Here is a 68,362-nt window from a genome sequence, read left to right as displayed (position 1 = left end):
CCCGTGCACAGTCGACTGGATGAAGGCATTTTAGCATATTCCCTACAATGGACAGCAATGTAAACGATTGACCTCTGTCACTGAATTCACCATGAGAAGTTTAAAAAGTTAAAAAGTGGAACCACTGCGCCTTGCACAACGTGAGCGAATGTCACAGAACATTTCGAGAAGGACACCAGACACACACACAAAGGTCCGGGTGGCACGTGGGCATTCAGAGAAAGTTCCAGAGCCGTGTATGTGATAGCTGAGGATAGCAACAGCCTTTGGAAGCAGCGATTAAAGGGGTTACGGAGGGCTCTGGGGCCCCGGCAGTGTCTCACTTCTTTATGTGTTCACTTTGTGAAAGGCCCGTAGCTGTACAGTGAGCGCTTTGTGCATTTGTGCATCAGTGTTAGACTTCAGTACAAAGTCGACGTGCATGTAAAGACGGCAAGCAACTTGAGCTCGGTGCCTTCCAGATGGGGAGCCCCGGTGGCGCCGTGGATTACCACTGGGGTGCTCGCAGCACCGCAACGTCAGCAGTTGGAAACTGCTAGCTGCTTCCAGGGAGAAAGGTGAGGTTCTCTGCTCCCAGAAAGATTTACAGCCTCAGAAACCCCAAAGGGTCATTTGTTCTACTTTGCTATGAGTCGCAGTTGATGCTGGGATGACTTAGATCTGAGGTTCTCAACCTGTGGGTCGAGACCCCGTTGGGGATGAAACAACCCATTCATAGGGTCACCCGATTCATGACAGTAGCAAAATGACAGTGATGGAGTCGCAACAAAAATAATGTTATGGTTGGGGAGTCACCCTCACATGAGGGACTGTGTGAAAGGGTCATGCATGGCACAAGGAAGGTGGAGAACTGCTGACCTAAATCCATCTGAAAACAAATACTCTGAGTGAAGAGCATGTTGATAAAATAAACCTATTGTATGACTCACATCATTTTTTAAATGCCTGTCGCTCTGTGTCCTTGAGCGGCCACCTTTATGGAACACACAGAAGAGCATGCAGGGAGGAGAGATGAAGGCCACACCCAAGCAGGAGGAGCAAGGAGCCTGGTGATACACTGGGGTGGGCCCAGGACTCACGTTTTTCTTTTTTTTTAAGCTGGGTGGTGGTGAACATGGGCCTCAACAGCTGCTCTGGGCATGTCTCCTGATGGTCTGATGTTTCATAAACACAAGAATCTCAGTGATGAAAACAAGAAAGGAAAGAAATAGGAAGGGACACTGTCTCATCCATCTTTGTCTTGAAGTACCCTCTCAGGGCGTCCCTTGTCGGGGAGGTCAGATGCTCGCAGGCATCCTCCCTGAGGGCGATCAGTTACCAGACTGCAGTGGCCCCACTCCTTGCTCTTAAGGACAATGGACAGGCCTGCAGTCATCTATTTGGTTCCTGTAGGTGGGGTTCACACCTTACTGATAATGGTTCCTATGGAGATCCAGAGAACAGGTCAAAGTTAAGCTGCCATCCTGACTCTAGGATCCACCCATCTTGTCACATGTATACCCCCAACCCCTCCTCTTCCTATTATAGCACAACCCCTTCCTGTGACGTATGTCTTCACCTGTAGTTAGGAGGCTTGCATGTCCCCAGAGAATATAAAAGCCTTGGTCAGCATTAAAGATTCTCTCCCTCCATGTGGACCACCAAGTGGAGCTGAGGTAAGCACGCTACCATGAATTGTGTCTGACTCCATTTATTTCAATATTTCTCATGCTCTCTATAACTTTACTATGATCTTTACTTATTATCGCTGTACAATTGCGCCTACCGGACCCGTAATGATGTGTTAGGGGCTGGCTTCCCCTGACACTCACTCTCAACAAGTGCTTGCTGGGTGAAGGGCGGCTTACTGGGCCAGAGTTCGAAACCCTGTCTTCTCCCACCACAGCCCACATCCAGGGCATTTCCCACAAGACTACAACTGTGCGCCCCGGCGCCTCTTCCACTCCCAGGGACCCCAGGTGACACAGAAGAATGGACCCATAGTATTCTTTAGGTGGGGGAGGGGGGGGGCACTTCTTAAACATTAACACCCCCTCCCGGCCAGAAACCTCTCGAATGTGCTTGATGATAAATTAATTTGGGATCATTGCGCACATTCAGAAATCTTTTGAACGCGGCCAAGATGTTCCTAGCGCCCACATTCAGTGATGCGACCCTACATGGGGTCTTGAACGCCCAGTCTCAGAAGCTTTGCCTGGGCTGCAGAAGGAAAGGGTCAGGTCTTGCTCCCACATCGCTCAGACTGTGGACTTTTCAGTTTGCAGTGAAGCAGGACCATTCCGGGCCCCTTGGGGCCGGGAAGCTCTCAGTACTCCAGCCCCAGCCCCACGCCCAGCCCCTCCGCATCTGCACCGACGCACACAACACGGGCTCAGACACGGGAAAAGTTTTATATTGTTTTCTTTATGATACACAGAGCCCAAGTCATTCGTCTTTCTTTTTTTTTCTGTCCTCCCAAAGGGATTGATAGAAAAGAAGGCTCTCTAGTCCACACAGAGTCCAAGAGCAAGTTTTCTTAGAGCCAGAGAAGAAGCCCCCCTCCTGGCACATTCTGCCTGTGGAATGTAGCACTTCTCACCCTGCCCTTAGGCTCCCCCCACCCCCACCCCCACCCTCACCCCCGCCCCCAGTCAGCAGCGCCATCCACAGACTGGCCAGACCGGATAGGGGCAGGTGGAGGCCTGGGTTTTGAAGGCTGGTTTTTTGTTCCGTTTTATTTTGTTTTAATAATTAAATCACTTTATTGGGGGCTTTACAACTCTTATCACAATCCACACATACATCCATTGTTGTCAAACACAGTTGTACATCTGTTGTCCTCACCATTCTCAAAACATTTGCTTTCTACTTGAGCCCTTGATATCAGCTTCTCATTTTTCCCTCGCTCCTTCTTTGCTCCCCCCTCCCCCATGAACCCTTGATAATTTATAAATTATTATTATTTTGTCATATCTTATACCATCTGACGTCTCCCTTCACCCAGGTCTCTGCTGTCTGTCCCCCAGGGAGAAGGTTATATGTAGATCCTTGTAATGGGCTCCCCTTTCTACCCCACCTTCCCTCCACCCTCCCCTGAAGGCTGGTTTTAAGAAAGAGCTCAGGTCCTGCTGCTGCAGGAGACTGGTTGGTCCTTGCCACCCAATCAGAGCGCATCTATCTCATCATTTGAAGGATTGGGGATGACACTGGTGGGACAGCAATGGCCAGAAGCCCATCTGGTGGTTCCATCACTGAGCATCTGTCTGGACAGCAGTTTCTCATCCTTCCTGATAGACGTCTTTTTCCTTTTCCTCCCGAGGAGTGGTTGGCGGTTTCGAATCGCTGACTCTGCGGTGAGCAGCCCAGAGCATAATCACTATGACAGCAGAGTTCAAGGTCTCTCCGACATCCCACCATGGAGAAGGTAGTTGTGTCACTGTACTCAGTCGAAGCATGACAATTCTCTTCACAACGGTCATCTCTCAACACCACACAACATTCAGACTGCTACTACCAGCCCCACCCCCTCAACACCCAGTTGCCCAGTCCATCCGAGCTTCCAACTGGTTCATTCAGATTTGACCTCCTGCTCAGAATTTGCATTTCAAGCCCAGAAAGACTGAATCAGAATGCAGTTTAATAAGAACCCTAGTGGCGTAGGAGCTGAGCTGCTAACTGCAAGGTCAGGGGTTCATAACCAACAGCCGCTCCAGGGGACATGACAAGGCTATCTACTCCAGTAGAGAGTTACAATGCTGGAGACCCACAGGGGCAGACCTGTCCTGACGGCTCACTGAGTCAGAGTGAACGCCATGGCAGTGGGTTTGTTTTTGTTTGTGTGGTTGTGTTGTCGCTGTCGGGTGCCATCAAGTTAAGCCAGTCCCACTCAGAACACCCGGAAGCACTGCCCGGTCCAGAGACAGCCTCACACTTGTTCTCAGGGTTGAGCCCATGGCTGCAGCCCCTGTGTCCATCCAGCTTGTCTAGGACCGTCCTCTTTTTCGCTGCCCCTGTACTTTACCAAATATGACATCCTTCTCCAGGGACTGGTCTCTCCTGACAACCTATGCAAAGTAGGTGAGACAGAGTCTGGCCATCCTTGCCTCTAAGGAGCACTCTGACCATACTGCTTCCCGAGGAGATGCGTTCGTTCTTTCAGCGCTCTATGGCACTGCCAATATGCTTCACCAGCACCGTCATTCAAAGGCATCGAGTCTTCTTGGGCCTTCCTTCTTCAGTGTGCCAGTTTCACACGCCGAGGAGGCCACCGAAAATACCACGACTTGGGTCAGGCGCACCTCTATGTCTTTAAAGTGACCTTGCTTTTCAACATGCTAAAGAGGTCTTGTGCAGTATTTGGTTATAGATCTTATTAAACTGTAGAGCCTGACTCCATCTCTCAGGACTAGAAGTTCTTCTAGATCAGTAGGCGTAAAGAGTCGGTATATCTGGGGCAACAAGAAGGAACCCTGGTCATGCTGCTGAGTAAGTGTTAGACTGCTAACTGCACAGTTGCCAGTTCAAACCCAACAGCTGCACTTTGGGAGAAAGGTGAGGCTGTCTACTGTCCTAAAGATGTATCACCTTGGCATGAGTCAAAGTGGATTCAGTGGCAGTGTGTGTGTGGAGGGGAGGCAAAGGGTGGGAAAAAGAGTCTTAGAGATGAGGATCCGGTTAGACTGTCGGTTCTGATTCTGTCAGGTGGAGATGCAGATTCTGAAGCTGAGCTAGAACAAACTGGTCTGAAGGCTCTATTCCAACACCCAGTGACTCCACAGGTGTCGGTCTAGAATTGTGCTACACCGGGCCTTCCTTGGGTGAAGCAACAAATCATAGAACAATATATAAGGCATTTGTCAATCAGTGCCTTTTCAGGTGCATCGTGACCATCCATGACATGAAGCGCGGTGTACCAACATCCTTCATCATCCGCAGGCGGAATTTTTGTAGCAGATCACCAGGCGTGCTTCTGAGACCCCTCTCAGTCACCTGACCCTCCAGCCCTTCAGTTGTAGCCACGTGGACTCACCATCACCCCCTCGCCACCTCCTGAAATCAATGAAATCAACGGGACTGAAATCAACTAAACAGTTACACCACTCCTCAATTCACAGCCCAACTGAGGGATTAGAGGTTGGGGTAACCACTGTGCCCAAAGAAGCCCTGTCTTCAGGTTGAAATTGCCAATTAATTATGATTCATGCAGTAAAGACAATGGAGAGGGAGCATGGGAGTCAGGTCCCAACGGAGGCTGAGGCTGGCAGCTTCGCTTTCTCCCCAGACTTGCCTCTCCCCTCCCCTAAGAACACCCAGCTTGCCAGCCTTGCCCAAGGCCTGCCCTCTGTGACGTCTTCCTCTGAGTCTAGCCCTGCTGTTCTCTGTGTTAGCATCTGCTTTTTCCCACACCCACTGAGCGGCGGTCCTCTGCGCCTCCCCCAAGATTCAGCTCAGAATGATGCTCCAAGTTCAGGAGGGGGTTCAACTGGGGCCATGGGACCAGAGCTGTTTGGTAGGGTTTTTTTTTTTGTTTGTTTGGTTTCTTTTCTTTCAGTTGAGGGGCGGGGTGTCAGGCTCACCTATTTTTTAAAAATCATTTTATTGGGGGCTAGTACAACTCTTATCACAATCCATACATTCATCCATTGTGTTAAGCACATTTGTACATTTGCTGTCATCATCATTCTCAAAACATTTGCTTCCTGCTTGAGCCCTTGGTATCAGCTCCTCATTTTTCCCCTCCCTCTCTGCTCCCCTCCCTCATGAACCCTTGATAATTTATAAATTATTGTTATTTTGTCACATCTTACACTATCCAATGTCTCCCTTCACCCACTTTTCTGTTGTCCGTCCCCCAGGGAGGAGATTATATGTAGATCCTTGTAATCAGTTCCCCCTTTCCACCCCATCCTCCTCCACTCTTGTGTGTTTTCTTAAGCATGGGGTTCATGTTTGTATTCTTTTTTAAAAATAATTTTATTAGGGGCTCATACAACTCTTATCACAATCCACACATACATCATTTGTGTAAAGCACATTAGTACATTCATTACCCTCATCATTCTCAAAACATTTGCTCTCCACTTAAGCCCCTGGCATCAGCTCCTCATTTTTCTCCCTCCCTCTCCACTCCCCCCTCCCTCATGAACCCTTGATAATTTATAAATTATTATTTTGTCATATCTTGCCGTGTCCGATGTCTCCCTTCACCCACTTTTCTGTTGTCCGTCCTCCAGGGAGGAGGTCACATGTAGATCCTTGTAATCGGTTCCCCCTTTCAAACCCATCCTCCATGCTTGTATTCTTTATGCCTTTTTGTGTCTGAGATATTTCATCATAATCTATTTTCAAAGGAGATTCCACTTAAGCTGCAGCTCCACCTCCTGTTATATGCCAAAGTTCCCTGTCAATCAGAGCAACTCAGTGTTGCTGAAAAAAAAAAAAAGTCCCAGCTCATAGCAACCCTCCAGGACAGGACAGGCTAGAGCTGCTCCTGTGGATTTCCACGGCTGTTCCTCTTCACGGGGACAGAAAGCCTCCTCTTTCTCCCGAGGAGCGGCGCATAGTTTCATGTGTCACCCACTAAGCCGCCAGTGCTCACTCTAGTATGTCTAAATTAAAAAAAAACAGAGCAGTATATGCACGGCCATGGAGTCTATGCTGACTCCTAGTGACCCCAGAGGACAGGGAGAACCGCCCTGGGTGTTTCCAAGAGTGTAGCTCTTTACAGGATGAGGCAGCCCCACCTTTCTTCCTCTCCAGCAGCTGGCCCTTTGAGCTGCTGACCTTACAAGGGGCCATCCAACTGGTAACACGACGCCACCAGGAAGCCTCTAAGGTGGGGACAGCCCCGCAGGTTGGGGAGGCACTGGGTCCTCAAGAATTGTGGCCAGGCTTCTCTTTCTTCAGCTGAGTAAGAGGCACGTGGCTGATTATTTCCGGTCTAGAAGTTGGACCATACATTTGTAAAACCCTGAAAGGCAATGCCCAGAGAGAGAGAGGCTGGAGGGGAGATGGAGCTTTGGAGAAGGTGACTCTGGCCTGGCAGGGCGCACCCAAGGCGTGAGTGCCAGCCTTGACTGGCTAGCGGAGAGCAAAGAGCGGAGGGCGGCCAGAAACTGGAGGCTGTGTCCTCCCTGTAGAGAGGAATGTGGTGGTGCCTAAGTGCGTGGATTCTTAGCATCGTCTCTGGATCCTAATGAGTGACATTGCAGAGCATGGGGATTCCTACACACCTCCTTGGGCTCATGCAGAACCTGTGCATGCATGGACCATGAGGCAGTTGTTTGACCAGAACAAGCGGGTACTGGGAAGGTGTGTATCTGTGTGCATCCTTTCCCCACAGGTACCCAATCTGTATGCAAATAATCCCCCAAAGTGGCCTCTATGATAAGGTGACCAGGCGTCCCGCTTTTGGCGAGACAGTCCCAATTTTTAACAATTTTTCCCACGTCCCGCGGGGTTTTTAAAAAGTCCCGATGTCTGGAAAGACTGCACGACAAGCTAGGTTATACGGTTTTCGGCTGCCACGTGGCTATTTCGCCAGGAGATGAGTTTTATCAATGGCGTCCCGCTTTCCCAATGTTACAATCTGGTCACCGTACAGTCTATGAAGAGGAATGCAGCATCCGGATTGGAGGAAGGCTCGTTAACAAACTTCATGTGCAGGTGACACACTCTGGTGTGCTGAAGTCGCTGATGATTGGGGATCAAAGACTGCGTGCTGCGTTGTCAGTGTGAATTTATGAATCACAACTCAATGTCCCCATGACTGTGAGTCAACTCCGACTCATAGTGAGTGGTTCCATATATGGTTTCTGAGGCTGCAAATCTTCACCGGAGCAGACAGCCTCATCTTTCTCCTTCGGTAGGTTTTCCCGCCTGAAGAAAACAACACTGCTCACAATGGGACCAACGGACACCATCATGATAAACAGAAAATACAGGCGTGGTCAAGCATTTCGTGTTGCTTGGATCCCCCATCTACACTCATGGGAGCAGCAGTCAAGAACTCAAAGACGTATTGCATTTGGGTGAAGCCTCTACAAAAGACCCCTTCACAGTGCTTCAGAGCAAAGACGTCTCCCACCTACCCACCCACCACCCACCAAAGGCCTCCCCCATTAATTAGTTGTCAACCTCCTAAGACAGAAACTTAAAACCCAAGGAAGAAATCAGATGTTTTCCAATACAAGTTTGATTGATCAGATGGTGGCAAAGTCTGAAACCCAACCTGGCATGACAGGGTGCTAGTGAGTCTCAGTCAAGGCTGTGGGTGTGCCAACCAGCGGGTGACTCTTGACAGACCCAGTTTGGTTCTTCTCCAATATCTGCTCACGGAGTTGTCTCTATCTTATACCAGTTCTCATTCGAATACACTGGAGAACAGGCCGACTCTGCTTTCGTTTCTTGCCCAGGAATCCCTTGATCTTGAACATCTTTTATGAGAAGACTTTGAGATGGCAGAAAACAACCGCACTCTGGATGGCAGAGAAGTGGCCTAAGGTGTGTCTGACGCCAGCATGGCCTCATGGACATGCAAAGCTGTACAATGACCATGGAGAACATGTCATGCACGTGAATTGTTGGCAAAGAATATTGAAAGTAGCTGATACCAAGGGCTCAAGCAGAAAGAAAATGTTTTGAAAACAATGATGGTGACCTATGTACAAATGTGCTTGACACAATGGATGGATGGATGGAGATAAGAGCTGTGAGAACCCCCAATAAAATGTGACGGCCAGAAGAACAGACAAATCTGTCTGGGAAGAAGCACACCCAGAATGCTCCTTGGAAGAGAGGATGGTGCGACTCTGACTCACGTCCTCTGGACCTGCGATCAGGAGGGAGTCCCTGGACAAAGACAACATAGAGGGTAAGGTACAGGAAGACCCTTAGGGTGGAGTGACACCGTGGCTGCATCAGTGAGCTCATCGTGAGGAGGGTGCGGGGCCAGGCGCCGTTCACTCTATGGCACCAAACAATAGCAACAGCAACAAGAGCATGAAGGCTGGAACCGGCTCCCCTGGGCTCTGGTCCGGGGCAGTCACACTGGGTAGCTTCAAGTTCCTTATCCTGCAGAGTTGCTCAGGGGGCTCAAGTGAGATAGAGTGGGGCAGGTTTGCCCTGAGGGGACCCAGTCCTGGGTGACTCTGTCCTTACAGGCCCACCGGGCTTCATTGCATTTGCCTTTACCGTGCTTTTCTTCCCACTTCTTTGTGTGTTACAAATGGAAGGCCGTGGCATCCAGCAAGTGCAATAGTACCGGTGGGAGTTATATCTATGCCAACTAGGCACTTCTGGCTAGAGATGGAGTCGAACCTATCGATCAGGTCACACATCTGGTGCTGTGTCCTTGGGAGTGTGGCCTTCTCATAAGGAGGACCCTGGACCCTCTCCCCTTCCCCTGGCTGCTACGGGCCCTGAGAGCAGCCGGCGCCCTGCCATATTTCTGTGGCTCCACTGGACTCTGCAGCCACCGGCCTGTGCTTTCCCTGCATCCGGCATCATTGCATGTGGCAGCGTGAGTCTGAGGAGGGACTCATGGACCAGTATCAGACTGATGGACTTGAGTTGGACGGGGCTGGGACACTTTCTTGCTGTAGAATTACTTTTTGATATAAAGCATTCTTAAAAGAGTGTCACTGGGTTTGATTCTCTAGTCAAGGAGCTATCGTTTCTGTAGAATGTCCCGCCTTAGTATCGCCGGGTCACATCTTGGCCCTTCTTTCAGTAGGGGTAACTTTTTCCTAAGGCTGTCATGACGTGTGCAACGGTTGGAACAAGAGCATACACTATCTCCTTTGCTGGCCTGCATTTGTGGCATGATGTATTAGTCATAGGACCCTGAATAAGTCGCTTCCATTCCCCAAAACTCAGTCTGAGTCACAGTGGGATGACACTGTAACATTCGTGTCCATGTGCGTGACAGTGGTCTGGACACTCCGGAGCGATCCACAGGCGGCAGTGTGACATCGGAGGCCGGCAGGTAGAAGGATCACAGGGAGGACAAGTGTCCCCAGGGCAGAGCCTATCGGTCACGTTCTCTGTGGTGTCCCAGTGCCTGGTCCAGGCCGGGTACGGAGTAGGCTCCTCTGTATCTGTTGGAGTGTGTTGTATGTGCTCCTAACGGGAGGTGGGCATCTAAGTCACTGCTAGAGGAGGATGTGAGCATGCGCGGGCATGGCCTTGTCCTTGGCTGGACTGGTGGGGGGTGGGGGGTGGGAAATGCAGGGAGCAGCAGGGGATTCCTGAGATTTGAACCCAGTGCCAGGGTGGTAGTTACATAATCTGTTGTCAATTTGAGACTATTAAGAGTGAAGGGGTGGAATTTAGCCTGTCAATCAAGGCGCAGCTTGACCTCATTTGGAAGCGCTAAGGAGATAAATAGCTCACTGGAGGTAGGACACATCTCACTCCCTTTGAGACATTGCTGTTGACAAGACACATGGAGCGACGCTAGAGCCCTGGAGCTGGAGAAGCCACGTGGAGACCCCTGCCAGGGCTGAGATGCTTCCACCGCCACTGGATCCACAAGACTTTCCACCCACTGGTCTGTGATCTTCCTGCATCCGGCATCATTACATGTGCTGTGTGAGTCTGAAGAGGAATTTGTAGACTGGTATAGGACAGATGAGCTAATAACAGACTTAGGGACTTGATCTGAACTGAGTTGGCATGTTTCTCAATATACAATTGCTCTTTTAAATAAAGTTCTTGCTTATACACATATGAGTGTCTCTGGATTTGTTTCTCTAGCCAACCCGGACTCACACAGCCAACCAGAGCCCATGCTCTTAGCCAGCACACTCTGCCAGGACCTGGAAAAGTCTCTCTGGGGTTAGAAACCTCGGCTTGCCCTAGATGTTCCTGGGTGAATGAGCAGAGAGAGGGGCACAATCCAGAAGGCCTCCCCAGAGACAAGAAGGGACCCTGGCATTCCCAGCAGGCTCCCAAGCGGGACTTGCTTGCTGGGAGTGAACTTCCAGCCCCAAGCCTTGTGGGGGGTGGGGGGGAACGACTCCATCCCCTTGCACAGAGGGAAGCGGGTCACCATCACACCCTGGGGGATGTGTGTGACCATGGAGATGAAGGCACAGCTCCTTGCTGGGCAGAGTTTCTGACTCTGAGAGCTGCCCGGTCCCTCTGCAGGCCTCCTGAGACCAGGGCTGGAGGCAGCCTGGCCCACTGCCCATTGGTGGAAAGGGCTTCTTTCCTGAATCATCTCTGCCACAGAGCAGGGCTGCCCTCCGGGGCTCCGCTGGCTGACAGCCTCCTCCCCCTGGGGTCACCCATCCTGGAGCTCTCCTTGGGAGCTGGGCAGGTGAGAGCAGCAACCACCCAGAGGCACCTGCCCACAGGGGAGCTGGGCAGAGACAAGGCTTGGGTGGTGCTCTGAGAAGTCTGGTCCTCAGCCCTTGCACAGGGAGCCCAGCACTCTAAAAAGCCAGGTCACACCTAATTAAGATATCGTGTGTGTATGTGTGTGTGTCACACATATACAAGGATCTAACCCACACATCATACAACTCAATCGTTGAATCATAGCAAAGAGAGTTGTGCAATCATTACCACAATCACTACCACAAGATGTAGGATGTAACCCGTTCAAGCTTGTGCAGGCGATTCCAACGGGCAGGCCCGCGGAGACGCCACGACGCAGCGGGTACAGGAGCTCATCCTGGGAGGAAGCAGCAGAGAGGCGGTGAAATCTAGAATCTGAAGGCTGGAAGAGGAGGTGCAGAAGCGGGAGAAGGGTGGTGTCCGGGGCTGCTGCGGAAAGCAGGAGTCGGGGCTGGAGAGTGGGATGAACTTAGGGAGGGCCGGGAGCCATGAACACGGCTGAGGTGAATTCCAAGTGAGGCCAGAATTCACCATTGGACCAGGCCAAAGGCCCAGGGGCAAAGACGGGCCTCTCTCAGAGGCCCGAGAGCGGAATACTGAGGTTGGGACTGAGAGCCAAAGGGACAGAGAGTCTAGCCAGAAAGAATGGTAGCGTCTGGGACTTGGGGTTAGCATGGGAGCTAGCCAACCTGGGCTGGTTCCTGAATCCCTGATAACAAGTTACTGCACATGGTCCTGAGGAGGACACCGGGCCAGAGGAAGTCAGAGCCGGACAAGACTCTGGGCCTAAGGACACCTTTCTTCCCTGTGGTGCCGGTGAGGATGTGGCACTCGGGTCACAACGTCTTCCTCCTCACAATGCAGTCTCCTTAGGAGCCTCCTCTTGGAGCCCCTGGGACGAGGACGCAGCAGGGTGTAGCCTGAGGATGTGCCAGCCTAGTTGTCCCTGGGGGATGGTCATTGTGTCCCCTCCGGGACAGATGGCCTCTGGATTGTCCATGTCCACAGTCAGCTGGGACAAAGTAACCAACTGGGGGCCAGCTGCTCAGCCTGTCCCCTGCCAGGCAAGCCGTCCCCGCCCCATCCTTCTTTGAGCCCACAAAGGCCTATCTGTGTGGGAGGCAGCGATGGACATTCAACCAGGAAGTCAGGGTGAACTTAGCCCCAAGTAAAGGAAACAATACTACCTCCTCCTTTTTGGGGAGACTGGGGTAATGGGGAAGGGGAGTGTGCTTCTCACCCCTAACTTCCCAAAGGGTTCAGGGCCCACACAGCCTCTCCCAGATCCCACTAAGGCTGTTAACCTCGAGTGCAAAAAGAAAACCCTCTCCAAATGCCAAGAGGGAGCGAGGACCCCCAAGCACCACCTTGGAACGGGGCTGCTCAGGACTGCCTAGTGCTCTCCACTCGCACGATGCACGGCTGCTTCCATGAGGGCACCTACCACAGAGCCAGCAGGTGGCTCAGCCCCAAACGTCCACGAAGACCAGAGCACCACGGTCAAGAACGTGAATGAAAAAATAATCATCATGCACAAGAAGAACTTGAGTGATGGACACTACCACTGGGTTGTCATTCTGGAAGCCCCAGTGGCGGGTCAGTAGTTTGAAAGCACCAGCGACTCCAAGGGAGGACACGCCTGTCTGCTCCGGGCAAGAGTTACAGTCTCAGAAACTCACAGCGGCAGCTCTGCCTTGTCCTACAGGGTGCAGCTATGTGTCGGAATCAGCCCAACAGCAGGCAGTGAGTTTGGCTGGATGATTGGTTGGTTCCCGGCTTGGGCTCAGCAGGGAGGAGGCAGGAAGATTGAGAACATGGTGTGGTGTGTGTTTTAGACCAAGCAATATAGTTCTAGAACGAGCCCCCAGGCCCAGGATAGGCCCTGGGGAGCCCCGATCCTGATCTAGCCTGAAGCGCCCCCCCACCCCACCCTGACTCCATTTGAACAAATATGCAAGGCAGGCCCTGGCTAGAAGCGGGAGTCACAGTTACATATGGGGGACACTGGATGTTGCAGGAAGGGAGGTGTGAGTCCACCCAGGGGAACCTCGGAAGAATGGCCTGGAGATCTAGTTCTGAAAAATCAGCCACTGAGAATCCCACAGAGCACAGTTCCACTCTGACCCAATGGGGCCACGCTGAGTTGGAATCGCCTCACTGGTACCCGGTGTACAATTTCTTCAGCCATAAAAAGGCTCATGTAGCCACAGATAGATCACATGCTGCAAAGTGAAAGACGTCAGACAACTCCATTTAAATGAACTATCCAGGTGAGGTCATATCAGAGGGACAGAGACTGGGGGCTGCCGGGTAGGGGGGTGGGGGGAGTAAGGGCGGAATGGCCCTGGAGGCCCCTTTTCTTTTTCGGGTGAAAAGGTTCTGGGACACAGTAAAGGTGCACAACATGGTGAATTCCTTCAGACGCTGCGATTCAACCCTTTGGCCCTCCCTCGGTTCTGTGGCTGTCACCTGAATGGCTGGCACCTGTGGTGAAGAGGTCAGGGGAGGTCAGGCTAGGGAGGGGCTGAAGCCTGAGGGTGTCACAGACACAGGAAAGTCTGAAGTAGGGGAAGGTTTGGGGGGGGGGGTCCTCAGCTGCTGGCAGAGAAGAGTGGCCTGGGGAGGTGGCTGGCTGAGGAGGCCTGTTTGATCAGGGGACTCGGGGAACCACCCTGCCGTAGAGGAGGGAGGGGAGAACCCAGAGTAGAGGGAGTTGGTAGTGGCGGAGGTGCATCGGGGAGGGGGTGGTACTTTGAGCCTGGGAGCCTTGGCTGCCCCTCAGACTATACTGGCAGCTCCCAGTGGGTGGGGGCAAGGCCCCCTCTTTTCAATTCTCCATTTTCAGAATTGTCCTCCCAGGGAGATGGGATGGTTCTTTCCAACAACCTGGAACCAATGGCATGAAATCCAACATGTTCCACAGCAGGATGCTTACCCACTGCCCACACATGAGGATGGCCAGGCCTGAGCGTGTGAACGCCACCTCTCGGAGAAGGGGTGGGCTTCCCAAGGTTCCCAAGGCCAAGGGGACTTTCAAAGCCACAGGCCTCCGTGTCCTGCCAATCCACTCTCCCAGGCAGTCCCCCAGAGGGCAGTGCTGGAGCCAGGGATGGGGAGGGTCTGGGTGCGGTGGGCTCCTAGGTCAGACCCAGGAAGGGGAATGGGGACAGCTACTGGAAGTAGCCTAGTGAGGAGCTCCCTCAGAATCTACTCCCCACGTCCCTCTGCTCCCCACCCCCAGCCCAGCTCCTGCACATGCTCAGTGGGGCCCACAGGTTGGGTAGGATGCGGGAGGGTACTGACTGGCACCCCCACTTAAAGGGCCAGTGCCACACTTGCCTACTCCCCGCAGGGGCCATGGACCCTGGCTACCGACCTCTTTCCTCATACTGTATTACTTCACCGCAACATCCTCCCCATTTCCTGCCAACTTCCTCCTGACCCCTCGGTTCCTCTGCCAGGCCCATTACCTCTCATTCCCTGCCTCTCTATGCAGTCACTGGGCACAGGAGTGTTTGCTGGGGTGGGGAGCCCTTGGATGGGGAAGAAAGGGGACCAGACCAGGCGAGGTCAGAGCAGTTCAAGTGGCGGCCATCATGCCTATGCAATACTGCCCCTCTGGCCCTCTTGGCCCTGGCTCCGGGGACCAAGAAGGTCCTCAAAAGTACTTGGGCTGGACAGTAAGGCACTGGGCAGGTCTAGGGAGAAGGGGATGCCCCCTCCCTGTCCCCTGACTCCCAGCTGAGTGCCTGTCTGTAAACTGGGACGCCCAACCATCACGGTGGGACTGGCCCGCAGTCACAGTAAGCCTTGGGACCAAGCAGCCCCTTTCAGAGGATGCCCCATTGGGAGGGTCTTTCAGGGAAAGGCGGGGCCTGCTCTCCCCAGGAGGGACCCTCAACCCCACCCCAGCTCTGATGGTAGTCCCCTATCCCCACCCCTACCCCCACCAGCCTGGGAGTACTGAATTCATGGTGGAAGGTCAGACCTGTGAGGGGAAGCCTTCCTCACTGGCATGCTGGACACTGCCCTGCCCAGCCCATGCCCCTCTCTGTGGGCTTCTTGTGCCACTGTCCCATGGGCCTTGTGGTGTGTCCTGGCCCTGAGCCCTTCGGCCATTTTCTGTGTGCATGTGCTGGGAGCTGGGCGCCAGGAGCGGGAAGAGAGGCCAGCTGCAGGCTTTCGCTTCTCCACAAGCCCTTCCAGCTTCTAGGCCAAGCAGGGCCCAGCCCCTCACCTGCCTCCTCCTCTCCCCTGGCACTGAGACAGCCCTCTGGAATCTTCTCGCTGCTCTCCCCCTTCTAGTTAATACACACACTCACACATGCACACTCACACGCCTCCTGCCTCCGGGTAAACAACCTTCGCCCGGCCCTCCTGCAGGCATGCTGAGGAATGTGGCAGCAGCTGGGCTCTGCCAAGTGGCCTTCATGTCCCAGGCTACTGCAGGCAGGTTTGGGGCAACTTCCCTGGAGTCTGCGCCTTGGTTTTCCCATCTGAAAAGTGGGGTCAGGCCACCCCAGGCCCAGCTTTTCTCCCAGGACATCCTCTGGGAAAGCCCTCCCCCAGCCTCCCCAGGGCACCTCCTCCAAGGATGGGGCTCTGTGTCTCCCTGGAAACCCATCCCTTCCAAGAATCTGCCAGGAGCAGTTTCTGCTGGCTTCAGTGGAGCAGGCGCTGGCTGGGCCTGGGCGTGGCAAGCTCTCCTGGCCTCATACCAGGTGGTTCATCAGTCTTTCCATGCCAGCAGCTCCCAGGCCGAGCCGTCTCTTGCCCAATGTGGCCTGTGAAGATGAGCGGCCCGAATGGCAGCCAGGCTGGGCTGCTGCCCCGGGTCCCTCCTCCCTGTGCAGGGGGCTCACTTCTGAGTTAACTACTACTGTCCCCTCTGCCCCTCTGTTACACAGCCCTGCCCAGCAAGTTCTTCTGGAGGATCTGGAAGAGGCAGGCTATCTCCAGATGGGTGGGTCTGAGTGTGAGAGTCGTTGGGCTCCTCTCAGACCCTGACAGGGGCTGATCTGTATTGTCTAGGCTGACCCTCCCTCTGTCACCCAGAGGGTGAGGGGCTCACGCACTTCAGAGGGAATCTTTGGGAGTGATGGGGCTCCGGGGCAGGTGGCATGGGGGACACAGGGCAGGCATTAGGAAGGGCTACTGTCACCTTCTGTCTCGTGGCCTTGATTTTCCAACAGGCGACACATATCCTTTGTGGGGCAACTTGTCAGTGCCCTTTCAGGGCGAAAGGGGGAAAGCACGTGTTGACTAACCCTCCTAGGTCCTCCCTGGGAGAGGGGGTATGTGGAGCGGGCGGAGCTGTTGTCAAGGAGAAAGACACAAAACCTGTAGAGCTCATCTAGCCCGCTCCCCAATGACAGAAATGTAGGGACCCTGGGCACAACGCAGGGCTTCCTGGGTGCCGTAAGCCATTAAGTGCTTGACTACAGCACTAAGGTCGGTGGTTCGAACCTAACCAGGGCAGGGCTGGCCTCATCAGTAAGCACAGGACTGGCTGGCAGTAGGCAAGGCCCCTGGGGGTCCACCCCATCTCGGGAATTGTGTACACTGGGTAAATGAGCAACAACGAAGCCCAGGCCTACTGTGCTTGCTGGGTAACCTGTCCCTGAACCAAAGGCAAGGCCCCGAGGTCTACATGCGGACGGAAGGTCCCAGCCCTGACAATCCAGTGGAGCACCACTTGGCTCGGCAGCACTCGGGAGTTGCCGTGATTTGGAATCAACCGGATGGCAGCTGGCTTTTTGGTCTGGGGGACAAACTTTGAAAGAACCCCTGGATCGGAGTCCAGGGAGCCCTGTGGTTGGGCTGTCTCCTGAGGCCCTCGCCTCTCCCAGCCTGCTGCCACCTGCTCCCTCCCATCTCTCCAGCCCCGTGGGGGGAAACCCTTATGGCAGTGACCACTCCAAGACCCAGAGAGGGGAATTCAGGCATCCTGGGCCCCTGAGAGCTCCCCAGGCCCCAAGTCTACTGACCTCCCCGGAAGATGGAGCAGGCTGAAGGGCTAGCCTGCCCTTCCAGAGCCCATGAAGTAGCAACACTGGCCACTCCTGTTTGGTTTCACCAAAGTCCTTTTAATGACAACAGGAAAATTAAAGATAAGGCCAAGGAACAGACCATGGAAGCGACAAAGTGGAAGACTGAACCGATCTCAGCAGTTCTGCAAGGGCACAGGTGCTGCCTCCGGCTCCTTGAGACCCAGCTGACCTGAGTAGGTGGGAAAGGGCATCCTCTCCTTGGCTCTGGGGGGCTGGCTTCCTTGGGGGTGGGGGTCCTCCTAGGAGCCCGGCTCCTCACTGAGGCAGCCCCCACCCTTCCGGATCCACATCTCGTTCTCCTGCCGTAGCCTCTGGTTCTCAGTTTGGAGCCTCTGCACCTCAGCAGTCAGCTCGTCCACCTGACTGGAGGACTGCTGGCTGGCGGAGCGCTGCAGTTGCTGCAGCCTCCGCATCTCCTCCTCTGCCTGAGACAGCCGCCTCTCCAGTTCTTGGTAGTCCCGCACCAGTTCCTGCTTGCTGCGGCCCTGCAGGCTCTCAGAGTGGTAGCACTCGTAGGCCGCGGAGAAGTCCCTCTGCAGGAACTCGCCGTGAGCCTGGTCCCGTCCTTCGCTGTCCCAGGCCTCGCTCTCCCCGCTGGAACCTGGGTGGGAGACCCCGTAGGGCACGCCCAGGTCGGGCTCCTCGGGGTCGCGGTCGTTCATCAGGAACTGAGTGGTGTTGTACGGGGCCACAGGCTGGCCCTTGGCGAACATCTCCTCTCGCACCTGGGAGGCCCGCTGGCTCTGCCGCTCATCCCGCTGCTGCTTCTCGGCCCAGCTCAGCTCCAGATAGGGCCGCCAGTGCCGCTTGCGCTTCGAGGGCCGCCGACGGTGCTTCTTGCGGCCCAGCACTGCCTCGGCTGAGCAGGCCCCTGGGCTCTGGGCCCGGGGATCCCGACTGTTCCAGCCCAGGCCGCCTCCTGCAGCAGTCAGATCCTCATCCTCCGAGTAGCTCTCCATCCGAGGTGTTGGGGGCAAGGAACTGCCAGGGTCCTGAGGCTCAGAGGGTGTTTCAGGGCTCCCAGGAGCCCCAGAGCTCTGGAGAGAGGCAAGGGTTGGGGGGAGGGGGGGGGAGAATCACAGCAGCCCGTGCTTTGGGGCAGAAACTTGCCCACTCCTGGAAGCCTGAAACAAACCTTCCCATGGCCAGCTAGCCTGGTCCTACCCTTCTGCTACCATTTTGTTCACGGAACCTCACCTGTCCACCCCACTCCAACCCCAAGTAAACAGCCAGCAAGTTCAGGAACTCTGCCTGTGTCGACCAGCAGTAGTTGGCACAAGGTAAGTGCTCAGCAAAATGTTTCTGACTGAAGAAAGCAAGAGAAGAACAACACTGGACTGGAACGTGGCTCCGGTTCGCCCAGGCAGTACTCGTTCTTCTTCCAACCCAGGGGGCCTTGTGGCAAAGGGCTCTGCCCTGGGCTGCTAACCACAAGGTCTAAGGTCTGAGCCCAAAGTCAGTCGCGCTGTGGGAGGAGAAAGAGGAGACTTTCTACTCGGGTAGAGAGTTCCAGTCTCGCAAACCCACAGGGCACTGAGTCAGACGGACTGGGTGGCCCAGTTTGGTTTTTGAGTTTTCTCTCTACCTAGAGAGACTGGCTTTCAGGCAGGGCTGGTTTCCCGGCCCCACACTTAGCCTAAAGGCCTGCTGTCACCAATTCAAAGTTCTGAGTAATTTGTGGACAAAGAGGCCCTTTCTCACTGGGCCCCATAAATGATGTAGCCGACTTTAATTCCTGATACCACTTGGATAGCTGACTCTCCTGGTGTCCTTTAGGGCTGAGTTCCAAGGTCATCTCTTCAGAGGCCCTCCCAGACAACCTATCAAAAGTGTGCCTGCCCCTCCTCTCTCCACTCCCTAGCGGTCACTCAGTTACCGTGCCACCTCACCGCTGCTCCTCTGTCCCCCTCCCATTAGAACACATCCTGCCCTTCGGGGTCACTGCTCTCAATTCCTAGTGAGATGCAAGGCGAGCAGGCGCTCAATGTTTGTTACATGACCCGCAGACTGCCACAGAGGGCTCCCCAAAGCTATTGGATCGTGAGACTCGCCTTTCCCTGGTCCCAGGGCAGTATTTCCTACTGTAAGTACCACCAGCCATGGTGGAGGTGCTAGCGCAGGGGTTCTCAACCTGTGGGTCATGACCCTTTGGGGAGGGTTGAACGACCTTTTCACAGGGTCGCCCGATTCAGAACAGTCGCAAAATGACAGTGACGAATTAGCAATGAAAATAATGTTATGGTTGGGGGGGGTCACCACATGAGGAACTGGATGAAAGGGTTGATGCATTAGGAAGGTTGAGAACAACTGTGATAGAAGGATCTACGGGCTGCAAAGCAGATCCCTACTCTTTATCTTGAATTATGGGCTATAGTGCAAATGCTCATTGCCAGGGGATTACTGAAAACGTTTTTTTCTTTTTTTCCTTGACAAGGGGCCAGTAGGACAAGTAAGTTTGGGAATCTAGGTTGTTGAGTAGAAGGGGGTGTATTTCTCCCGAGCAGGATCTGGTATATCACTCTCTCCATGCAGGAAAGAGGTTCTAGACGGGAAGAGGAAGAGCCAGCCTCTAGTCTGCAGCTGAGAGAGTTCCAGAATGTATCTAAAAGAGGGGACAAGAGAGATGGGGGGGGGGGAAGAAAGCGAAGGAGGGAGGGAGTGGGAGAGGGAGGGAGGATGGGAAAGAAAGAGGAGTGGAAAGAGAGTGGGGAGTGGAGAGGGAAGGAGAGAGGCACTTCGGGCATCGGTTATCTGTGTGCTGAGGGTGGGGACACTGAGTGTGAGGGGCAGGGAATGAATTGCTTTAAGTTTGTGGTTTGGGGGTTTCTAATAATAACCAGAGACTTTTTTTTAAATGATCTACACCTTGGCTCAGAGACGCGTGAGTACATACAAGGATAGGCTGTATATCGGGGGATGCGGGCTTGTAAGAGCTGGGGATATGCTCAGGGCACTGTAGAGACCCTGCAGAGAACTGCCTCAGGGCAAAGGAGGCCTGTCTGTGGGCGGGTGAGGGTGAGTGTGTCCCGGAGGTGTCTGATGGGTGGTACTGTTACTTCCACTGCAGGATTCATCAGTGAAGAGGAACAGGCCTTGTTTCCCTCGGGGGCATGGGTCACTGGTGACAACCACTGCCAGCCCAGGACCGGTCAGGCCACTGGCAACACCAAGGCTAGTGTGTGTCCCCCACCAAGCCAGCCCTGCCCTTCAGGCCCAAATGTCCCCCTACCACTTTATCGGCACATCGAAACATGGCAAGGTTCCAAAGGCCAAGGTGTGATGCAAATATCATCATACAAAAATGGAAGATAACAACATTGTCTAACTTCCAAAGCACTAAGAAGCTGGACCAAGCAAGCTGGCACACAACCGCTAACGTTGTTACTGCCAGACCTATGTATGCTGTTAATATGTGAAAGACTAGGCGGTATCTTTTTTTTTTGCGGTATCTTTTTTACTGTTGTTGTTAATTGTGCAGTTTGATAATGAGACTGTGGTGAGGATTTGGTGGACTGCAGATAAGGTATGTGATTTGAGTCTTGAGCCTTCTCAGAACCTTCTAGCCCTAACACACCATAAACTCTAAGTGGAATAAGAGATTAGGAAGAAAGGCCTGGTAATCAGCTTCTGGGCACTTGCCAACAGAGACTCTGTGGACCACCATTGTCGATCTGCCACGAGGAGCGTCTGCTGTGAACAGGGCCGCGGCTGAGTCAGGGGTTCGCTTGAAGGCATGGGCAGCAGCAACTGGATGAGAAGGTGACATGCTGGGCCTGAAACTCTTTCCTGAGTGCTATCCCACTGCCATCCCAAATTACAGGTCAACGGCTCAAACTCTACTTCCTGCTTTAGACTTGGTTCTCAGCTTGGACAAAATACAAATGTGCACCTGCACTCTGGGGCCGTGGGGTTCTTTCTATCAGAGGGCTTTCAGTTCTAGCCTCCTAGCAGGCTGCATAATTCAGGACAAGGCGTTTCTATTCTCAACACCTCCGCTTCTGGAAAAGGGTGATCCTATTTCTTCCCAGCAAAGGCTACTAGGATTTCATGAAAGAACATACGTTTAGCAAGTGGCATGTTGCCTACCATGTAGTAGGGATTCATTTAAAAGTTAAAAAAGAAGAAATGTAACTTTTCCAAATTGGCCAACACACCTGAGACCGCTGAGAGGAGCCACGTTCAGTGAACTTGGGTGGGTGGGAAAGTGGGGGGCTTACCTTGGCCTCCTCCATAGCGGCTGGTGAGTCTGTGTTACAGTAGGGTCTGTCTGGGAGTGGCCCCCTCTTCTGTTCCAGTCTCTGAGCAGATGCCCAGGACTACTGACGCCTGCTGTAAAGAGCAACAGAAACCTAGTCCCGAGGAGGCGTCCTCTGAGGGGCCCGGTTCTTGTGGAGCCGGTGGCGGCGGCGGCAGCCATTTTGTAGCAGGCCGGAGCCAAAGGCCGGCCCTGGAGGCGGCCTCCACACCGCCAGCCAGCCAGGGGGGGCCAAGGGTCCCCCTGTCCCAGCTTCGCGCCCGGGGCGGACTTTATGTCCTGTGCTGCCCTCAGGTAGCCGGGGGGCGAAGGGCGAGGCTCCTGCGCCTACGCTCTGCTTGGCCAACAAGCAAAGGGCGCAGGGAGGCTGCCCCACTGCGTGCCCAAGCAATGGCGCCAGGGAGGCTGGGAGTGGCGTGGGTCTTGGCCTGGACCAGCATGAAGAGGGGTCCTTTCCCGACCCAGCGCAAGCCCCAATCCTGGCTGCATCCCCCCAACCTCGCCCCACTGGGGCTCCAGGAGGCATGGCTCTGGAAGCAAGGCTGGCGCCGGGCCGCGCGGGGCGAGGCTGCTTCTTTCCTCTCAGGACTGGAGGCAGAGGGGAAAGGAAGGTGAAGTTACCACAGCCCATGCAGGGCCAGGGGGACCAGACTGGGGTCAGGTGGGCTCCTTGGAGGAGGGCAAGTGGCCACGGAAGGGAATTTTCCCAAGGAGGGACTGACCTATTTGCTGTCAGGGGTAGCGCGCACGACTACATCTGTGTGTCTTTTTGTGCGGCACACTGTCTGGGCAATTCCCAGCGTCCAAGCCCTACCTCTTGCAGTGGTGGCAGCGGCTCAGGGCGAGCCGCTCGACCCCTAAGGTCGGTGGGGGTGGAGTCAGCCTGAGCGGCGCGTGGCCTGCTGGGGATTGTAGTCCGTCTCCCCTCGGCCGGCCGGCAGCGCTCCTCTCACGTCCCCGGCCACACTGCAGAACTCGGAAACCCATCTATCCCTGTGCGGGGGCGTGGCCCGCGCTCACCGCTTCCGTCCGCTGATTGGTCAAAGCAGACGTCAGTATCTCGGCTTTCGTCAACGATTAGCTGTGCGGAAGCACAATCGGTCTCGCCTTCTTCAAACTCTATTAAAGAGTTCACGGATGGCGTTCATCTTGACGGCGCAGCAACTAGATCCGGTCGGTGGGCGGGGCCTGGGCGCGGAGGGATCCTTTGCCCTAGAGGAAGGCGACGAGAAGATCGGTGGCCGCCGCCGCCATTTTGGGCTGGGAGGAGGCAGCGGAGGGACTCGCTGCGCAGTGAGAGCACCCCGTGGGGGGTGGTCCGGGCGTGGGGAGAGGCCGGGCCGAGTGGGCTGCCTGAAGTGGCGGCGCCGGGAGACGGCGGGGTGTGCTTCTGGGGACCAGGGTGGGGACATAGGTTGGAGTCTCCCTGGCAGGGCCCGGTCCTCAAACCGTCCCAGTAGCCCTTCAGCCTCGCCTCTTAGGTCTTGGGTAATTGCCGCGTGCTCCCCGACACCCCAGTAGTGCAGAGACCGGGTGAAACGGCCTGGCTTTTCTTCACACGAGGGCGCGGATCCGGAGGCCGAGCTCTGGCCAGTGGTCTCCCCACCCCCATCCGGCCTGGGAATGGCAGCCCGGCGCAGCGTAGCGGGACCCCCACCTCGATGGCGACTGGGGGCGACGCCAGATTCCAAAGGCTGGCGCCGCGGGGCACTATGGAGGTCGCAGTTCTGGCCGCGCGTCCAGTCCCCCCCCCCCACCCTGCTCCCGGGTCCACCCCTTGGCCTGGCAGTCCAGCTGAAGGCTCAGGGTTCAGGTGCGAGTATCATGTCCCCCCCCAAGTCCACACACCGGGCTGCGAAAGGACCAGCCTCCACATTAACGACCACTGATTGCCCCTGGGGCCGCCCAGATCGGGCCACGAGGACACCTTCGAGCCCAGTGCTTGGGTATCTCTGAGCTCTCTGACCCTCAGGATTTCTCCCATCCAGCCCCCACTCTTGTTCACGAGACACGCTGGAAGCAGGCTGTGTGCTGCTTCTCTTGGAAGTTCACGCCAAAGGGATGGGTCTGTGCCCTTTCCAGAGTTGGGACAGAAAATAACTCTCGGTCGCCACAGCCCAGGAATAGAAATGGAGTGGCCCGTTTCGGATGCTTCAGAGACATCTGTTAGCGTTTTGAAATCCGAGCCATGGCTTTTGGAGAAATGGCTGCCCATCTAGAGGGAAGAAAAACGAATTCATTCCAGTGCAGTCTTCGTAAGGCATCAAAACCTTTGTGACTTAAAATACTTTTCAGCTATATACGTAAAAAAAAAAGTGTGTGTGGTGGTTGGTGGGGTGTTTCATGTGGAGCTATTAGGGCATTCATTGTTCCTGGCAAGTCTCTGAGAATTCCAAGTAATCAAAAAGTCACTTCTGTAGGTCCTTAGATGCTACAGAAACAGAAATCACATGTTAGCGACTTCATCTACTGTGGCGATGTGGCTTGGGGTAAGGGAATCTGCTTTGACCAAATAAAATTCTCAACCTTATAGTTGCAGCAGCTTCTTAAAAGTCTAAAACTTGAGAGGAATGGCATCCCAAACCAGCTTGTTCCCTACGGCTTGCAACCTAGGTCCAGAGGAAGATTCATGACTCGGGAGATTTTCAAATCGGGAGATCTTCAAATTGCCGTGTTGTTACTTTTTGTAATTTGAAAGACTCTAGGTTAGATGCTTAAGCAGGAGAGAGCTTCTGGGTGACTGGGTAGTGAACTTTCTGTTTGTGGGTACCTTCTGATGAATCTCGGTACCAATTACAAATGGCCAGATCATACTTTAATCTTTAGCCTTAATAGTAATCTCCGTGACTCTGCTCCTATTCCAAAACAAAACAAAAAACCACACACCAAACCTGTTACCCCTGAGGCAACTTAGACACAGAGTAGCACCCCTTGGGGGAAGAGAACTGCCCCATGGGGCTGCCAAGGCAGTCAACCTTGTATAAGTGCTTGGCAGTTTTGAACCCCTGACCTTTAGGTTAGTAGCTCAACACTTAACCACTGCACTCCCAGGGCTTCCTGCTCCTATTAATAAAGGGTTTTGGTTTTCAAGAGTGACAATTACCCCCAGTAAAATGATCTTTAAAAAAAGTGACAATCCATAGCCTGGCCTCCAAAATGTTCTTGGAGAACCCAAGACACTGCCATCATCCAGTCATTTTCAACTCAGTAACCTGTGGGACCCCTTCCATTTGGGGACTGTCAGCCTTTGTCAGTAGAGTCTTAGGACTAGTTAACATTAATAACATCTGTGGCTCAGGTTCTTAATCTCAGGTGTGAACCACATCTCAAAACTCAGTGCCATCAAGTCGATGCCAACTCATCATGGCCCTATAAGACAGGGTAGAGCTGCCCCCGTGAGTTTCCGAGACTAACTCTTTTCGGGACTAGAAAGCCCCTAACTAAATGCGACTTCAGTACACCCATTCTTTTGGTTGGCCTTCAGTTGACATTGTGTTCACTTGAACTTTAAAAAAAAATCATTTTATTAGGGGCTCACACAACTCTTATCACAATCCATATACATACATCAATTATGTAAAGCACATTTGTACATTCATTGCCCTCATCGTTCTCAAAACATTTGCTCTCCACTTAAGGCCCTGGCAGCAGCTCCTCATTTTCCCCCTCCCTCCCTGCTCCTCCTCCCTCATGAACCCTTGATAATTTATAAATGATTGTTGTCGTATCTTGCCCGGTCCGACATCTCCCCTCTCTCATCTTTCTGTTGTCCGTCCCCCAGGAAGACAGGTAGATCCCTTTAATCAGTTCCCCCTTTCCACCCCATGTGAACTATTATTGAAGAGAAGATGTAGGTTGGGAGAAACTGACACAAACTTGGTAGGCGTGAAGTTGAAATCACCAGAGCTGACAAGGCCTTTAGAGATGATCTGATTCTTTGGCCAAAAAGTTCACAAAGGAGAATCCCAGACTCTGGCGATTGATCTCCATTGTGAAGCACTCCAGTTAAACCTTTGGATGCTACTAAGGCGAACACTGTACCAGGTGCAGAAATGTGTTACTCATCTGTAATGTGAACTGGAACCAAACACTAAATGGTCCTTGGTTATCTGAAAACACAGGCCCAGGAGTTAGGAACTCCAAAGTTCTGTTTCTGTTTGGGCTCCCACTGACTCGGTTGGCTGGAGACGGTCCACATCCTGACAATAAGGCCAAAGTGGTCATTTTGTTGTTGGTCTGTTGCTCACCTAGACCTTCAGCCCCCTTCTCAGCCTCTTCCCTTTGAGCTGAGTTGCTGTGTGGTCTGTGGCATATTTTCCAAACCCTACGGGCCTCCTCTAACTTGCGAGGGCTGTCAGTGCTTCCCCCTCCTGAGCACGCCTGCCTCAGTCACTATGTGACTCTGCACTCGCTATCACTTTGCTGTCTGGGAACTTTAGGACAGTGTCTTGGGATGGTGAGGAGATCTGCCTTACCAAAGGATAGCTTAGCTCTGACTGCCCGCAGCAGCTTAAAGAGTGACCACCCAAGTAAGTTAAACAAGGGCCAGTCTCACAGGGTGCCAAGTAGTCACTAAACCATGAAGTCGTAGACATTGTGCATTTGCCCGGTGACCGACTCCTAGAGTCCCATAGCCTGGCGGCAGCAGGTTCCATGAACAAACTGGAAGGATTTTCAGTCACAGTCCCGCCCCTTCAGAGCGAAGGTGCTAGTTTCTGAACAATTTCTTGCTTAATCTCTAGTTCCTGCCATCCTCCCTCGATTTTTTTTCTCTGTGTACATGGTTCAAACAATTTTATGGTTCTAATAAATATACTTGAAATCATAACTGAGAAGTAGGCAGGAATAATGTCTTAAGCTTTTTCTGTCTGCCAATGTGGTCCTTCCAGTCCTCGGTTTGGTCTCCCAGGTCTTTCCAGACCCGCACAATCCGTGTATAGAGCAGGCTTCAGGAGGCCACATCATTTGCCTTCCCCAATCCTCTTTTTGAAATGAGGACCAGTTCATCTGAGTTGTCTGCAAGATAAATGTTAATCCTTTTTTAAAAAAAATTTTTGCAGATTCTTGTGTCTGAGCTCTGGAAAGTGCATTCATTTTCCTACTGGAGCATCCTTTTAGCTCACTGTAGACCCAGGGCTTTAAAAATGTTCACACAAAATGAATGGATCTGTCAAGTAGAATATAGCTTTAGATGAATGTTTACAATTCCCTTCTGAATCTCTGCTCTTGAAAAGATCTTGTAAGTAAAATATAACTGCTTTTGGTGATCGATGGCGGGGAAGATCACACGAGCTAGCTCAAGAGCTAGCTATGTCAAATGACCTGCAGATTCCGGTGGCAGCCCGGCCATTTCAATTGTGTTGGTGTGCAAAGGTTATTAGTAAATTCTTAGGATTATTCCTGCCCATCTTGTTATGTCTTTTTGTCGTATTGGACTTTCTAAGTAAAAGCCAAGAAAAGGTTGTTCGGGAGGAGTTGGGAGAGCTAAGTTATCTGTCAAAAGGGCCCTCCCACCCTGCCCCTCAGCCTTTGTTTTTTTCAACAGGAAACAGACTGCAGTGCTAAGCTGGCCAGAGATGGAATCTGTCCCTCCTAGACAGGGTATGCTTTTCAAGTTTAAGGAGTACAGCCATTCTCCCTTTTGGTCCGTGGACTTTTTCTTCAAAGTTACTCTTCATTTCTACAACCATTTATACTCTATATAAGATATTGTAATGTTCTTACATGTGCAGTTGTGAGGTGGGGAAAACCACTTTTCTCGCAAAACAAGCTCAGCTGTACTGGAAGAAAGTTACTCCTTCACCGTAGCCAACTTTCCCCTACACTGTGGTCGTGTCGCTAGACAGGAAGGGGTACAGGCCAGTAGGCCTGCCTATAAACACCTGTGGGGCACCACCTGAGCTGTGCTAGGTACAGCCAGCCCTTGACCTTCTCAAGTGAGACTTGTGAATTGTGGATTTCATTTCTTATTTAAATTCTGTGGGGTTCTCTAACTTTGGAAATTATCAGGGTAAATTTATATTCATTCTATGAGCAGAGAATTTTATCCTGGATAAAGGAAAAATTAAAACAGTGAAAAATGGCCCACTGTGCTGGTCTTAAGCAGAACCCAGAATTAGCACCATTACTTTTGTATAGTTCATTTTTTGTACATTTCACGTGACCATCTTTATGCCGCTTGTAGCAGTTACGTGATGCAGCCCAGCAAATGGGACCCCATGTTGCTGCTGTGGAAACAGGTTGAGGCTGAGAGGTGCAGTGATGTGTCCAGGGGCTGGAACAGTCACGTCATGTCACAAGTGTGACATTACTCCTACTTGGGTCTAATTTTTGTCATGTGATGCTTCTTTGCTTTAGCAATAGCTAGTCTATAGTTCAGAATTCAACCAGTCTGGAACCCACTAACTTTCTCATCCCAAAAATACTTGGAAAAACAACAACTACAAAAATGCTCCGAGTCCTGACTCTTGAGAGCCTTCTCATGTCAGACCGAGGAAAGCTGTCCTCACTCCGAATCAAGTGTCCAAGTGGGCGTCTCAGCAATCTTGGTGCCGGTTTGCCCTGCTGGGTAAGTAGGCTCCTGTGTGAGCAAGGGGACAAGCGGGAAACGCAGCTCCCAAAGCCTGGGCTTTTAGCAGTTCAGCTTACATGTTCCCCAGTGGGGACTCAAATGCAAGGAGTGTGTGTGCGCGCATACACGGGTGTCATTTGTCATCACAATCCTGTTAATATAGGTAACTTCAAGGCCTCTCCCGGGGTGAAGAGTAGTATTCTGGTCAAGTGTTTCAATGTAGAAAGGGTACTTAGAAAGCTGAACTATATCACACACACATCATCATCATCCTGAAACACAAATGTAATTGACATAAACGCCCATGTCTGAATCCAGAAGGGTACATAAAACAAGGTAAATCCAAATAATTTGAAACAGTAGATAATTACTAGTATTTCCTAAAAGTCTGGGTTAGATTTATCTCTTAAGTAAAACTTTTATTTCCCTTCCCAATCATGAATGCAGTTTGAGATTCTAAAATTCTTTCCAGAATTTTCATGTTTCCAATGGCAGGGGCCATAGCATCTATCTATTGAATCCACCTTACCGAGAGGGGACCTAAATCAGAGCTGCTCACTGCTGCAGCCTCCGGTGCAGTCCCTGGGAGGCGTCCCAACAGCTGTACTTTCGCAAGGCTAGAGGGCAGTGTTGCTGCCTTTCCACGGAGCAGCCAGGGCTGGGGCTGCTGCATGATGTCAAAGCAGAAGGAACATTGAAAACTATTTCAAAACAGGCCTTTACGTTTTTTAACCAAAGCTAGGACCAACCATAATTGTCTCCAGTGAGCCGTCTGCCAGCACAGCCAGTTTTGAAGGACCAAGCCAGCCGTTGAATTGACTTGTACATACTTCCTGTGCATCCTAAGGTGCACATTTGAAGTTCCCACCTCCACTATTTCCATTTAACGCAAGCCCAGGCTTCCCAACAGGAATGCATTTCCCACTTCCACTTCGGGGCTTTCTGGGGCTTGGACAACCTCATGATTCCTGTGAACCCTTTCCTCAGCAAAATGTTTGGAAGGCAGGTGTCCCTGTGTTTTGGAGTTCCTGGTGCCATGCTTCTGAGGCCTCAAGTCAAGGAGCCCCTGTGTGAGTGATTCGCTTGTGCAAAGCCTTTGCTGGGGATCGGGAGTGAGGGAGACCACTACTAGCTGGGGCAGGTGAAGATGGCTCAGGTGAGCCAGCGGGAAGGCTTACATTTCTTAATGGTTGGGATTCTGGGGAAGAAATGAATGTGAGGGTCTTCCGGGCAGGATACTCAGTTCAGTAGCTAGAAAACAGCAGCTGTAGAACCTGCAGGCTCCTCATTCGGCCCTCCAGGACCCAAGTTAGTGACCCAACCAGACATTTTAAATTTTATTTGTAAGGGTGTGTGTGGAGGGAGGGGTGCACACGTGTATACATGTGTGTGATTTTCTAATTGTCATTTGTCCTTTAAGGAAAGGTTAGCTCCGATTCCTTTTGGTGACAGGGTGGTTGTGGATACTGAGATTGTTCCAGTGTTAAATAATTATGGTAAGTCCCTAACAGCCATTTGGGGACTCTCTAAATACTCTATAAATCTCCACATCTAAATGTCTTAACCTTGAGAGCTGTCCTGCAAATGTTTATCAAATTTAACCATTGCTTGCAAAAAAGGTTTACCAAGAGCCTCTTCCAGGTATCCAGCCTTATTTGTCCCAAGAGTGTGTGTCCATTTGGGGGGAGGGGTGAGACAGGGGTACCTTGGGGAGGAGGTGATTGCTGAAAAGGAACTTGTAGAAAGAAAAACACCAGGCTGTCTGTTGTCTCACCTAGCCAACAGTCAAGTTCAGTTCACATTTTTGTAACTTTGCCTGTAGTCCCCTTACACCCCCCAGAATGCCCAGCTTCAAGGAAAAAAAAACAAACTAGAGCATACACCTCTTCTTGATATGATTGAAATAATGGATTGTGTGATATGTGATTATGTGCCAATAAAAACTTTTTTTAAAAAGCACTAGGACAGACACCTAGGTTTTTATATTGTGCCTGAATTGTGCATTCTAGCACGCTCAAACCCATTTGGGGGGCGGGGGGAAGGGAAATTCTCCCATTAAAGATTTTTTTTTTTGCAAGCTGACATATTTAATCATTTCTTTACCCCCAGGTGCAATCACATAATTCAGTGCTATTTAAAATCAGCTAGAAATCACACTGAAACTACATTACATTGACAAATATTAAATTTATTATAACTAGAATGAATTTAATGGGTCTCAGATTTGGCCACCTTATAGCTCCATAGGAGGAGGGGATTTTTTTTAACAGAAAAAAAAATGCATTATAAACTTGGTCAGATTACTTACACATTAAAAAAAAAGTAAGAACCAAAAAGACCCAACCAACTTCTAAAAAGGAAAAGAAAAACAAACCCTTAAGATTCACATAATTAAAGAACAGGAGAAAGCACGCAAACCTACAGCACAGCTACATTTACCAAACCAACCAAAGTCGGGGAGGGGATTTTTGTTCTCTTCTGATTATTTGTCGTAAAAAGGTCCACGGTCTTATATACACATGTATATAATGTTACATTCCAGCACGGTAAAAAGTCCCCTTTCCGCCCTCCCCCCTCCCTCCCCCCAAGTGTCCACCTAGTCTCCAAACTTGGAGAGGGGCGCCCGCTCCTGCTGCCGGTGCAGCTCGTTCTGGGCCAGCAGCTGGAGGTTCTCGGCGCGCAGCCGCTCCAGCTCCAGCTCCAGCTCCCGCACCCGCGCGTCGTCGCTGCCCAGCCGCTTGCTTTCCAGCCGCAGCCGGTTGTTCTCGTCCTCCATGCGCGAGAGGCACTTCTCGAGCTCCAGGTACTCCTTGATGAGCTCCTGCTTGCTCATGTTCTGCAGGCTCTCCGCGTGGTACCGCTCGTACGTCTCCGAGAAGTCCCGCTGCAGAAACTCACTGCCGTCCCCTCCCATGCCGTCGCTGCCCCCGTCCTCCTCACCTGCCTCTTCCATGAAGTCCTCATCGCTGGTGTCGTCGGACTTGGTGGCAGCCCGCTTGGGGTAGAGGCCGGTTTTGAGGTCAGGCTCCTCCTGGTCGTGGTCGTCCATGAGGAACTGCGTGGTGTTGTAGGGAGCGACCGGCTGACCCTTGGCGAACATCTCAGCTCGCACCCTCGAAGCTCGCTGGCTCTGTTTCTCGTCGAACTTTTTTTTCTCCTCCCAAGTCAGCTTGTAGTACGGTTTCCAGTGCCGCTTCTTCTTGGAGGGGCGTCGCCTATGCTTTTTCTTGCCCAGCTGTCTCTGCTGCTGTCCCCACGCCTCCTCGCCCCGGGAAGGAGGCGCCCCCAACTTGTTGGCCTCGGAGGAGTCAAGACAAGGGTGGACGGGTGGCTCGGCTTCGGGCTTCGGGTCCCCTGGCGCCGCAGGCAGGGAGGCCCCGCCAGCAGGCAGGTCGTCCCCGTTCTGGCCCTGCTCTCCCATCTCTGGGTAGCTGGGGTCTGGGCCGACGTGGGTCGGCAGAGGTGGTGGCTGGGGCGCCAGGCTCCCTTCCCCCTCTGGCCCCGGACGGCAGCCAGGCTGGGGGGACGCTCTCGATTGCCACCTACTGTCGTCCTCCGGCACCCGCTCCTCCGCGCCCGGGGGGCGCTCGGGGTCCCGCTCTTCCCGAAGAGCAGCAACAGCAGCACCTGTACAGTTGCTAGTCTGCGGCCGGTGCTGACACTCTGACAGGAGAGGCTCGGCCATGGCCAAGGGTCCTCTTCTCGAAGTTTGAAAATTTCTGGCTTAGTCCTTAAGGAACAAAGATTTTTCTTTTCTTTTAAAAGATGTCCAACGGAGTCCTTTTCGACTAGTAATTCTCGCAGTGACGTCTTCAGCAAGTCCGGTCCTTCTGCCAGCAAACTCCCAATTGCAACTTGGGGAGTTCAAGTCACTAAAGGGTTAAGAGCCCTCAGCGTTGCCAGCTAGGGGGTCCAGAGAGGTGTAGCGGCAGGAACAGTAGGTAATGTTCGGAAGCGGATAAACCTGAAGCGAGATCCCTGCAGAGCACTCCCACGATCGAAGAGTTGGTGGGCAAAGAGAGGAGGTCCAGCTCTAAGGGTTAAACCTAGCCCCGAAGGGGTTAAAACTACCCGATGACGCTACCTCGGAGGGGCCGGACGCACAAAGGGTTAAATCCCTTGCCGCAGAGCCCGCAAGGGGTTAAAGTCCCTGAGCCACCTCCTCCCACTTCCACGGGTGTCGCTCCAACCCGAGCTCCCAGTTCCTTAGGCCCGGCCGGAGCCTCCGCTAAGGACAGACAAACTCATCTCCCCTTTGGCTCGATGCTCTGCTCAGTTCTCCTCCGCCTCCTCCTCTTTTCCTCCCTCCCCCTGCCGACAGCTTCGCTTCCGCCTCCTCCCTCAACTTCCCCTCCCAACCTGCCTCTCCACCTGCCAACTTCCAACTGCTGTCTCCCAGTCCTCTGCGCCTCTTTTATATAGAAGCCTAGGCGCTCCGCCCTTGCGCATGCGCGAAGGGATCTCCATTGCGGGAAGCCGGGAGTCGTAGTTCCTATCTTTTGTGCCCGCCGTCCTCGCGCGCCAGGCGACGTAGCCAATCCCAGGACGCGTAAGGGACGTCTCCCAGGCTCACTCCTTCCATCGCTTATCCCTCGCTATGGAAACGTGAGTGATCATTGGCCAAGGTTTGCACGTCTTGTTGAAAAAAGACGACCAATCAGAGCGAGGATGGGGCGGGTTCTGGACCGTACCATTATGCTGCAGGAATGTGAGGAGATTCGGTGGCCTATGAGGAGCCACACAGGATCTTTTTACGGAAAGGTGCGTTTTAAAGGATATTATCTTATTTTATTCTAAGCGGAAGGGTTATGAAAATCACAAGCATCTGTGAACTAAAGAAAGAATGGTTTATTCCTAAAAAGTAGTCCCCAAAGTGTAAAAGAGGATTAAATTCTTTAAAGAGCGAAGTTGGCCCACAGCTATTAACTCTCAGTTCTTAAGATTATAGTAATGGTTTCACTGTGCGTCGGCTGTCCTGGAATCGGCATTTGCGGAAGGATATCGTGAACATTTTGGGTAAATTTTTTTTTAATAAAGCGAAAAGCGCATCAAGAGGTAAACAAATTAATAAAAAGTGCCGCCTTAAAGGGGAAGCGTGGCTGCGTTTAGTTAGCCAGCTCGGACTAGGCCGTGGAAAATGAGGAACCGAGTTCGAGTCCCAAGTGACGCCGAACCTCCATCCGCTGCCCCCACCCCCACCCCCCAATCGAAGGAAGTCTCGTTCCAGCCCTGCCACTGGCCCGTTCCAGGGCCACCTTAATCCTAGAGGCTAATGCGGAATGGTGATCCGCGGCCGCGCCTCCCCTGGGTGACCAGAAAGCTCGGGCCGAAGCCTGGGCCTTGCCGCCGCGGGCCCTGGTTCTGTCGAAGAAAATGGCCTCCTGGGGCCTCCTGGTCTCTTCACTTCCGACCAAGAGCGTTTCCTGAGGCCGGATGGGGGAAGTCCAGCCAGCGGAGGAGCCTCTTTGTTGAGGAGGGGTTCGAAATGAAGAATGAGTTGCAATGATCCGTCCTGGCTCATGAAAGCACATCTACCTAGGCCCTTCCTCATCTTGGCGCTGGGCAAGACCTGGAAGGAACCAGAAGCTTCCCTGAGGAGGAGGCAGCCCTTTCCTGAACGGGGGTGGGGGTGGGAGGTGGGGGGGCGGTGTGAAAGGGGGACATTTCGGCCCAGCACTGTGGGCAAGCTAAGGGGCGGGGGGAGGGGGGCATGTTTTCCCGGAAGAAAGATTTTCCAGACTCCAAGCCCTGGCCTGAAAGCATTCTTGATCTCGATTTTTACACAACCTTCTCATTATTTTTCACTAGTAATCCCCTCTACATACCTACACTTTCTGTCCTATGACACTGGGTTGCATGCGGAATCATTTGACCACATCACAGCCCTGTGAATTCGGCAAGGCAGGAATGAGCATCTCCATTTTAGAGCTAAGAAATGTCTGCGACCCAGGAATTAAAGTGACTTGTCCAAGGTCACATGACAGTCGACTGACCGCTGCTGTCGGCTCAAGTGGTTTCTGTCACCCTATGCCCATTTTCCTGTCACCATCTCCTAAAATCTTTCCTCAAGAACTCAATGTAGGTCCTTTCATCAACAGCTCCAACCTAATTTAGACCAGCAGTCCTTCGCTGGCAAACACTTGTTAGGGTGAAGAGGTGAATAAAATGTCATCCCTGCCCCTAGGTTGTTCATGAACTGTGTAGCATGGCCACCAAATTGCAATTCGACAGGTAGCTCCAAAATGAGAAGTAAAGATCTTGGTAGGCGCTTGTGAGCCAAGCTGTGGAGTTGGGAACCGTGGACAGGGTTTTTAAAGGAAGTGACTCTGGAGCTGGGTGCTCCTGGATGAAAAGTCTTTCCCAGCAGGGGCATGAAGAGTGCATCCTGAGAAGAGCATGCATGCATCCTGTCCAAAGGGGATTTGCCTGGGATCTGGGGAGTGGTTCTGTGAGACAGATAGGTATGTGGGCAGGTGCTGATGGACAAACCTTGTAATTGTCTGCAAAATGAGAGGTAAGCAAATGTCTCTGGGTACATCAGATGCTTTGGAATGGACCATACCAGCCTGGCATTCCTGTTTTCTATGGACTTCCTAGGGCTCAACAAACTCATAGCGACCCTATTGTATACAGAACTTCCCTTGTGGGTTTCCAACACTAGCAGTTTAGGAATTAAAAAACCTCATCTTTCTGATGCCGAGTGGCTGGTGGTTTCAAACTACTGACTTTCTGCTTAGCAGCCCAACGCAGAAACCAGTTGTCTATGAACTCAGATCTACCTGAAAAACGTACCTTGTGTTTCAGCATCCATCAGGCAGGAGGCTGGTTCCCTGAAGACAAGAACTGACCCCAATACTGAGAGTGAGAAAGGGGCTGCAACAATGGCGTCATCGTGACAGTGTCAGGATAGTGCTGGATCGGGCAAATTCATTCTGTTGCGCGCAGGGCCACTGAGAGTCAGAGCCAACTTAAGGACACCTGACAACAAAATATGGCAACACCCTGAGGAATTCAGAGGCTTCCAAATATTTTTTTAAATCATTTTATTGGGGGCTTGTACAATTCTTATCACAATCCATCCATCCATCCATTGTGTCAAGCACATTTGTACATTTGTTGCCATCATCATTCTCAAAACACTTGCTTTCTACTTGAGCCCTTAGTATCAGCTCATTTTCCCTCTCCCTCCCAGCTCCCCCCTCCCTGAGGCTTCCAAATCTTGACTAGAATTTCAGGTTACTAGTGAGCAGATTTGGATAATAAAAGTCTGTCAGCTTCAGCTCTTGCCGGGGTCAGTGTCATTTGTCAAGTGGTGGTGGTGGCAACATTGTTGGCGGAAAGATAGCCAGACTGATAGATTTTGTGGAACTTAACAGAATTCTATGAAAGAATGAGCCAGACGCCTCCTTTTTAGCTGAGTTCTAACTCTTGGCCAGACATTTTGCATGCCCTAATCAACCCCGGTAGAACTGTCAGGTAAGCATTGAACTGCTAACCTCAGGATCAGTGGTTCAGACCTGCCCCAAAAAATATGTATAACCTAGAACACCCTAGGGTCACTATGAGTTGAACAGCTCCAGATGGTGACCTAGTGCCAGGCCCTGGTCAGGGCCAAAGGCTGACAGGAATTCAAGAGATTAGGGTCTCCAGGGAAGGACCTTTTAAGTGGACCTCTTCCTCGCCCAGTGCTGGCAGTCCCCTGGGGCCCCAGGGGTGGGAGTTACAGGATTCTCTAGGATGCTGTGGTCATTTGTTTGGTGGGACCCTACAACCCAGTGCCCCCCCCAGGCACTGGGCACCGGGAGATGCTGAAGAGTGGCAAGTTCTGCCAGCAAACTGGACAGTGACTGGAGCCAGGGTGGGCAAAGGGACACAACAGGGCTGGCAAGGGCTGGAGAAAGTTTTATTTAGAACTCAAACCACCTGCAGGAGTCAGCAGCCGCCAGGGGTGCATGAACTCTGCGGGTGCTCAGTGCCCCTCCCCTCCCCTTCCCAGGGAGGCTAGGCTCCCAGGGAGGCTAGGCCCGGGTGTTCCAGAAAGTTTCCTGGGGAAGTCCGAGCGCGGAGATTAAAGCGAGTCGCTCCGGCAGACAGCTAGGCGAGAGGGGGCTGGAAGGGGCGCAGTCCGTAGCCACCACTGCTGCGGCCCCGCCTTCAGGCTTGGCGCTCCCTATCCGCACCCCAGTCCCGTGGGCCTGGCCCCAGGCTGCACGCTTGGCCCCACCCATCCCAGTGGCTGTAGCTGGCCCCGCCCTAGGGGAGGGGGTGCCCCGCCCAGGCCTTCCTCCAAACGAAAGCTAAGAGCAAAGGAAACTCATCTAAAAGTCCCAACCCCAGCCTCCCTTTGACCTTTCACTCGGGGGTTGGGGTGCGCGGAAGGGGCTTCAGTCTCACGCAAGCCGGGCTTCTCCCCTCACTCGGTGGGGGCACTGACGGCAAAAGATGCAGGCTCTCTTTTATTGAGTGAGACATTCCTTTGAAAAGCAAATCTGTACACGGGAAGACGTCCTGAGTCTGTGTGGAGGGTGGTGGTGAGGGGGTCAAGCAAAATGACTGCTTACTCCTTTCCCTTCAGGGCCCCCCTCCCATGCCCAGCCTCCCAGCCAGTCAGTCAAGGCCCCAGCCCAAGCCCCAACTTGCCCCAGAGTCTCCTGGGAGAGGTGTGGAAGGAGTCAAGTGGGCTGGGCTGAGACCCAGGAGTCCCACCCCCTGCCCCCCATGTCATTGCTGACCCAGCAGCCTGCTGAGCACTGCAGGTGGGAGGGTGGGGCCCCCAGTAGTGGAGGTGGCCTCAAGGCAGACGCTGATGGGGGTGATTTTGAAAGGCCTGGAAACTCTGGGAAGGCCCCGGGCAAAGCAGAACAGGACGGCGGGGACCCTGGCCTCCTCAGTTGGCTGCAAAGATCCCTCCATCGAGAGTCACCTCTTCTGGGTGCGAAACTGTCTGAAGAGCCACTGGACAACGAAGGGCCACAGGAGGATGATGAGCAGCGTGGGGCCCGGGAGCCTGAGGGCCCAGGGCCGGGCATTGGGTGGGGACATCTGCTGTCAGGAGAAGAGAGCCAGGATCTCAGCACAGAGGAGCCCACCTTAGGAACCGCCCTTCCTGAGGTTAGTGGGACATCTGCACCCCGCCCCCAACTGTGGGCGGAGACCCTCCCAGGACAATCCATGGGTCCAGGAGGGGCTGCCATTTGAGGGGTGGCTTCAAAGCAATGATCAGAAGAGCTCATATTGCCACATATTTCCAAGGAGGACCCTGGGCACTGCAATGTTTTGTTTCTCAATAGCATTTCCCACTCAGAATCCAGGGCTCCTCAGAGAAGTGGCTGATGCCAGGCCTGGGGTAGTGAAGGCAGAGGTGGCTGTGAGGCATCTTGTACCAGAAAGCAAGGAGCTTCGGAGGATTCGTGAGATCCTGTTAGAAGGGGACTAGGCAAACACTAGTTAGGGCCCCAAAGTGAATCAACTGTCATATCCCTGCCCCTAGATTGTTTATGAACTAGTGGTTACATGTTGGGCTTGCTAACCACAAGGTCAGCAGTTCAAAACCACCAGCTGCTCCACAAGAAAAAGCAGCCGCTTTCTACTTCCATCAGGAGTCCCAGTCTTTACAACTGAGAGTGAGCTGCAATCTTGGAAACTCGCGGGCAGTTCTGCCTTGCCCGGTAGTCTCGCCCTGAGTCAGAATGGACTCAGTGGCCGAGAGTTTGGAATGTGCTTGTCAGAGGACATAGGCTGAAAGGGGCCTCCTTTGGCCCAAGCTGGGACTATCAGCAAGGATTGCAGTGATTGAAATACAGAGCCTCCAGAGCCCGTAAGTCCCTAATACTCAAGAGAGAGAAAAGGGGAACTTTGTCGCCCCTGAGGTGACTTTTAAATCAATTCCTTATTTCAAAATAGAGAAAAAAATAAGTGCTCATCCCACCTTTCCACAAGGCACTGTCTTTGAGGGAAACCCTTAGATTATCAGAGAAAGTCCTACTTGACAGGAAAATGGCAGCTAAAAAATGTTAAGGGAATAATGAATTTTCGAATCATTTTGTACAAGCCCTAAGTAAATGATTGATTCAGGCAAAGAACATCAGTTACTGTTAAAAACCCTGCGGGGTTACCAGGGCACAGGACATTTGTGAAGTGCCAAGATAACACAGGCCAAAATACTCCCTGGCGACCAGAGGGCACTAGGCCTTGCCAAGGATGGGAGCAGCCTGTGGCCCGAGTCCATGCAAGTGATTCCTTTTAGAACACTACTGGTGGGCCATGGAGGACATCGTCAGCTCCATCACAATCAGGTCAAAGCCACTTAACGGGGCACTGCCTAGCCCTGATAGCTAACCTCTCTCTCACAGGTTAGCAGTAAACTGTATCGAGGAACGAGCTAAATGCCACCAGGAGGATAAACCAAACCCCAAAGGATGGAACTGACTAGAGGGCCACCGGCCTTTTCTCATCAACATATCAGTGGCAGGGAAAAGGGATGAGAAGAAACTTAAGGAACACAAGATGCAGTGTGTGGTACTGGACTGGACAAAGAAGCTGGGAAGGGCAGTCTCGGAACAATGGGGGAAATTGGATTTGGATCTGGTATTTACTGAGAAGAAGCTATGGCTAGCTAATTGTGTGACACAGGTTGGTGTGGCTAGGAAGTGGGAAATTCCTGTTGAGGTAGACCCAAGTGTTTAGAAGAAGTCCACCAGAAGGTGTCTATCCTGGACCACCAATAGTCAGTTCCGACTCATGGGGACCCCTGGTGGGTCAGAGTAGAAGTGCAGAGAGCAGGCCTCCAGGCCTTTCTTCCACGGGACCTCTGGGTGAACTCAACCCTCTGGCTGTTCAGCCAGCCTCCAAGCATGTTAACCACTGCACCAGCCAGAGATTCCCTTGCAGTCTGTGACCCACTTAGCATCTAGGCATGTGAAACTGCCAAAAGTAAGAGTAAAGTCCTGGGCAGGAGCTGCTGGAAAGGGGCTGGTTTCCTGGGTCTGACAAGCACTGTGCTGAGTAGGTTCTGGGTAATCTGTGGGACACCCCCGCCCCGACTCTACCCAGCAACTCAGTCCCCCTCCTGCCTGCAGCCTTTCAAGAATGGGCCCACCAGAGTGCAGGGTGGGTCCCAATTCGATCACTCCCTATTAATAAGAGCAACACTCTGAGGATGCCCTATGTGGTGGGATCTGCGGAGGCAGCACCTGTGAGCACTGTCCCTCCAAACCCCCACTTCCAAGCTGTGCATTCCCAGGAAACTTACTCAACCTCAAGCCTTATTTCATAGGGCTGAAGTGTGATTAAATGAGATGCAAGCAGCAGGCCTGGCGCACCGTTGGGACTCAAGGAGTGGCACCTGCTCCTTATTTTGCTGAAGCCCAGGCCCCAAGGCCTGTGCAGGGCAGCCGACCTAGGTGTCAGGACATGGGTGAGGGAGGCAAGGGCTGATCTGTTTGGGGGAACAAGAGTCTGAGAACATATGCCTGACTGGGGGGCAACAAGGACGCCAGCCTCAAGCACACAGCAGACAGTATCCCGGCCCACAGACTTCCAGGGCTGGTTCTCATGCTCTTTTCTCTCCAGACAGAGAGTGGGGGGCAGTCCTTCAGACCCCCTGCTCCCAGCCAGCACCATGAGTCACCCAGTCTCTGGAGGAAGCAGGCTGTGGGCAGGCAGAGGCCTCGGGACGATGACAAAAGCGGCTGGGAGAGAAGGCTGGAGTTGGGACAGGCAGAGTGGCCCTCCAGTCATAATGGGGTCAGGGGGACCTTACCTGCTTGTGGGGGCGGGGCATGCTCTCCAGGTTCTGCAACCTTCCCTGGACATCCCGCATGCTCTCCTGCAGCGCCTGAACGGTTCCCACCAGCCACGAGTCCAAATCCTGGGGTCCCAGCTGACTGCCCCCCAAGCCCTCTGTGGAGCACAGACACAGGGAAGGGGACTCAGGAAGCGGCTCAGTGGGAGGCAAGGGAAGGTAATGACAGGTGGGAGGTGCAGTCATAGACAGTCCTGTACCAAGTGTGACCTGGCAAAGGTTCTCCATAGGCCCATAACAAGCTGCCAGGCTTCGAACGGCAGCGCTGCTACTGCTCACTAGCTGTGTGATTTAGGGCAAGGCACTAACCTCTCTGGGACACAGTTTGTCACCTGAAAGTCAGAGTGCGGTGTCCTTTTTCTCAGAGTAACTTGCTCAGAGCTAATCTATATGGAAGTGACCCTGTGAGCCACTGTACAGGGGAAGTTCTAGAAGGGGGCAGGGAGGCCCATGAAGCTGGAGGTGATGGGGGGAGGGGTAGAGGACAGAGACTCTGCCTGCCCAGGCTGTGACAGAGGTTGTATCTTGTGCTTAGTGCTGGACTTTCACCTCTGGCCCAGGAGGGCAGCGGGGGGTGGGGGTGGGTGGGGGGGTGGGTGAGCTACCAGAAGCACAGAGGAAGGTGAGAGGACTCACCTTTCTCCCTCAGGGGCCTGGGGCTGGTCCAGGAATCAGGACCCCCTGCAGGTGCTGCCCCCTGCTCTTCCCACACCTGCTGAGATGAATGACAAGGTCCTGGGGTGGTTGAAGTAGCCAGGGTCTGCGAGGGGTGAGGAGGTGCACAGGGAGGGGGCCTCACCAGCTCTGGTTCCAGCTGCTCCAGGGAATCACAGAACACCTCGGAGTCCAGTTCCCTGGGTGGCGGGGCTTCTGGGGACGGCAGTGGAGTTATTGATAACAGAGGGGGGCCTACACAGGGAGGCGATGAACATACAACTGGACAGAGGACTTGTTCATGGGGCAATAGGGACATTGGCACAAGAAACTCCAGTAGGTTCAAGGTCTGTGAGCATGAGGTCTGGCACCCAGCCTCCCTGCCCATCTTAGCCCGCCTTGTGAATTTGGCTCTCTGTGCCTGTACTGACCTGGGCTGGGAGGGACTGGTTCCTTGGGAGGACAGGGAGGCTCTGAGTCAACCCCAACATCTCCATTCAGGATTTGCTCTTTCCGACCTGCTGAGACACTGCACTGAGATGGGCCTGAGGGGAAGGGACCCCTGCTCCCTACCAGCCCTGAACACTGCCTGAGATCATGTCACTAGGGGTCTCGACTGGGGTTCTCACAGCATCATCACCTGGAACTTTCTATCCCACCCCCAACTGAACCCCGTTCAGCCCCTTGGAGCCTGACCTGTGACTCTTTTCAGGAAGGTTTCCGGGGGCCTTGGCATGTCAGGGATCACCTGATAGAGTGGCTCAAAGTACCCAAACATGTCCTCTGCCACCTCGCCCAGTGGCACTGTGTCGATCACCTGTGGGTAAGGGACCTGTATGTGGGGGTAGGCCGGGGACCAGGGAAAGGCAGGGTGGAGTGGGGTGGCAACATGAAGGTGAGACTCATGGGGTCAGTGCACGAAACATAAAGGGTCAGCACTAGAGGGGCCTAAGGCAGGCTACTGGGGTGGGGCTCAGCAGGCTACCCCTTTACCTTCTGCGCCACCACCTTCATCTCAGCAATGTAGGCAGACATGGCTTCCTCCCTGCTCATCTTGCCCAGGCTGTTCCACGCATCCCTGGGGGGCAGAAGGCTGTAAGCAGGCTGGTTGACAGCTGAGACTTGCTTGCCCGGCCAATGGGGAGCTCACCACTTATAGCGTCCAATGGGGTCCCAGAAACCAGGCCGGGGAACCAGGCAGGGCCCCACCGTGGCCTGTTTGTAGTAGCTGTAGAATCGCAGCATCTCTTCATAAGAGGGATGGTATGACCCTAGGCAGGGGTGGGAAGTAGAGGGCAGAGCATCACCCTCAGCCCTAGGTGGACAGAAATCACTCTTGGAGCAGGTAGAAGCAATGAGGTGCCCTGTCCAGGAGTGGGTTGGGTGACTGTGGGGTCTCACTAGGCAGGAACCTTTCTTTGGGAGCTTCAAACGCCAGATCCAGCAGGCTGACATCCCCAAACAAACATGGATCCCCAGCGTGTCCCCAAAGCCTCACCATTCTTGGGCAAGCTCTGAATGACGCTGACTGCAGCCTGGAACTGCTTCTGGCAGTCTGGCTCCGGACCTTCATCTTCGGTGCCCATCCCCGGGGACCCGGGGGGGCAAAGAGCCCCACTTTTGAACGATTCTGCAAGAACAAGTTCTATAAGAGCAGGCGTCCTGGGCTCACCGGCACGCACCTCTGGGAGTCACTTTCCGGGAAAGGCCAGAGTGGGATACCCCGGCTGCTCCCAGCATTCCAAGAAGGGGCTGAGGAAGGCTCCTGCTCCTACCTGAAGGCAGCGTGGGTGAGGGCAGGGTGCGGTAGACCTCCGGGAGCCCGTGGGTGGGCGGAGTGGCAGAAGCTAAGGGTCCAGTATTAATTAGCTAAATCCCCAGATCTCTCACTAGGTTCTCAGCCCCAACTCCTAGACAGGGGGATGGTCAAGTAAGAAAGAGTCAGGATGGGGCAGTCTCACCCTGGATCCCTGCATCCCGACTTGGTCACCCTGCACTCACCCCTGTCCACTGCCGGGACATCTGGGTCCTCTTTCGCCTCTAGCCGACAGCTTCCGACTGACCCCGGGCACCAAACTGGTCCGTACTGGGACTAGGAGCGAGGGGAGAAATTTGAACCAATAGGAGGGCACGTTTCACATTCGGCTTCTATACTCCAGCCACTCAACACGGGTTTTTCAAGATTATGCAAATAGTTTCATGTTGCCTCTTCCAATCAGGTGCGTCGTAGACGCGAGTCCGATTCGCCTTCCCCGGACGTCCAGAGTTGGGCTGCAGCGCCCCCTGGTGGACATAGAAAAGTGACGCTGGGTCCTCGCGCCACCTGGTGGAAATGCACATCTGACTGCTCAGGTTCTGTGGGACAGTTGGGAAAGATGCTACTCACTTCATCAAACACTTGCCAGACTCTGGGGAGAAAAAAGGGAGTCATGTCCTGGAGTCAGGGGTTCGGAAGAAGGGACTTTGGAACTGACGCAACTAACAACCAAAGTAAGTCAGGAGAAGAATGAAAGTCTTTCTTGGAAGAGGTAGCTGCAGTACTGAGGCGAAAACTTGATATTCAAGAAAAAAAAATCAGGACTGTAGAGGGGTACAGGGACGATACGGAATCTTTGGGGCGAGGAATTCTGAGTAAGATAGTCCAGGAGCATGTCTGTCTAAATAAGATAGGCTAGATGAACAATCTGGGGAGAAAAACAACTGGACCAACAGTTCCAGGGGAACAAGAGATAGGGGGAAGTAGGGGGAAAGGAAGTGGTGTTAACAAACCCAGGGACAAGGGAATAACATGTGATCCAAATTGGAGGTGAGGTGGATGTGGGAGGTCTGGTAGGGTATGATCAAGGGTAATGTAACCAAGAGGAATTGCTGAAACCCAGGTGGGGACTGAGCATGATAGTGGGACAGGAGGAAAGTCAAGAGAAATAGAGGAAAGAGCTGGGAGGCAAAGGGCATTTATAGAGGTCTAAATAAAGACATGTATATATGTAAATATATTTATATATGAGGATGGGGAAATAGATTATGTGCATATATTTATAGGTTTAGTATTAAGGCAGCAGAAGGACATTGGGCCTCCACTCAAGTACTCCCTCAATGCAAGAATACTTTCTTCAATTAAATTGACATCCTATGATGCTCACCTTCCTGACACAACCGTTGAAGACAAAGCGGGTGAATAAGCAAATGTGGTGAAGAAAGCTGATGGCGCCCGGCCATCAAAAGATAGCGTCTGGGGTCTTAAAAGTTTGAGGGTAAACAAGCAGCCATCTAGCTCAGAAGCAACAAAGTCCACATGGAAGAAGCACACCAGCCTGTGTGATCACAAGGTGCCGAAGGGATCAGCTATCAGGCATCAAAGAACAAAAAATCATATCATTGAATGCACACCTCCATGATACAATCGCTGAAGACAAATGGGTGCATAAGCAAATGTGGCAAAAAAAGCTGATGGTGGCCTGCTATCAAAAGGTATAGCTTCTGGGGTCTTAAAGGCTTGAAGGTAAACAAGCCAAGTGGCTATCTAGCTCAGAAGCAACAAAGCCCACATGGAAGAAGCACACCAGCCTGTGCGATCACGAGGTGTCGAAGGGATCAGGTATAAGGCATCATCAGAACAAAAAAAATCCTACCATAGTGAATGGTGGGGGGGGGGGAGTACGGAGTGGAGACCCAAAGCCCATTTGTAGGCCACTAGAGATCCTCTTGCAGAGGGGTCTAGGGGAGGAGACAAGCCAGTCAATGTGCAATGTAGCAACGATGAAAAATACAACTTTCCTCTAGTTTCTAAATGCTTCCTACCCCACCCCACCCCCACCCCCGCACTATCATGATCCCAGTTCTACCTTGCAAGTCTGGCTAGACCAGAGGATGTACACAGGTACAGATAGGAACTGGAAACAGAGAATCTAGGGCGGATGATCCCTTCAGCACCAGGGGTGTGAGTGGTGATATTGGGAGTGTAGAGGGAGCGTGGGTTGGAAAGAGGAAACCGATTACAAGGATCTGCATGTAACCTCCTCCCTGCAGAAAAGTGGGTGAAGGGAGACGTCAGACAGGGCAAGATATGACAAAATAATAATTTATAAATTACCAAGGCTTCATGAGGGAGGGGGGAGCGGGGAGGGAGGGGGGAAAATGAGGAGCTGATGCCAGGGGCTTAGGTGGAGAGCAAGTTTTGAGAATGAAGAGGGCAATGAATGTACAGATTTGCTTTACACAACTGATGTATGTATGGATTGTGATAAGAGTTGTATGAGCCCCTAATAAAACCATTAAAATAAATAAATTAATTTTTTTAAAAAGATAGCCCAGGAGATAAGTAGATAGATGGTAAATGTAGGGCCAGAAAAGCTTTCTTTTGGTGTGCCACGCCCCTGGCCGCCGCCGAGCGGCGCTGTGCTCCCTGCTCTCCGCCTTCCACCCAGGCTATGAAGTATGGACGCCCGCACACCCTCCTCACCTGTCAGCTCACCTCTGGAGCACTTATTCGAGTGGTTTCATAGATACGAAAAGCACACGATCACCAGGTTGATGTCGCAGACACTACGCGCAGTAGGGTAGCGGCCTTCGATCACGGAGTGGGGTACGACCTGTCCAAGTCGCACCCCCCAGAACCAGTTGCTGGGGATTCTAGATCTGTTTCAAGACTTGTATCACAAGAGGGGGCGGTCGCTGGCCGGGCGCCAGGAGGGTAAATACTATGACGTCACAGCCACAGCCTTTTCAGTCTCTCCTCCCTCTTCCCGCTCCCCTAACCTCGGCTGCCCCGGTCCCCCAGAACCCGTGACCCAGGAGGAGCGATCCTGTCGGCGCCCCTGCCCCACGCAGTCGGTCCCTTCAGAGCAAGCGGGTGGGGGCGGGTGGGACGGAGGAGAGGGGCGCGGAGCCCGCTTTGCCTTAGCGCCCCTGTGAAGGAGAGGCGGTCTGGGACAGCGCGACCCCCGGAATCAAGGCTGTGGCTACGGGGTGGGGTCGGCATCCGGGGGCTACTCAGAAAGTGGGGGGGCGGACCCAGAACAGGGAGCGCACGCCACACCTCCGGGAGACTCGGGCTCTGCGGGACCCGCCAGGGCTCTGAGGGCGGTTCCCCGGCGGCGCCTCGCCCCGCCCCGGGCCCCGCCCCATCCAGGGCCTCTCCCCGCCCCCCGCCCTAGGCCCGCCCATATAGCCTCGCCCCACCCAGGGCCCCGCCCCGCCCCGTCCTAGACCCGCCCATATAGCCTCGCCCCGCCCCGGGCCCCGCCCCATCCCGGGCCTCTCCCCGCCCCCCATCCTAGGCCCGCCCATATAGCCTCGCCCCGCCCCGGGCCCCGCCCCACCCAGGGCCCCGCCTCGCCCGTCCTAGGCCCGCCCATATAGCCTCGCCCCGCCCCCTTTGCCCCGCCTCCTGGTCCCTGCCTCTTCCCACCGCCTCCTTCAGGCTCTCTTCCAGCGCCGCTAAGTTTTCTAACCCGCGGAGCCAGAGCGGAGCCGGAGCCGGAGCCGGAGCCGGGGCCGGGCCGTCCGGCGTCCCCGCGGCTCTCCCCCGGCGCGCAGACCCCGGGCCCGGCCCCGGCCCACGAGCCATGCTGTGCTGCCAGTGGAGGAGCCGCCGCCCGCCCGAGGAGCCCCAGGTGGCGGCCCAGGTTGGGGAGCCCCTTGCGCTGCTGCCCCAGTCGGCGTCCTTCGACAACAGTTCCAAGAGGCCTGGACTGCGGGCACTGAAGAAGATGGGTCAGTGGCAGGCACAGGTGCCGGGGGTGAGGTGGGGGGCCGAAGGGTGCGGGAACTGGGGTGTTCTGGGAGTCGTCCGTGACTGCGTGGGGCTGGGAGGTGGGGTACGACATGGGGTGGAAAGCCAATGATGTCTGGAGGTCGCCGCGGACTCTCTGGGTGGAGTGGTCAGTCCGGGTGCCTGGGATCCGAGCAAGGCGCCCAGGACGTGCCCTGGCCTCGGGGCGGGCTGGCCGCAAGTCGGGGCTCAGGGTGGGGATCTGTATGCCTGGAGGGTCGAGTGGGATAGGCTGACTTTGGGGTGCCCTCATTTGCCTTTACCCCCACCCTGCTCCTTGTGAGGTCCACGGAGGACCAGGACCAACCGCATCGGATCGCCATCCTGGGTTCCCGATAGCCCTTAGAAGGGGTGTGGTTGTTTAGATAAGGTTGTTTGTGGAAGATGTTGGGGGCCCCAGCCAGCCCCCTGGGACAGCACCTGCTAGACTGGTCTCACTAGTGAACAATCAGAAAGCCAGAGTGCTTATCTCTGATTTGGGGTGAGTCACTCAAAGGGCCTGTTAGCTGTGGCTTGCTGAGCATGCCCCAGGAGTAGGCCCCAGGCTGGGAAGCTTTTTAGTGCGCTATCCCCCAAGCCTCGAGAGATGGGTGGTCTCACCCCCACTTTATAGAGCAGGAAACTGATGCAGACAAGTCCAGGAATTTGCCCATGCCCTCACAGCTCAGAGAGGGGCAACCGTCTGGGTGCAGGGTGGTCGAGGAGCTTGTATGAGAGAGCATAAACTGTCAAGTGCTGCCAAACCGAAGTAGCATGTTGGAACTTCTGTTGATGGAAGGGTTAATGACCAAAGGGGCGGTGGGGTGGGAGGGGCACAGAACAGGGCTGTCCAGGAGACTGGGAGAGTCTTGGGGCAGAATTTGGAGCTCCTGGCTACCAGTCTTTCCTGTCCCTTTGCCTCTGCTGCCCCCTCTCAGCCTTCTATATCCTGACTCATTTGACCTACATGTACCCAGGGCTGACAGTGTTCTGAGCATTGCACCTGACACTCACCCTACTTACTGAGCCCTCGGCCACGGTTGCTATCCTGCCCTGCATGCCATCATGCCCTCATGCAGCAAACACTTACAGAGCATTAGACTATGTTCAGTGAAAGCCCTGGTTGGCTGGGTGCTTCTCCAGGTCCGCAGTTTGAAACCACCAGCTGCTCTGATAGGAGAGAGACGAGGCTTTCTAGTCCCATAAAGAGTTACAGTCTCGGAAACACAGGGGCAGTTCTGTGGGGGTTGCCATGAGTGGGCATCGACTCGATGCCAGTGAGTTTGGTTTATGACATGCTCAGCCCCAGGGATTCAGCCATGACCTTTTGAGAACTGAGACCCCAGCCACAAGGGCAATGCAGTCCAAGAGCTGAAGGCAGGGGTGAGTGAGGTGCTGGGGACTTAGTCCAGGCTGCACCTGAGCCCAGAGGGAGCGGGACAGCTCTCTGGTGGGGGCCCCTCCTTGGACAGGCATGGACTTTCTCTGAGGTGGGGGGCAGGAGCCTCAGGAAGGTCTCAGGCTCAGCAAGACTGACCCCTGACTACCACCACCCCACCATGGCTTTGATTCTGATGTAGCAAACCCTGTAGGAGCCCTGGTGGTTTGGTGGTTAACACACTGGGCTGCTAACCACAAGGTCAGCAGCTCAAAACCACCAGCAGCTCCGAGGGAGACAGATGAAGTGTTTTACTCCCATAAAGAGTTAAAGTTTTTGGGAACCCACAGGGGCAGTTCTGCCCTCTTAAGGACTCAGAATCAACTGGATGGCAGTGAGCGAGACTATGGAGCCGAACTGCTGCCCAGGGTTTGCGAGGCTGTGCTCTTGTAAGAAAGCAGACTGCCTCATGTGTCGCCTGTGGAGGGCCCGGTGGCTTTGAACCGCTGACCTTTCGGTTAGCAGCCCAACATGTAACCTACTACCGTTGGGTAAAACAGGGAAACCTGATGGAATGAGAGGAGTCATTTGGGCTAGGGTCGGTAGGGGGCCTGCAACCCAAGATGAATTCAGTACCACCGAGGAGGTAGTGTTGCCTCTCAGGGTCTGGGTGGCTAGCCAGTGGTGTCATTGTCTGGGGAGCGGAGGACCATGGTGAGTCCCAGTTGCCTCTGAGACTCCCAGGACATGTTGGAGGTGAAGCCCTGGGATCATCCCCGCAGAGGTGAAGGGTGTTGTCAGTGGTCGGGCAGCTAGCCAGGACAGCTGTCTACTTCTTCATTCCACGCGAGTTTTCTCGCCTCAGCAGTGTCCCAGCTGGGCCCAAGGCTGATAGGGACAGAGATGAATAGTCTTGGCCCTTGCCCTCAGGGAGCACATTGTTTAATAGGAGGAGACACTGGCTAACAAACAGTTACCAGAGAGCCTGGGCTTCCGAAGCCATTGGCTGAGCAAGGCTGTCTGGGCACCCACCTGTCAGGGTGACGCTGGCAGGAACTATGTGGGTGTCAGGTCATCACTTCACCCACCTTTCCGCCCTCTCTACTATGTCCCCTTCCTGCTGAGCAGCTTCCTGGAATGGAAGGTGGTGTTCGTCTTGGGGAATGCCCCTTCCCTGGTCACTTTGAGGTCAAGAACAAGTGGAGACAAAACCCAGGTGTCCTGGGGCCCAGCACTCTGTGTTATCAGGGGCTAAGACCCAGGCCTGCCACTCAGGTAGCTCCTGCGCAACACCTCCCAGGTGATCCTCACCGCTTCACCTGGCGACCTCTAGGGCCACACCCCTATGCAAATAGAGAACAGATTTTATTTCAGGCCAAGTCATACTAGGGACTGGCAGTGGCTCAGAGGTCAAAGGGCTTGGAGACCCCAGGGCAAGGGCCCATAGGGTTATGCTGGGTGACAACCAAAGGAAAAGGGAGTCAATTGAGGCGATTGGGGTCCTGCGCATCTCTTGGTCCCCAGGCCCCAGGCTGGTCTGCTGACTTGGCCAGCTCCCAGGAAGCTTCTGGAATAGTTGAGTAGTGAGGTGAAGAGCTAATGTTAGGATGGGCCAGGCCCCATCCAACTTAACCCCTGAGGGGAAGGCATGCCTCTGTGGCTTCCTCTCTCAGACAGGAAACTCCCTGGAGTGTAGTCACCTGCTCAGGGCCCCAAGGTTAAGAGGCTGGTGACTGCCTGCCTGTCCCCAAAGCTGGCCTCCATGACAGCTCTTTACCGCTGGGTGAATGAATGCCATGAGCTAATTCCGGAAGCGCAATCTCATGGCACATTGTCTGCGCTCAGGAAGAGGGGCGGGAATGGAGATCAGCCCAAAGCTGATTCCTGTGAATCAGGTGGAGGTGAGTAACCTACCTGGGCTCTCTGAATTCCTCACCATTTCCTCCCTGCCCCCGCCCGAGGCACCATTTCTCTGCTGCCTTCCTTAACTCTTTACAGACCAACTTCACGGTGATGTGGCTTGTTCGCGAAGTCAGAATTTGGGATCAGGACCAACTTGGATGTAATCGGATATAACTTAGGAGACAGGTTGCACTTCTTCAATTAGGCCAGCTTCCAACCAAGACAGCCCTGACCTCCTCAGCCACTCCTGCAGGCTGTGCCTACTGCTAACCTTGTGTGTGTGTGTGTGTGTATGTGTGTGTGTGTGGGGGGCCATGCCAGCCACATGCCCTTCCCTAGGCCTCTGTCCTGCTCAGGCAAGTGTTACAGCGCCTCAGCTCCATGGACAAATGCCCAGAGCACTCCCACCTGCTAGGCACGCCTCCTGCCCGAAGGCGCTCCGCCCTCTGCCCTCTCTCGCCTGCTGTGGGGCGGGCCAGCTCACAGCAGCTGCCTTTCTCAGCCCTCCTGGTTCCCAGCTGGCGAAGCTGCCCTCCCTCCTTTCTCTGCTGCAGGCTCTACTGTCCCCAAAGTCACAGCTCTCGCTCCTGGGTCCAGGAGGTTTTCAGTGCAGGGACTCCAGGTTCAAAGGCTCCTAATGGTCCTGAGATCCTCCTCAATCTCTGAGATAGGATTTTTTTTTTTTGGTAGTTAATTCAAGGATTGTGTGTTTGAGATTGGCCTTTTTTAAAGTATGCATCCAAACCCATGGCCTTTACAGGTGTCTTCTATTTTAAATCAGGAACAACTGATGGGTTTGAACCATCAACCTTGCAGTTAACCACCCAATGCTCACAGCTCCGCCAGCGCTCGGTGTAAATCTCCTCCTTGTCACTTTCACAGCTTGGTCCTCCTACCAGAATGATGAAGTGACCGATCCCGATCCCTTTAGTAGCCCACATAGTAATCAGGCAATCCCGTCCTCTGTCAAGTTCAGTGAATCTGATTGGGTGGTTTTACACACTCTATTTGTATCGTCTTGTTAATTACCAAGGAGTCAGTCGTCTTTCGGTTGTCCCTCAGTTTTCCAAGCATGATGTCCTTCTCCAAGGCTGAGTCTCTTCTGATAACATGTTCAAAACATGAGAGGAAGTCTCGCCATTTTTGTTTTGAAGGAACATTCTCACTTCCCTTCGTTTATAACAGTTTTATTGGCATACAATTCACATATCAAATTCAGTCCTTCAATTGTGTTAAAAGAGTTGCAGACGTATCACCACAATGAATTTGAGAACATTTTCATCTTTCTTCTACTCGCTGTTAGCTCCCCATTTCCTCCCAGACCCACCCCTGAAACCACTGATCTACTTACTGTCTATCAATGGCCTATCCTGGATTTTATATGCCGAAAAACATATGAAAGAGAAAAACAAAACCAACAACCAGGACAAAGTGAAACAGAAAAACTTCAATCAGAAAGCAGAGAATGTTAAAAATGGAACAAATTTAAAATGGGTCAAAAGGGAGAGCGCATAACTTAGGAAATGTTACCTTAATTGCAAGTGTAGTAATGCTCTCTCCAATGCGCTCTGTTCACACCCCTGCTCTGTGGATGGAGGGGTCGCCTGAGGCTCAATGTGTCAGGGGAAGCCAGCCCCTAGCACATCATTACTGGTCCGGTAGGCGCAATTGTACAGCGATAATAAGTAAAGATCATAGTAAAGTTACAGAGAGCATGAGAGAAAGAAGAGAAATATTGAAATAAATGGAGTCAGACACAATTCATGGTAGCATGCTCACCTCAGCCCCACTTGGTGGTCCATGTGGAGGGAGAGAGCGATATTTAATGCTAGCCCGGGCTTTTATATTCTCTGGGGATGTGCAAACCCCCTAATTACAGGTGAGGACCCAGGTCACAGGAAGGGGCCATGCTATAGGTTATAGAGCAAAGAGAAGGGGTGGTCTAGGGAAATACACGCAATAGGAAGAGGAGAGATTGGGGGTATACATGTGACAAGATGGGCGGATCTTAGATTTGGGATGGTAGCCTAACCTTGGCCATCCTTGGGCGGGTTTGACGTCTCCAGGGTCTCCTACAAGGAAACTGTCAACTACTATCCTTATCAGAAGGGAGTGGGCCCTACTTGTTGTGGGATAAACAGTGGTGTCTGCTTGTTCTAGATGGCTGATAGCTCTCAGGGAGAATGACCCTGATCTACTCCTGATGACCTCCAAGTACATAGTCATTCACAAGCAGCTAAGTTTGGAACATATTTGGGGGAGACAACTTGGGAGAAATCCTTCTGTTTCCCACATTAATGCATGCGCATTTTCGCCTTCATTTTTGGTTTGTTTTTTAATGGAAACAACTTTAAAGTAGGTCAAAAGGGAGATGAAATGATATTACAATGTAACCTAACTACAAGGGCCACAATCCGTTTTATAATGCTCCCTGACTGATAACCAGACACTTCACACCTCTCAGGGGCTCTTCAGGGATTTGGGGCTTCCGCTCTCATCCATAGCCTTCTGCAAACCTGGTGTTCAGCCCTGAAGCTCTGGTACCATTACTTCCTCCGGATGTGGAATTTATTATTTACAATCCATGTGGACTTAGCTGACACCTCACTTAGTTGGCTGCTTGCCTTTAATCCTGCAGACACTATTCCTTCTGATGGCCGGGCACCATCTAGTTTCTTCACCACATTTTGTTTTACTCCCATATCTTCAGGCATCTCTCTGTGAAGGCGAGTATCAAGCAGGGCCATGTCACATAACTAATTGCTCTGAGATTGAGGCTTGAATTAAGTGGGAGGCCCAAATCCATTCCTAGATCTATGGTTTCTATGTGTCTCTGGTTCACTTTAGAGACAGCAGCAGCATTTTACGGTAGAACATTATACATCAGCCCCAAGGAGCATAAGCTGTTAACAGTGCCATTCATTTAAGCAATGGTAGAGAATGTAAAACACTGCTGAGAAAAGGATATGGTACCATCATAAGCCAGCTATGACCTGCATCGCGTGACTTTCTGGCTTGTACAGTCACTCTTAAGTGACTGGTCGCGGTTTACACAGCGGTGGGTTTGGTGAGAAGGCAAGAGGTACAATAGCTGACAAAGGAAGAAGCATGCCTATCCCGGTTAACCATCTAATCCACTTCTTCCAAGACAGAGTTGTTCGGCCAACCCCACTGTTCAAGTGCAATGCCAGTCCTTGCTTCTTCAGCCAGCGAGCAGCAATCCCGTGCACCCGCGGGCACGGACAATGCCCTGGTGGGGCCAGGCCACATCTTTGCTGCTTAGCACTAAGTCAGCCCTTGGTAGCAGACTTGCCCGGGCAGTACTGCATGCACGTTCTAGACCACCGCTCCACTGGGCATCCGTTACTTGTGGATCCGAGTTAAGACTAAGTCCTGCACTGCAGTCTCGCCGGGTTTTCCCGTGAGGTTGCTTACTGGTCCAGTCGGGAGGATTTTGGTTGTGTGCTGAGGCGCCACCCATACGGAAGGCTGCCGTGTCTTGAGCTTCATCGCAAGGACACTAAGTCCTCTTCACCTTCAGCAAGCAAGGGGTGCCGTCTGCATAGCACAGGCTGTTAATGAGCCTTGTTCCCATAGCCCAGCTTCTCGGATGATTTGCTCAGCATTCAAACTGAGTAAGTATGGCTTCCTGATTTTAAGCAAAGCCCTATCTCCCCGTTCTGTTGGGGTGACTACTGGGGGGCCTTTGTACGGGTATAGCATGTGCTCAGGCGTTCTCCTTCCCCCAAGGGTTACCCATCATCTGCTATAGCCCACAGTCAAAACCACATTGACCAAACTATACAAGGTGCATAAGATGGACCACTCACAGGGCAGGCTTTGGTCCGACCAGTTCTCGTTGGCAGAATCAGGAGGCCAAGGCCCACAGGCCATGGATAAGAGCAGCCATCGGACAATAGCTGGATGGCTCGTGCCAAGTGCTTTTCACGTGTCATCTCGTGCCATGTGCACGGCACTAGGAGGCCCTGCCTCCGGTTCTCTTACCGAGTGCCCACAGTGGTGCCATGACCTCATTTTCCAAACCAGGAAACGACTCCGAGACGCCCAGTAGCTTGCTTGTGGGAAAAGCTGGGGAAGCTGTTGAGAGGATTTGGACCCAGGGTGTGGTGGGCAGCCCTCGATGCTTAGCCCCCTGTCCTAGGGAGGCCTTGCCAGGCTCCAGGGCTGTCCTAGGGTTGCCAGATAAAATCCAGGATGCCCGGGGAATTCTGGATTTCAGATAAACAACGAATGATGGGGCTGTACTTCCACAAACATTCCATTCGCTGTTCTCCCGAGAGTTCAGATTCGGTTGGCAGCCCTGGCTCCCTGAGGCCCTGCCTGTGCCTGTGTCACGGGGCTCCGCCCTGGACCCTAATCCTCCCCGAGGACAGAGGACTGAGTGGGCAGAAGCCCAGCCTGGTCCTTTCCTCTCCTGCTGGACACAGCACTGAGTCCTGCTGGGCCCCATGGCCTGCCCCGGCTGCTTCCTGCAGGGTGAGTGGGGCGACCAGGCAGGGATTGGCAGGCGCAGCCCCCAGACCTCTCAGCACTCGGCCAGGTGGTCCACTTGGCTAAGCAGGGCTATGTCTATGTCAGTCATGTCGGGCAGGACTAAGGGAGGTGGGGGCAGCTCTGTCATGCCTGCACCCTCACCGCCTCCTTTAGTCTTAGGGGTCCATTCCCTTCCCCACACCAAGCTGTGGGCTTGTGCTGGCCCCACAGGGAAGGGAGCTGCCCCCTTCATCTCTCTTTCCGGTCCAGGGGTCGGGAAGGGCTGCCTGCCTTTCCTGACTTTGTTGATTCTCCAATGGACTCTGGCTCTGAGCCCCCTCTGGGCTCCTGCCCGGGTGTGGCCGCAGGGGGGGGGCGGGTAGGGGAGCATGCTTGGTATCTAGGGTGACAGGGCCGCCTGCTGGTTAAAGGATCGGATCAGGTGGGATAGGGATGGTGTCAGGGACTCCTCAGGGTTGTGTGTTCCCCTGTGTCTCCAGACCCCAGGGAACCCCGCCCTCCCTCCCGCCTTGGCACAAAGGAGACGGGCTGGCGCTGCTCCTTGCATGTCTGGAATTCCTACTGGAGCCCCCTCCCCCCCCCCCCAGCACACAGGCATCCTGTTTGCCAAACCCACCTTCCTCCGGGCCCAACAAGTGTGTGCACAGGTGCATACACACCCAACACACACACCATACACATCTACACACACTCCCACATAGGCCTCTGCCCCCCACACCACACACACATACCATACACATCCACACCACACGCCCGCACACACCCCACACACACATACCATACACAACCATACCACACGCCCGCACACACCCTACACCACACACACATACCATACACATCCACACCACACGCCCGCACACACCCCACACCACACACACACCATACACATCCACACCACACGCCCACACACACCCTACACCACACACACATACCATACACATCCATACCACACGCCCACACACACCACACACCACACACACATACCATACACATCCACACCACACGCCCGCACACACCCCACACCACACCCTGGGTCCAGAGCAACCACTCCTTACACACCCTATACCAGGGGCTACGCAGAGGTCCTAGGACTGATAAGAACCCATGGGAAACAGGCAGCCTGTGCACCTGCTCTGAGCAGGTAGGAACTCAGTCAAGGAAGAGGGGGAGGGAGTGGGACAGGCCGGGCCTGTACATCATGGGTGGCTGGTGAGGCCTCAAGCCCTTCTGGCATCTCAGCTGTGACCCCCTGAACTCTGTGGGCCTCGCCCTGACACCCCAGTCCCCACTGCCCCACTCAGTTCAGAAGCATGTGCCATGGGAGACGAGAGGCCTCCCGTAGGGTCTGGAGCTCATTCTGTGGGCTCCTCCGTGGCTGTAGTTGGGGGCAGTGTGATCCGGGGGCCAGTGCCAGCCAGGCACAGAGACTGCTACGCCCCTGCTACTCGCATACTCCCCACCGACCTCTGGAGACCAGGAGCAGCCCCCCCGCCCCCCCCGAAACACACACAGGAACCTGTCCCGGGGGAGGGGGACCCTGGCCAGAGCTCCGGCTGCCTCTCTGGAGGGCCTGTTTATAGAAGATTCTAGACAAAGCAGGCCCTCGGTGACGGTGACTCACCTCTGTTTCCAGCCTTAGTCACTCGTATCCCGTTTCCTCCCTGTCCCAGGCTTGACCATTCAGGGCACACGTGACCTGCGCTATAGAATTTATCCTGGTTGTCATGGCAGTAAGGGGTCCCCCTTCCCACAGCTGGATGGGGGACCGGCTCAGTCATGGTGACACTGCCTGCCCACCCCACCCCACCCCACCCCTAGTTTTCAGGGTGTGAGATTTCAGAGGCTATTCCCACGGCAGTGGGGCTGAGGCCTGGCGAGCTTCTTGGCCCCCCACACCCAGCTCTTTGTAAAGAGTTTTATTTCCTTCCACCTCCTGTCTCCAGGGGTCCCTGAGGGGTCACTGACCTTCCCAGAAATCCTCAGACCCTGAGAACCAACCCCCCACCCCGCCAGAGCCAGCAGGCTCACTGACTGCCCCAGGGACCTACCTAAAGGTGGCAGGTCTCTCCTCCAGCCCCTGAGACCTTGGTTCCCAACCACAGACACCTTCCAAGTCACAAGTCACAGGATCCACTAGCCAAACTCCCTGCCATTGAGTCGGGTCTGGCTCAGAGTGGCCGGGGTGGGGGGTGGGGGCTTTGGCAGCCGTCAGTCTTTACAGGAGCAGAAAGGCCTCGGGCAGAGTGGGGGTTCCAACGGCTGACCTTGCTGCAGGGTGACAGCCCAATGAACCAGGTTCCTGAAGTGGCAGGGTAACACCTTCCGCCACCAGGACTCCTGAAGCCACAGGGTAATAGAAGCAGAACTCCGTACAGATGCATAGCGACCCTACAGTCAGTCATCCATGGCGAGGTTCCTGAAAATACCTGCTGGGGAGAATCTCACCATGGGGTTCCCATGGGGTTCCGGCAGCGGCTCCCTGGTGATCCCAGTGTGTAGTTGGTACCTAGAAACCCTGGCCCAGACCCAAGCGGAGCTCAGGACAGGCCTCCTCCTCTTTCCATCAACATTCACTGGGCCCATTGAAACGACACTCTGAGAGGTTGGGTGTCTGGTCTGGGGTCAGAGAACTGCCAGACCTTTGAGGACAAATCAGGGAGGCCTTTTGGGAGGAGGTAATCTTTTGTGTAGGGTCTTAGAGGTCTTGGATGAGAGGACAAGGTGGGAGGGTGGGGGAGAAATCCTACAGTAGAGTGCCTGGTGGGCGGCGGGGAGGTGGGGAGGGACTGGGCCATGATACTGCAGTTCACTTGGCCCCCGTGCAGTGTGGCATTCCCCCCCACATCCCCCAAGACAAACCAACAGTGGCTAATGTGGAAAACTCTGGAGAGTTCATGTACAGACAGAGCCCAGTTCCCTGGAAACACTGGCCCCTCCTCCCACAGGGCATGGGTTCCCCAGGTTGTTGGTCCCCACCCCAGTCATTGTCCCCGGACTCCAGGGAGATTTAGGGGAGGGTGAGCGTGTCTCAGGCCCCACAGTAGGAGGTGGGAGAGGAAGTCCGGAGAAGGTGTTGGCCCGCAACTCCCTGAATCAGGCTGGGGTTTTGGATTTTACAGCAGGTTTCTGCCTTACCAATGGAGCCTGTCACAGACCAGTGCCACCAAGGCCACGCAGTGGGGAAGTGACAGGTTGGTGGAGCTTGACTCCTCAGGAGAGCAGTGTAGTTAGTAGTTGAGGACCAAGGCCAAGGCCGCAGAGCATGACCTCAGGGTTTGAGGCCTGCTCTTGCCACGCCCTGGCTTTGGGCCTGGGCCTGGTCATCTGCTTGCTCTCCTGATGGAGGGGATGCTGCCTGGAAAGGGTATGCGGGTTCAAGGGTGTGTGGTGTGTGTGTGTGTGTGTGTGTGTGTGTGTGTGTGTGTGTGTGTGTGTACAAATGTGACCCAGGCTCTGCCGAGGGAAAAACCAGATATCACAGGAGACCATCATTTTAGCAGAGCCCCTGCCAGGGTTACCTGGAGATCAGTCCAACAGTGGCCAAGGCAGGCTGGCCCTCCAGAGTTTGTCCTGTAATCTTGGAGCTGGGTGGTCTCTGCTGTTCTCCTTTTTCTGTGGGAAAGAAAGGGAAGGAGCTTGGTTGCAGCAAGGGAGATCTAGGTTAGATAATGAGAGGGACTTCCTGCTGGCCAGGGTCACCTACCAAGGCACAGGGCTGACAGTGAGGCAGCAGCCGGCCTTCGGCCGGGATGGGGCATGTAGCCTTGAGGGCGGGAGGGAGGTAGTACAAAGGGTGAGCTTGACTGGGGTTTGCGGTCCAGGCTCTTTCTGAAGGGTTTGTTTACTCCAAGGGGTCCCCAAAGCACTTCCACCAAACTCAGTGCCATCGAGTCGATGCTGACTCACAGGACAGAACTGCCCCTGTGGGTTTCTGAGACCTTAACTTGATAGAAGCAGGAAGGCCTGTCTGACGCCCGCTGAGCGGCTAGTGGTTTCCAACTGCTGGCCTTCCCACTGTACAGCCCTACATCGCCAGGGCTGCTCCAGGGGCCTCCAGAGATGGCTAATTAGCAGAGAGGAGGCAGGGCCTGTTACTGGCACCCTTCCCCAGAGAGTCTGAGGGAGGCACACCAGGCTAGACTAGGTGTACATCCAAACCCAGTTATTGGGGGGGTGTTCCCATAAGGAAGAGCGGATGAGGGCCAGGGGTGGATTTGGTGGGAAGGGGCCTAGACCCGGGCTTGGAGAAGCTCCGGGAGGGAAGGAATGGGGCCTGGAGACCCCTCCCGCACTGCAGGCCTGTCGGAGGACGAGGATGTGCGCGCCATGCTGCAGGGCTCGCAGCTGCTGAAGATCCGCTCGCAGAAGTGGCGCAAGGAGCGGCTGTACCGGCTGCAGGAGGACGGGCTGAGCGTGTGGTTCCAGCGGCGTGTCCGCCACTTGCCTTCGCAGCACATCTGTGAGCTGAGGCCGGGCGGGCGCCGGGAGGGGACGGCGCCTGTGGTCCCCATCTGACCGGCCCGCGCCCCCGGCCCGCCCGTCCCTCCCCAGTCTTGGTGCAGCACATCGAGGCCGTCCGGGAGGGCCACCAGTCGGAGGGCCTGCGGCGCTACGGAGGCGCCTTCGCGCCCGCCTGCTGCCTCACCATCGCCTTCAAGGGCCGTCGCAAAAACCTGGACTTGGCAGCGCCCAACGCCGAGGTGGCGCAGCGCTGGGTGCGCGGCCTGGCCAAGCTGCGCGCGCGCCTCGACGCCATGAACCAGCGAGAGCGGCTCGACCAATATCCTGCCCACCTTGGGGCCGCGGGGCCCTAGGGGTCGGGGTGCGCGGGCGGATCCCCAGGCTGGGAGCAGGCTGGAGCGCCCGCAGGGTGGGAGGGGGCTCCCCGAAGGCGCAGGGGAGCCCTGTGCCCCAAGGCCCCGGGGAGGGGGGCACTCGTGACCTACCTGGCTGTGACTGTCAGCCGAGTGGGCGCCGCCCACGCCGTGGCTTATGTTTCCTGAGCCTGCGCACCTGGATCCACTTCTACCTGCACAAGGCCGACTCCAACCAGGACAGTCACATGAGCTTCAAGGAGATCAAGAGCCTGTTGCGCATGCTCAACATGGACCTGAACGACATGTACGCCTACTGCCTCTTCAAGGTGGGCCGCCGGCCTGGGCCCCCGACACACACACGGGGCACGGACACGCACCCCACACATACACATATCACACACATAGACACCACACAGACACATACCACAAACATACAGTCACAGACACACCACACACACATCACACATGCATGCACATGCCACATACACACATCATAGACACCACATACACATCACATACACGCACCACCCACATACCGCTCATGCGTGCGCGCATGCACACACAGACACACTGCTAGCCCACACACCCGCATCGCAGCTACAGTGTCAGCTTCTGGGGGCGCCCGCTTCTCCCAGCAGAAAGGCGCATCTGGGCCTAGGCACCCTCCTGCCCCCCCTCCCGGCAGCCGCTGCGCCTGCCTGGACTGAGCGTCCCCTCCGTCCCTCGCCGAGATGGAGGGTAGGGCCGACCTCCGTACTGCCCGCTCTCCCCAGAGGCCGCTGCTGCGGGCTCCCTTCTCCAAATCGCCATTTCACGAGGCTTGGCACCCCTGGGGGACACCTGCACCCATGGGTGTTGAGTCTGCCCTCCTGCCCTCGGTGCCCGCAGCTCCTCGGAGTCGGCGCTCAGTGACCTGGGGCTGGGGGCGCGTGTGCTCACGGGTGGGGGGCCCAGTCCTGGCTCCAGGGCCACCATTTCCCCTCCTCCGACAGGGTGATTCTTGGGGTCGGCCTTGGCACAGGGGAGGCTGGCCGCAAGGTTTCCTTGCCCGTGTGGAACGGGGCGATGCCACCCCGCAAGGGACACGGCAGTAGAGTGGGTCGGGCCCAGCCCAGCAGGGAGGCCCCTCCGCTGAGCGGGTGCTCCACCCTCGCCCCCCAGGAGTGCGACCACTCCCACAACGAGCGGCTGGAGGGGGCGGAGATCGAGGAGTTCCTGCGGCGGCTGCTGAAGCGCCCGGAGCTGGAGGACATCTTCCACCGTTGCTCCGGGGAGGACCGCGTGCTGAGCGCTCCGGAGTTGCGGGAGTTCCTGGAAGAGCAGGGCGAAGAGGATGCCACCCTGGCGCACGCCCGGCAGCTCATCCAGACCCACGAGCTCAACGAGGCAGGTGGGTGCCGTGCGGGCAAGTACCCAGCCAATGAGGAACTCAGTCCGCTTCGGCCGGCCGAGATTGACGCAGACTCGCGCAGCACCCTCGGCCCATGGATGCTCATTATTATTCCACTGGGGCCAACGTGGGGTCCCCAACCCCCACGGCTTGACACTCTCCCGCGGCCCTCCCTCTCCCTAGCCAAGCAAAACGAGCTGATGACCATGGATGGCTTCATGATGTACCTGCTGTCGCCCGAGGGGGCCGCCCTGGACCCTGCCCACAAGCAAACATTCCAGCCCATGGACCAGCCCCTCGCCCACTATTTCATCTCTTCCTCCCACAATACCTACCTGACTGACTCTCAGATCGGGGGGCCCAGCAGCACGGAGGCCTACGTCAGGTATCAGAGGGGCAGGAGTGAGCTCAGCCATGGGGGACACGGACTTGACAGCCACCAGGGCTCCAGACCAATGCCCTCACAGCCCCCCTGACAGCCCATCTGTTCACCCCCAGGGCCTTTGCCCAGGGGTGTCGCTGTGTGGAGCTGGACTGCTGGGAGGGCCCAGGAGGGGAGCCTGTCATCTACCACGGCCACACGCTCACCTCCAAGATCCTCTTCCGAGACGTGGTCCAAGCCGTGCACGACCATGCCTTCGAGGTGAGCCCCCAGGGGCCTGTGCTCAGCTCCGAGGCCTTCCCCGCGGTGGCTACCCATCCACACACCTGCCACTCCCATGTCCATCAGTGTGAGTGCATGGAATAAAAGCCACAGGAAGCCTTCTGGGTAAGGCAGGACACTTCAACAGTGGGCCACCCTCTGCCCAAAGCTGCATCAGAGCCCTGCATCAGTGACTCACTGCCATCGGTCACTGAGCTTCCCCTGTAAGTTTCTGAATGAATGCCTCACAGGAGTAGACAGCCTCACCTTCCTCCCATGGAGCGACTGGTGGTTTTGAACACTGGACCTGGAGATTGGCAGGTTAGCAGCCCAACGCATAAACTGCTACGCCACCAAAGCTCCCTCCACAAGTGACAGGCTGGGGAGAAGGCTTGCAGCCTAAACCACCACGGGGCCAATGTTATTAACAGAATATCAGAAGCAAACCAATCCTGCAGTCCCTGGGCCGGCCTCCCTTCCCAGAGGTCCCATAGCAGACCTGGGCCCTGGGCCCTTACACTCTGGGACTAGTGTGCATCCCAGCTCACTGCCTGCCTTGGCCCAGGGAAGGGGCGATTGGCCCTGAGCAGCTGTGTCTGTCTTTTTCTCACAGACGTCCCCATACCCCGTCATCCTGTCCCTTGAGAACCACTGTGGCCTGGAGCAGCAGGCTGCCTTGGCCCACCACCTGCGCACCATCCTGGGGGGCATGCTGGTGACCCAGCCACTGGACTCCCAGGACCCCAAGGCACTGCCGTCTCCGGAGGTAACGCTCACAGGCCCCAATCTGGAGGGGAGGGATCTGGTTAGGGTCTACCACCCACCCATCTGGCTCCTGCTCCCACTGTGGTTCAGGACCCCTCACTTCTCTGTCTTCCTCCTCCACTCGCCTGGCATCTGCTCCGTGTGGTACTGCCCCTGTGGCCGGCTGGCCAAGGGAGTCTTAATGAGTCACCCTTCTTACATGGCATTCAAGGTCTCCCAGTCTGGGTCCCGCCCTGCCGACTCTGGCTGTGCCAGAGTCCCTGAAAGCTCAGCCTTTTCCGCCGGAAGGCCTGGGTTGGTACTGCCTCCACCCGGCCTCCTTTCCCAGCCATCTGCTTCCAATTCTAGCTCAGCATAGCCGGCCACAGCACCCCAGCCAGAGCTGGTCCGTACAGTCCTTCCTCCTCACACCCCAGAGCGCCTCTCCTGGAAATGACCACCAATCTCAATTATGCAGGAATGTTGGTTCACCTCTGTTGCCTGTGTGGTTTGTCTTCTGTGGTTGGTGTGACAGAATTGCGGTTCACGCTACTGAGTCAGCCCCACATTCCCGGTGACCCTGATATAAGGGCACTGGGCTGGAGCTTGGATAGATGACTGTCCCCAGGTCGGTAGTCTGTCTTCCCAGCTTGCCTGGGTCTGGAAGCTCTGCTGAAATTTAGCAATATCGTAGGGTGAACCCCAAACCAGACCCACCGCCAATGAGTCGATGCTGACACATAGCCGCCCTGTAGGGCAGAGCCCTGTAGGCTTCCCAGGACGTAAATCTTTGGAAGCCGACGGCCTCGTCTTTCTCCCTCTGAGCCCCTGGTGAGTTAGAACCACCAGCCTTTTGGTTAGCAGCCCCGCAGCGCTTAGCTCACGGCCCCACAAGGATGCCTGTTTCACAGCATCCACAGGGATAAAGCACAGCTCAAGCTGTCTAAAAAGGGTATCATGAAAAAGTGGGTTCTCCACGCGGCTCCCCTAGTCAGAACCCCTCTGCAGTTTGAACTGCCCCACGCTCCATGCGCCGGAGCCTGTCCAGGTGACTGGCGGGGCCGGGCTCCGTCTTCCGTGTAAGAGGGCACCTTCCTTCCCGTCCTCCACTGCCTCCTCTGAATGGCTGCCTAGTATTGCGAGCTGGGGCACTGGCCCTTCTACATGCTGTCGGTGGGTATCCATCCCTAGGTGGTTTCCCGTCTGGTCCCATGGGACCAAGCTCTGTGGGGTGTTGGGCCACCCACTAGCCGGCCACTCCTGCAGGTAGAGGGCTGGTCAGCCAATTGGCAGGGTGGCCCAAGGGCCTCATGCTCTGGCCCTGCTTCTGACAGGAACTGAAGGGCCGGGTCCTGGTGAAAGGGAAGAAGCTGCCAGGGGCTCAGAAGGAGGACGACCGGGCGTTATGGGACCGGGAGGAGGAGGACGAGGAGGAGGGGGATGAGGAGGCCGAGACCACAGAGCAGAAGCCACGGCGGGTGAGTAAGCCTGGCAGGGCCCGCCCCTACCCCTGGTGTGACCAGGTGGACATGGGTGAAGGAAGGACAGAGGAGGCCCAGGAGGCTGGAGCCCCCCAACCCTGCTGAGGCTCCGATTGCAGGCCAAGCAGATCTCCCCGGAGCTGTCTGCCCTGGCAGTGTACTGCTGTGCCACCCCCCTGAAGAGCCTGCGCCCGGCCGTGGAGCAGGCCCAGCCCTGCCAGGTCAGCTCCCTCAGTGAGCGCGAGGCCAAGAGGCTCATCCGAGAGGCAGGTAGGAGAGGAATGGGGTGCTGGGCGCATGAGTGGGCAAGGGTGTCCTGAAGTTGGTCTGGGAAGGAGGTTAAGGGGGCTTTGGGAAAGGACTGTCTGGTGGTCGGGAGGACCCCAGAGAGGGCTTGGGGAATGAATGAGTGCACCTTGTCCCAGCCCCATACCAGGCACCAGTGGGGATAGGGGCACAGCATAGTCACTCACAGTATGGTGGTGGGGACTCACCTGCAGGGAAGCGGAGGAAGTGGTGAGGAAGAGGGTGGGGCTTGCAGGCAGGAAGTCAGTCTGGAGGAACAGGTTGTACAGAGGCCTGGGGGCAGGGGTGAAGGATGCATGGAGGATGCCAGCCTTGGGCCCCAAGGATGAAGTGAGCCTCAGGGGAATTCAGGCTGGGGTGCAGGCCCAGAGTTGGTGGCCCAACATGTCCCTGCCCCTCTGGGCTCAGCAGCCTCTTCCCTGGGACTCCAGAGAGTGGGGGGGCGGGGCAGGAAACCAGGCCTGGCCCTGGGTGAGGGACGCCCAGTGGCTGTCACAGGCCTCCTCCATGTCCCCCGCCCTGCCCCCTCCCGCCCCTCCCCAGGGAACAGCTTTGTCAGGCACAATTCTCATCAGCTGACCCGCATCTACCCGCTGGGGCTGCGGATGAACTCGGCCAACTACAGCCCACAGGAGATGTGGAACGCGGGCTGTCAGCTGGGTGAGTGAGGCAGGCAGCAGGTGTGTGGGTGCTCTGTGGGGAGCCAGGGGAGACCCAGAATGGTGGAGTCACATACCTTTTCAGAAGGCGGACAAGCCCTTTTGTGGGTAACGATTCCTAAGAGTTGTCAGCAGTGTGTGCGGGGAGAAGAGGCCACGTTAGTTGCTAACAGCATCAACTCTCACCTGTGGCAGCCAAGGTCACCACCACTGAGTCGAGCCCTGTTGGTTTCCTAGACAGTTAAACTGTTTACTGAGTAGAAAGCCCCATTTTTCTCCCAAGGAGCAGCTAGTGGATTCAAACTGCAGACCTTGCGGGATCTCAGCCCAACGTGTAATCAAATCACTACACTGCCAGGGCCTCCACCTTTAGGAAGGTGCCCCCAACACACACATATTGAGCCCCACACGTGCTGGGCACTGGTTGAATGGACATTGGTCCTCATGGGGGCTGGCTTGGAGACCTCAGGCTTCCTCAGGACCCAGTCCTGGCCTTGAGTGTGGCCCTGACGCCCTGCCCCAGCCCTGCCTCAAGCTCTGGGGGATGCCAGGGCGAGGTCCTGGTGACCGTGGGGCCTGGGTCCTCGGCTGCCATGTGTCCTCCCCAGGCCCTGAGCAGTGAGCAGGGGGCCAGAGAGTGGCTGCCCTGACCCTACTGTGTCCCCCAGTGGCCCTGAACTTCCAGACGCCAGGCTATGAGATGGACCTCAATGCCGGGCGCTTCCTCATCAATGGGCAGTGTGGCTATGTCCTGAAGCCGGCCTGCCTGCGGCAACCCAACACAACCTTTGACCCTGAGTGCCCTGGGCCCTTCAGAACCATGCTCACCATTCAGGTCAGCAGCCAGGGTTGAGCCCATTCTGGGGGCTTGGAGGCTGAGCTGGCAGCGTGGGTGAGGACTCCGGGGCCCAGCTGAAGGCTCCTCCGTCCCTGCCAGGTGCTGACTGCACAGCAGCTGCCCAAGCTGAACGCCGAGAAGCCCAACTCCATCGTGGACCCCCTGGTGCGCGTTGAGATCCACGGGGTGCCGGCAGACTGCTCACGCAAGGAGACCAACTACGTGCTCAACAACGGTGGGGCAGGGGGCCCTGGCACGGCGGGCAGGAGGAGGTGCGGGGCCAGCCTGGGGCAGAGGGCTCTGACCCTCCGCCTGCCCCGCAGGCTTCAATCCACGCTGGGACCAGACCCTGCAGTTCCAGCTGCGGGCTCCGGAGCTGGCGCTGGTCCGGTTCGTGGTGGAAGACTATGACGCCACCTCCCCCAATGACTTTGTGGGCCAGTTCACACTGCCTCTGACCAGCCTGAAACAAGGTGGTGGCAGGGAGGGACGGGAGGGGAGGGGGGCAGGTCTGGGTACTTCTGAGACCCTGGGGCAGGCCTGGGCAGGATGTGGATGGTGTTGTGGGCAGCCAGCCTGCCTGACGCCCGACTGCCCTCCCCTCAGGGTACCGCCACATCCACCTGCTCTCCAAGGACGGCGCTTCCCTGGCACCAGCCACGCTCTTTGTGCACATCCAGATGCAGAGCTCCTGAGGCCTGGGCCCACCACCCTGGGGATTGGCAGGTGTTGGTTAGGCGCCTGGCGAAGGGCTACAGGAGTACGGTGCTCAGCCCCCCACCAGCCTCTGGTCTCCAAGGGCGGCCTCCGCAGAGCAGCTGATGGGACTTACGCACTCTGCCCTCGGACCCTCGATGGTCCTCGCCCTTGCCTCCCGAGTGGCTCAGAGGAGGCCGAGCTGTTACTGTGGAGCTGTTACTGTCGGAAGCCTTGGGGCCTCCTGCTCTCCAGCTGAGCCAGGAAGGCAGCCACCCCCTGCACTCTCCAGTCCCCAGCGCTCCCCGGCTGGCCACCTCCCTCGTCAAACTCTTGAACCTGATCTCTGTCCCCGGTGTAGTCCAGAGCCTGAGGCTGGGTGGGAAACCTGCTGGGGGTCTTGATGTGTGTTCTACTAGAGGCCAGGGCAACAAGACAGGCGTTTTCCAAATAAAGCAGCCCGGCTACCCACACTTCCTCTCGGCCTCCACACCCGCCTCCACGCATGGGACTGGAGCCTCTGGCTAGGCAGGGCTGGGGCTTGGGGGACATGCCACAGCTCAACAGAGCAGACCTCTCCTCTTGGACTAGAGCTCGGCTGGCATCCCAAGACTGCCATGTCCCGATTCACAAGGTCCCCTCCTCTCAGATGGAGTGGTGATGGGAGTTGGTTCTAGCAGAGCACTAATGTCATGGCTCTAAAGAGGGGGATCAGGGTTCAGAGGGAACCTCAGCCAGGGCCCACTTGCAGGCTTGGCTGAGTCCAAGGCTCAGCAGGACAAAGTTTAGGACGTGGGCATTTCCCACTCCACCACCCCCCGTTCTAGGAGCCAGTCAGCCTTCTAAGTGCAGCCCTGGGAGGCTCTGGCTGCCTCTGCAGATGGGGACCTCACAGGTGAGGGAGCCGGTGCTCAGGGTTTGGGTGGGGAACCCGGGGCTTGAACTAGCCCCAAGCTCCTAAGATCCCAAACCTGGGCTGGGCTGTCACCACCTTCCCAGACTGGGAGTGGCATTTTGTTCTGAAGAATCCGTCTGAGGAAGAGGCCCAGCAGCCCCTCTGTCCGGGAGCCATGGAGCCAGGTGGACCCACACTCAGGCTGCCGGTGGCCAGGAAGCTCATGACAGCCTGTGTGAGGGGTGGGGGCTGGAGCCAGTGTAACTGCAATGCCCAGAGTCACCGGAGGTGCCTGCAGGGCCAGCTCTGGCCAGGGCCAGGGAGCCTGGCCTGTTTCTGCCTGTCTTTGGTGGAAGGAGCGGAAGGGTGGGGGCCCAGCTCTGGGACGGATGCCTGCCTTGAAAGGGGCAAGCTATCAGGCAGAAGGTTGAGCTGAATGACAGGGGAAGGCCAAGGAGAACCCTCACTGCCACCATGAGCCTGTGGGCCTCTTCCTCAAACCCTCCAGCCCAAATCCAGGGGCAGGGACGGCAGTGTGGGCTCCAGGATCGGGCGGGCCCCACAGGGAGAGCGAGAAAGGATGTCCAGGGGCAAGGTGAGGTGTGTAGAGGCCTGGCCAGTCCAAGGTCTGCGTCAGTGGTCAGCTGGGGCCTAGTGGTGGCCAATGGACCAAGCTCTCCAGGACGCCCACCAAGGGGGTTCCCATGAGTGGGTACCTCTACCAAGGAGGGCTGACTCAGCCCCCACAGCTCCCCTGCCAGAGGACGAGCTGAGACAGGCCAGAAAGCGCCGAGTTTGTCGTGAAATGGGTGCAGGCGCCAAGAGCTGTTGTTTGCCCCGCCCAGTGAGCCTATCTTGGTGGCCCCTCCCCGTCGGGGTGGGCAGAGGAAGATCAAGAGGAAAGATCTGTTCAGCTGCTCCCTTTATTAGAAACAAGTGGATGTTTTGAGCAGAACAGTAGTTTGATGAGCCACACCCCACCCCCAGGGGGGAAACCCTCCCCACAGCCCAAACAAAAGCCAAGACTAAAAGGTGAAACTGCCCCGCTGGTCCCTTGGGGCAGGCTGTCTGCCTTGGGTCTCCAACAGCGCTGGGCCAGGTGCCCAGGCCCTGGAAGGTGCCCTCCTGTCCCGCTCCCTGGTCGGACAGCCCTCCCATAGGACAGGTGTTGGTCATCTTTGGGGAGACAGCCCCAGACCACAGGGTGCCAAGAACGCGGCAGTTGGCATGGAGGAGCAGGCCAGACCCAGGAAGCAGGTATGTAAGGGGGGGAGGGGTGCCAAGTCGCCCTGCAGCCAGCCCCCTCCCAGGTCAGTCAGTGGGCAGGTGCAGGGGGAGTGATGGTCAAAGGCAACTGGTGCCCAGGCAGGAGGACACTGTTGTCCCTGACCGGGCTCCAGGAGGCCAGGGGGACATGGAGTAAGGCCAGGTTCAGGAAGACTGTCCGGAGGCCCAGGCCCTTGCTTCCATCGGTTCCTCTAAGCACACCAGCCCCTGGTGAGCCTCCTGGGCTGACTATGTGTTGCAGGTGTTGGTACTCCGCCAGGCAGGAAAGGAAAGGGGCAGAGTGAGAAACCGGAGGCCGAGGGCTGCAGGTCTCCATCAAGGGCAGCAGAGGCCAAGGAGGTCAAGTGGTGCAGGAGCTCCTGGGCCTCTGCCAAGTGTTTTCCCCAAGCAGCCACCTGAGCCTCGGC

General features: G+C 55.0%; 4 protein-coding genes across 14 annotated transcripts; 1 reads left to right on the top strand and 3 right to left on the bottom strand.

The window, feature by feature from the left end:
• Positions 1-17,419: 17,419 nt before the first annotated feature.
• Positions 17,420-22,498, bottom strand: HEXIM2 (HEXIM P-TEFb complex subunit 2). The gene is made up of 3 exons (XM_075559395.1): positions 22,347-22,498; positions 21,587-21,698; positions 17,420-18,406 (listed from the first exon to the last, which is right to left on the bottom strand). The coding sequence occupies exons 2-3, from the start codon at positions 21,599-21,601 to the stop codon at positions 17,609-17,611; spliced, it is 813 nt and encodes a 270-aa protein (XP_075415510.1). The 5' UTR covers positions 21,602-21,698; positions 22,347-22,498; the 3' UTR covers positions 17,420-17,608.
• A 7,864-nt stretch (positions 22,499-30,362) lies between these two features.
• Positions 30,363-32,571, bottom strand: HEXIM1 (HEXIM P-TEFb complex subunit 1). Its single transcript, XM_075561993.1, has one exon. The coding sequence runs from the start codon at positions 31,878-31,880 to the stop codon at positions 30,792-30,794; it is 1,089 nt and encodes a 362-aa protein (XP_075418108.1). The 5' UTR covers positions 31,881-32,571; the 3' UTR covers positions 30,363-30,791.
• Positions 32,572-35,246: 2,675 nt separating this feature from the next.
• Positions 35,247-45,402, bottom strand: ACBD4 (acyl-CoA binding domain containing 4). Of its 10 annotated transcripts, none has more exons than XM_075561990.1 (12): positions 45,115-45,383; positions 42,654-42,744; positions 42,428-42,562; positions 42,151-42,282; positions 41,803-41,923; positions 41,646-41,730; positions 41,349-41,469; positions 41,084-41,170; positions 40,798-40,907; positions 40,635-40,713; positions 39,957-40,096; positions 36,974-37,237 (listed from the first exon to the last, which is right to left on the bottom strand). In XM_075561990.1, exons 4-12 carry the CDS (start codon positions 42,236-42,238, stop codon positions 37,115-37,117), a joined length of 954 nt encoding a protein of 317 aa, XP_075418105.1. In that variant the 5' UTR covers positions 42,239-42,282; positions 42,428-42,562; positions 42,654-42,744; positions 45,115-45,383; the 3' UTR covers positions 36,974-37,114. The 10 variants fall into 10 exon arrangements, with proteins under 10 accessions (XP_075418100.1, XP_075418097.1, XP_075418101.1 ...); XM_075561987.1 differs by having other exon boundaries at positions 36,974-37,240; positions 45,115-45,381; XM_075561989.1 differs by having other exon boundaries at positions 36,974-37,240; positions 40,635-40,710; positions 45,115-45,378.
• A 682-nt stretch (positions 45,403-46,084) lies between these two features.
• On the top strand, positions 46,085-66,239 carry PLCD3 (phospholipase C delta 3). Of its 2 annotated transcripts, none has more exons than XM_075561980.1 (15): positions 46,085-46,367; positions 58,497-58,658; positions 58,751-58,979; positions 59,213-59,342; positions 60,178-60,406; positions 60,590-60,791; positions 60,905-61,049; positions 61,663-61,815; positions 63,128-63,271; positions 63,394-63,544; positions 64,124-64,240; positions 64,908-65,074; positions 65,177-65,312; positions 65,401-65,550; positions 65,684-66,239. In XM_075561980.1, exons 1-15 carry the CDS (start codon positions 46,220-46,222, stop codon positions 65,770-65,772), a joined length of 2,352 nt encoding a protein of 783 aa, XP_075418095.1. In that variant the 5' UTR covers positions 46,085-46,219; the 3' UTR covers positions 65,773-66,239. The 2 variants fall into 2 exon arrangements, with proteins under 2 accessions (XP_075418095.1, XP_075418096.1); XM_075561981.1 differs by lacking the exon at positions 46,085-46,367 and adding an exon at positions 53,724-54,181.
• The last annotated feature ends 2,123 nt before the right edge of the window (positions 66,240-68,362 follow it).

Source organism: Tenrec ecaudatus, chromosome 10 (genome assembly GCF_050624435.1).
Source record: "Tenrec ecaudatus isolate mTenEca1 chromosome 10, mTenEca1.hap1, whole genome shotgun sequence".
NCBI classification, from domain to species: Eukaryota; Metazoa; Chordata; class Mammalia; order Afrosoricida; family Tenrecidae; genus Tenrec; species Tenrec ecaudatus.
This window is presented reverse-complemented; position numbering and strand designations above follow the sequence as displayed.

Excerpts from the sequence above, each read along its gene's own strand:
- HEXIM1 (XM_075561993.1), bottom strand. The coding sequence starts at position 31,880 with ATGGCCGAGCCTCTCCTGTCAGAGTGTCAGCACCGGCCGCAGACTAGC.
- ACBD4 (XM_075561984.1), bottom strand. The coding sequence starts at position 42,238 with ATGGGCACCGAAGATGAAGGTCCGGAGCCAGACTGCCAGAAGCAGTTC. Across the intron at positions 41,470-41,645 it reads TGAAGGTGGTGGCGCAGAAG|GTGATCGACACAGTGCCACT; the intron begins GTAAAGGGGTAG and ends CCTTACCCACAG. Across the intron at positions 40,097-40,797 it reads AGCAGCTGGAACCAGAGCTG|AGGGCTTGGGGGGCAGTCAG; the intron begins GTGAGGCCCCCT and ends TGTGCTCCACAG.
- PLCD3 (XM_075561980.1), top strand. The coding sequence starts at position 46,220 with ATGCTGTGCTGCCAGTGGAGGAGCCGCCGCCCGCCCGAGGAGCCCCAG. Across the intron at positions 60,407-60,589 it reads CCACGAGCTCAACGAGGCAG|CCAAGCAAAACGAGCTGATG; the intron begins GTGGGTGCCGTG and ends CCCTCTCCCTAG. Across the intron at positions 65,313-65,400 it reads CAACTACGTGCTCAACAACG|GCTTCAATCCACGCTGGGAC; the intron begins GTGGGGCAGGGG and ends CCTGCCCCGCAG.